Raw genomic sequence first — 70,493 nt, 5'->3', positions numbered from 1 at the left:
GTTAGCTAGCAGTTAGTTTAATGTAAATTAAAAGTGATTAAGGTGAGAAGGTTAAACTAGGTGACCTGTCTGGTCCTACTTTAAATCTTATGTCCCAAGAACTGAAGTCCCTTCACAGAACTACAGGCTTGGAAGGGCCCTCAACAGTCACCAGTCCAACTAGGACATGACCAAGAATCCCCAGGAGAAGACACCAATGGGTTCAAGCATATTACAGCTATGGATGGTATAATTTTCCCATCTGTAAAATGGGGAGATTATCATAAAACTGTCTACTTGTCAGTTAGTTGTGAAGAAAACCCTTTGGAAAGTGTTGGGCACTCTGGAGGTATAAACTGCTGCTCTTGTTATTGAGATAGGGTCCTGAACCTGTGGGGAGTGCCTGGGTGAGCACCTTCCTCATGGATAGTTGTGAAAGAAGGAAGATACCAAGTATTTATTACGTAAATGCCAAGAGCTTTACAAATATTGTCTCATCTGATCCATTACAAAGCCTGTGGGAGGTGGTTGCTATTATCTCCATTTTACAGTTGCCCAGGGTCACACAGCTAGTAAATACATGATCCTGGATTTGAAGTGAGGTCATCCTGTACCAGTGGCTGCCAAACATGGGAGTTCTGTGTGTGATGTAGGGAACAGAGGAAGTCAGTGGAGTGAGAAGCAAAATGACATGATCTGTGCTGTATTTGGGGAAAATCACTTTGGCAGAGGTGTGGAGGATGGAAAGACTTGAGGCAGGGAGGCCAAGCTGGAGGAGCAGAGGGTTGAGGTTGTGAGAGAGGAGACCAAAGTCCTGGGACCATGTAGACATGGGAGTCATCTTCAGAGAAAGGATGATTAAATGAGGGTGATGAGATCGCCCAGAGGGAGACTGGGGAGAGGATATAGGACTGAGCCACACACTCACACTTAGGGGGCCTGTCAAAAAAGGTGGTCTAGCAAAGGACCCGTGGGGAGAATCAGGAGAAAGCAATATCCCCACACCCAGATTGGAGAGAACATCGAGAGTCATCCGGAAGAAGCTGGTCCAAATGTCACCATCATAGGCTCATGGCACAGATGAGTTTTATCCTCACACTACTTGGCAGGGCAGGCTTGGAGGAGGGAGGGATGGCAATTATTTAAAGAAAAACAAAATTTGGAGAGGCTGACTTGCCAACAACATCAACAGACACATTGGTCAAAGCAAACAGTGGGAGGATGCTTGAGGTCATTGTCAGAATCTTCAAGGAGATGGATTTCTCCCAAGAAACCTTGGTGTGCATGGAACACACAAGATGGCAGAACATTGGAAAGCTGTTCTGTACCAAGGAGTGAAAAGTTGAGGTCTCAGATGATCCCCCTGTAAAATAAAGGTTATGGATAGATGGTCATGAATGCCCCTTCCAGGCCAGAGAATCACCAAATGCCAGCATTGGAAAGACCAACCCCTAGAGACCTAGGATATCATATTCAGATGTAGTATACTATGGCCTTCACATCAGCCTTGGTTTATGATCTCCATTGAGGGGCAGCCCTCCCAAGGCAACCCACTGCACTGGTGCTCACGTCTTCTGGGTAGGAAGCTTAATGAACGTGGAGTCAGGAAGACTAACCTTTCTGAGTTCAAATTCAACCTCAGACACTTACTAGCTGTTTGACCCTGGGCAAGTCATTGAACTCTATTTGCCTTGGTTTCCTCATCTGTAAAATGTCTCTTGGCCAAGAAAACTCCAAATGGGATCACTGAGAGCTGGATGAGACTGAGAAACAGCTGAACAACAAATCATCCCTCCGTGGTTCTAGTTCTGTGCCCTGAGGACAAAGCAAACACAGCTAATCCCTTTCAAAGACATGAGGACAACATTCTCATCCCCTCTGAGTCTTCTCTCCAGGCTGACCATCTCTGGTCCTTTCCCACCTTCTTCTGGATACTCCCCAGATGGTCAATGTCCTTACTAAACTGGAATGCCCAGAAGTGAAGCCAACCCCACAGTGTTGTAGAGCCAGGGCAGCAAAGAGGGAGGTCATCCCCTCCTCCCCAACCCTGGCAGCGACCTCAGACATACTCTGGGTCTTTGGCAGCCACATAACCCTGGTTCCAAAGAGCTTGTAGTCCCCCTTTAAGGGGAGCCATTACTGAGTCCTGGAAAACCCTAGGACCTCCCATGTGTAAACCCTGACCCATGAGGAAGGCCTCCTCTGTGGGTGGAGGCCCTTCTCAGGTTCCTTTTCTCTTGCCTTCAGCAGAATGAAGAAACATTCCAGGTGAAAGTTCGTCATTTGACTTGGAGGCATCCCACTCCTCCACACTAAAAATAGGCTAGGGCAGGTGTCCATAACCTGATTGGCCTTCTGTGGCCAGGCTAAATCACTGGAAACATTGGGTACTATTAGTCCCCTAGAAATATCTGACAACTAGGAAGACAGAATGTTAGAAGGGGCCTCAGAACATGGAATATATGAACTGGGAGGAGCCTTAGAACAGGGAATGTCAGAGTTGGGAGGAGCCTTGGAACAGGGAAGGTCTAAGCTAAAAGGGGATTTAGAACATAGAGTGTCAGAGCTGGGAGGGGTCTTAGAACAGGAAATGTCAGAATGCTAGTTGCCTCTTTGGGGCAATTTCCAGCTCATTCCTCTTACCCATACACTGCTCATTCTGTCACTCCACATCCATGGTCCAGAAAAGATAAAGAAATTTTTCCATGACCCAGAAAAGATAAAGAACTTTTGATTTAATCAGTTGATAGTCTGATTGTAGTGAAATAACATGGGATGTTAGAACTGGGAGGATTCTTGGAACACAGCACTCAGAATGTCAGAACTTAAAGGAACCCACATTGGTCAGTATCAGAGCTACCCTAGCAGCCTGACTCTCTCTCATCACATCCAGCCTTGTAGCTTCTACCTCTGCCACTTTCTTGCCTTTATCCCCTCTCTCTCCTCACAAGGCCACAGTCCAGGGCCAGGTCCTCATCCTCTTTCTCATGGAGGCTACAACAGCCTCCAGTTGGTCTCCCTGCTCCTAACCTTTTCCCTCTCTAATCTATCTTCAGCACAGCTGTCAAAATCATCCTACCAAGGCAGAAGTCAAGAGAGGTCATATGACAGAATGACCAAGGTTCAAGTCCTGGTTGGTGACCCTGGGAAAGGTTTCTGACCCACTAGTGCCTCAAGGATGTCAGTGACAAAAAGAAAGGCCCCACATACACTCCAGTCTTTTTAATGGTAGCAAAGTAGATGTCCATTGATTTGGGAATGGCTAAATAAATGATGGTACATCAACTCAATAAGACAGAGGCATCAAACTCATGGCCTCTCTGCAGCCTCTGGGAAAGTTTAACAAAATACAAATAAAATTGAGCACAGAGAATGTGAATTTGTAGTTCTCTAAGTCAATATTTCTATTTGAGTTTGAAATCACTGCAATAGGGTATTTCTGATGTCAAAAATGATGGCCACAATGAAAACAGAGAAGCACCGGAAAACTCATATGAACTGATGCAAATTCAAGTCAGAAAACAACACACACAATTATTTCAATGATGCAAATGGGAAGATTATAAAACATTTACAACCAAAGCTTCAATGGAAAGCACAGCTTAGACACAAATTAAATGACTATTTTGTTGCAAAAATAAAGCAAGAGCTGGATTTTTTAATAGTTGAAGATACAATTTTAAAAAAACAATATAAATAAAATGACTGAAATTGTCAGGAAAGGAAGAGAACTATGGGAGAAAGAACTGGAAATGAAATTACCAGTTAGCACAAGAGACACAAACTCAAGCAACAAACACCCTAAAAATCAGAATGGGTCAAATGGAAGCTAATCACTCCATGATAAAATAAAAGATATTAAAGTCAAAAAACCAGAGATGGGGGGAAGAAAATTTAAGACATTTCATATAAAAAACACTGACCTGGAAAACAGATAGAAGAGAGATCATTTAAGAATTATTAGACTACTGGACTGCCTTTACCAAAAAAGGAGCCTACCTATCGATCTCAAGAAATCTTACAACTGCTCAGATTTCTTAGAACAGGAAGGCAAAGTAGATGTAGAAATTATCTTTCCGTCATATCCTGGGAGAAATTCCAAAGTGCAAAGAAGCAAAATCTAGAGTTTCCAAGTCAAAAAAAAAAGTGCTGCAAGCGGCCAGAAACAAAAATTCAAGTACTGCAGAGCCACAGTTAAGAAAAGACATGATTTAGCAGCAAGCACTATGAAGCAATGGAAAGCTTGGAATACGATATTCCCCATGGCAAAGAATACAGACTTATAACCAAGCGTAACATATTCAGAAAAACCAAATATGCTACAGAGGGAAAAGTGAATCTTTCGTGAAAGAGGTTTTGCCAACTCTCCTGAAGAAAAAAGTCTAAAGCTGGGTGGGAACCTTGAAGTTCAAACATAGGAGTTAAGAGAAATATATATAGAAAACAATTTTAAGGAACTAAACAAAGATAAGTTGGTTGCATTTTAATAGGGGGAAGTAATACACGTATCCCCTCAGATCTCTATCATCATCAGAGGTCATAAAGGGAGTCTAGGTAGGGAGAAGGCTTGCTTGTGGTTCTGTTATGTCTTGATTATCTTAAGATAAGAATGGAAAAACACTGACCAGCTGTGGAGAGAGGCGGAAAGAGAAGGCTAGAGAAAATGACCTTAATTAGGGTGCACAAGTAAACATCTCTACAATGAAGGAGGGAGACATCAGGGCAGGGAGTGGCTGAAATTTGGACCTTATTCTCATCTGAATTGGTTAAAGAAAGGAAGAATGTAAACACAGAGTTGGGTACAGAAACACATGTCACTCAATTTGGAAATAGGAGGAAAGGAAAGAATGGAAAAAACAGGGAATAAAAGGGAGAGTAGATTAAGGGAAAATCATCTTAAATCAAACTCTAATGATACATAAAAATATTGATAGTGACTCTTTTTGTGATGGCAAAGAACTGGAAATTGAGGGAGGTGACCGTCATTTGGAGAATGGCTGAACAACTTATAGTATATGAATGTGATAAAATTTATTTTGCTGTAAGAAATCATAATTATAGTTACCATTGGTGTAGCACCAATGAAGGTCGCAAAGCATTTTACAGATATTGTATTATTTGATCCCCATACCAACCCTGGGAGGCAGGTGTTATTATTCATCACCATCATCCTACAGATGAGGAAACTGAGGTAGACTTGCCCAGAGTCACAGAGTTAGGAAGTGACTTAGGTCAGATTTGAACTCCAGTCTTCCTGATTCCACACTCAGTGCTATATCTACTGCACCACCTATCTTATAAAAAGGATGGTTTCAGAGAACACTAGGAAAACTTGTATGAACTGAGAAAGAGGGAACTGAGTAGAACAGGGGAACAGTTTATACAACAAGAAGATTATAAAGATAAACAATTTTGAAAGACTTGGGAACTCTGGTCAGCACAATGGCCAGAGGACTGTGATGAACTCTGTTCCTTGCCCCTGCTAGATAGATGAAAGACTGAATGAGACTTTTTGTTTTGGATATGACCAATGCAGAAATTTGATTTACTTGACTAAACATGTTTGTAACAGGGGTTTTGTCTTTCCTTCTCAATAGTGTGGGGAGAGGAGGGAGAAAAGGCATTTTTTTTTTTTTGTTGATCAAAAAAAAAATTATTTAAAAAATAATTAAAAGCTGAGCCTTTATTTCAAGAGAAATTGGGGAGGGGTCATTAAAATAACATTGCTGCTCCTTTTAGGTCATCCTCACCTCCCCTTCCTGTTCAATTCTGTGTCTACTCCTTTGTCTACACACAGACAGGTGTTCAGACACCTGCTAGCCTCCCGCTCCTGCAGGGGTAGTGACGGAGTGAAAGAAAAGGGAACATAGGGAGTGAAGAGTCACAGTTTGGGGATTGTCTCTAAAAACTGACTTGACAGTTCGTGCTCAACAATAAACCCAAGGCCCAAAGAGCAAACATGCTTGACATTCTTGCCCTAGGTCAAACAGAAAAGAGAAGGAAAGTACAGCTAAACAGGTCTGCTCAGAAAGACAAATAAAAGAATTGGTGGAATGAGTCTATCAAAAGAAAAAATGAAACACCATTTCACAGGCCCAGTGGTCATCTTGTATTGCAGTGATTATGCTAATAATCATTTTAAAAGCTAACGTGGGTAAAGCACTTACCATAGGAGAGGGAGGAGGGAAGAAAGGAGAGGGAGAGGGAGAGGGAGAGGGAGAGGGAGAGGGAGAGGGAGAGGGAGAGGGAGGGAGAGAGAGAGAGAGAGAGAGAGAGAGAGAGAGAGAGAGAGAGAGAGAGAGAGAGAGAGAGAGAGAATCATTTGATCTTCAGAGAGATGCTTTCAGATCCAGGAAGGTTTGGGTTCAAATTCCATATCTCATACATGTTGCCTGTGTCTCCCTAGATAAATCATTCAACTTTTGATCTCTAGGAAATTCTCTAAGACTGTAAGTAAAATCAGTCTAAATCGGTGGAAGGAGTTCTCTATCCCAGTGAAGTCACAGATCTGGTACCTGTCCCTAATAATTCAAAGACCACCATAAAAAATAATTGCTGTAGTACATCAATGTAGCTTATGGAGGATGAAGGACGAGGGAAGTTCTATGAAAAACTCCAAATGAAATCTACATATACATTTATACTTGGTGACTTCACTGCAAAGATGGGAACAGATAGAAATCAGTGAAAAATATGTTGGAACATATGAACTTGGAACAAGAAAGGAGAGGGACCCAAAACTTGTAAAGCTACTGAGAAGTCTCCTACCTATATATTATTAATACCTCCCTTGAGGAAAGAATAGAAGATGCTGACCACAGGAATCCCCCAAGTAATATGACAAAACAATCAAGAAACTGATTATATTTTAACTTACAAGACATGACTCGTTACCAACATAATATAACTGTCATTCTTAAATCAGCCGAGTATAATCAGACCATCAGCTGGTTAGAGCAAAGGTCCTTCATCTTTTTTGAGTCACGGATGCCCTTGGTAGTCTAGTAAAGCCTAGGGATCCCTTTTAAGGATCATGTTTTTAACGCATAAAGTAAAACATATAAGGAAACCCATTGTATTAGAATATGATTATCACAAAATAAAAATGTTAAACCAAGTTTCTGAACCCCAGATTAAAAATTCTTGAACAGAACAAGGGCCAAAATTAAGACAAAGAAAAGAAAAAAGTATCTATTATGTGCCAGACATTTTGCTAAACACTTTATAAATACTATCTCATTGGATCTTCAGAACAACCCTCGGAGGCAGAGGCTGTTATTACTCTTATTATATAGTTGAGCAAAGTGAGGCAGACATAGTTTTAAGTGATTTGTCCAGTGTCATACAACTAGTAAGTGCCTGAGGCCAGATTTGAACTCAGGTCTTCCTCACTCCAGACCCAGAGCTCTACCCATTGCTCCACATAGCTGCTTTTATTTTTAAAATAAAGAATAATGATAAAATAATAATGTGGAAAAAACAGGGGAAAAGGAAGAGAATGAAGGGGATTTTATTCAACCACTTAACAGAGAAAACAGAAGGAAAGATACGGATAATCAAATAAATGAAAAATAAAAAGAAATTAATAAGTTAAGCAAATCTCCAAAAGTGGAGAAAGGGGTAACAGACAAGATGGGTGGGGTTTCTGGGTGAGTGGAAGGGATCCAGTGGGAACAAGGTTGCCTTAATGTAAATAAAGCTCAAATAAAGGAAGAGACAAAGTGCTGTCTTCAAAGAGAAAATGGGAGGGAGGAATCCTGATTCAGATTTAAAAAAAAACATTAAAGATAAATGGAATATAAACCTAATTTGTTCACATAGCTTTAAATGTAAATGGATTTAACAATCCAATAAAAATGAAAGCGAGAGAAAACCTGAATAAGAAAAAAAACCCTGCAATCTGCTGCCTACAAGAAACACACCTTAAAAACAACAGCAGCAAAGACATGCATAGAATAAAAATGAGGGGCTGGAAAATTCTTTTTACTGTGCATCAAGTAAAGCCAATAAAGCAGGAGTTACAATCATGACAAAGCAAAATCATTCATAACATCAAAGGAGAAAAACATGGAAACTATCACTGGAGACTATTGAAACCAAGGTCAGCGGGGGCAGCACTAGTGCATTAGTGTCCCAAGAGCCTGAAGCATAAGAATTTTCCCCCTCTTTGTGCATGCCTGGATCATGTGTGTTCTCCAGTTGTGAACTCTATGCACCCGACCTTACCACCAATGCTGGTGCGTTTGTGGAAGCATGTACTCCAAGTTGACTGTGGAGATGTTTGGTTATTACTTTTGCTTTGAGCTTATTATGTCTTATGATTGGCTAAAGATAAGGTCAACACACCAGTGAGCACTCATGGGCTGTTTTTAGGAGTGAAGTTGCAGGTGCCTTTGTACCTAGAGGGGTCCTCAGGTCGGGGGTTTCAATCTTCCAGAGTTGACAGGAACACACCATTGAATCTAATCTCCTATCATGATGTATGAGTTTCCATATGATACCCCTTACCTCCACCTCTTAGAATCCTCAGCTCAGGTGCCATTTTGTCATACAGGAACATTTCCTCATCCCTTGGCTCAACCTCATAGAATCACAGAAATTTATGAGTTGGAGGGGACCTGGCAGCCATCTAGTCTATTCCATATATGAAGGAATCTTCTTAACTGTTGAACACCTTGTCCTCTTGGATACTCTCTCCCCTCTAGGTTTTTGTGACGCTGCTCTTTTCTGGTTCTCCTGCCTGCCTCACCACTTTTTCTCAATTTCCTGCGTTGGAGCTTCACAGTCATTAATTGCAGATGTCCTTCAAGGCTCTGTTTGTCCTCTGTATCTTTCTTTGAATTCTTATCATCTCCCATGAGTACATGTTATTGTAGATGTTTATCATGTTTATGAGGATGATTCCCAGATCTAGAGGCAGCTGGCATCACAGTAGAAGGAGAGCTGGATTTAGAGTCAGAAGACCTGAATTCACCTCTGGCCCAACACTTTCTAGCTGTATGATTCAGGGCAAATTACATAGCCTCTGTTTGCCTCAATTTCCTCAACTGTAAAATGAGGATAATAAAAGTACCTATAATAGATTTTTTTAAAAAATGCTTAGGACAGCATGCTCTGGCACATAGTAGGTACTTTATAAATGCTTATTCCCTCTGCCTTCCCTATCTCTATAGCCAACCCTAGTCAACCTCCTGAGCTTTTGTCTCACATCTCCAACTTCAAATTGGTTATCATGTCCAAAACAGAACTTACTATCTTTCTCACTTCTGAACTTGGGTTGTTTGTTTTGTTTTGTTTTTTGGAAAATTTGTACATTTTATTTTTTTACAATTCCATGTAAAACAATATTAATATTCATTTTTTTAAAAAATTGAGTTTCAAATTCTCTTCCTCCCTCCTTTCCCTTCTTCTTCAGAAGGCAAGCAATTTGATGCAGATGGGTAGTTATGCAAAACATATTTCCATATTAGCAGTGTTGTGATAGAAAATACATACCAAAAAAAGAGAAAAAACCCAGAAAAATAAAGACAGTAAAAACAAAGTGTGCTTCAATCAGATTCCATCACTTCTTTCTCTGGAGGTGGAGAGCATTTTTCATCATGAGTCCTTTGGAATTGTCTTGGATCCTTGCGTTGTTGGGAAGAGCTAAGTCATTCACAATTGATCACAGTATAATATGGCTGTTACTGTGTGTACAGTGTTCTCCTGGTTCCGCTTATTTCACACCGTCTTCTCAGGCTAGAAATTTTGATTTCATCCTTAACTCCTCACTCAAACTCACTCCACGTATCCAAGCTGTTGCTCAGTTTTGTCATTTTTACCTCTAAAACATCTCGTCTCTTTCTCCTTGTCTACATTCAGTCTCCCCGGGTTCAGTCATTCATCACTTTTCACCTGGATTGTTGCAATATCTGTCTTGTTGGTCTCATTGCCCCAGATCTCTCCCTACTCTAATCCATCCTTCACTTAGTTGCCAAAGTGATTTTCCTAAAGTGTAGATTTAACCTTGTCACTCCCTTGTTCAATAAGTTTCAGTAGCTCCTTACTATCTCCAAGATCAAGCATGCCCAGTTCTTTCTGTCAGTGTGGCATGGACTCAAAGCCCTTTGCCATCCTACTGCCCCCTCTATGGACATTCCCCATGTCATGTTTCCTTCCCAAAACGTGGTTCCCAGAAATCAACCCAGTCCTCCAGATGTAGCCTGACCAGGACAAAGGATGACAGGACTACAACTTCCTTATTCCTGGAAATTATACCTCTCTTAATGCAGCTTAAGATTCCATTAGGCCTCTTGACTGCCATATTGGTTCATATTGAGCTTTTAGTCCAAGAGTACCCCAAGAGTTTTTAAAAAATAATATGTCCATGGAGGGAAAACAGTAGGAAGTTAACTCCCTCTGTTCTATGAACAGTGACTGGTTCTCCTTGCACTTTAGGGATTGGACACTAGAGGGTGATGTTAAGCTAGAAGGGACCTAAGGACAGGGAACAGAATTGTCAGAGCTGGAAAGGGATCTTAGAACTCTTCTGGTTCCCTCACCTCCTTATACAGAGACAGAAAGGGAGAGGAGAAAGGACTTGCTTGTAGCCATAGAAGTAACAAGAAACAGAGCTTGAGTTAGACCCCGGATCTCAGGGCAGGGAGTACGGTACAATGGACAGACGCCAAAGAACTGGGTTCAAATCCTATCTCTGTAACACAGGACAAGTCACTTAACCTTCCTCTGCCTGTTTCCTCATCCATAAAGATAACGGTTTGACCAGATGACCTCTGTAAACCTTTCCGACTCTTGGATCCCAAATCAAAGAACTCAGGGATAACTTTCTATCCTCCCTCACACAAACCCACAAACCACTAAATCTTCAGCAAGGCAGGACAAGGGGTTAGCCCTTGTGGTAAAAGGTGTCCAAGATTTCTTCTACTCATCACCTTTACTGACTGCTGACAAATTCTCACAGACAAGGAAGAAAGCCAAAAGCCTCAGCAGCAACAGTGACTCTCAGACCACTGATTTCAGCCTGAATCTCTTGAGGGTCATCCAGAGAAGTAACTTGTTGGAGATGTGACATGGACACTGCTTCTGCAGCAGCCCTGCCTCCTCAGCAGCCAAGCTACTGAGGACCATGAAAAGAAACTCCCTGCTGCTAAAGTCCCTGGTCCTGTCCAATGGTTCAGCATCAGAAATGGGTATGGTTTCATCGAAGATCATGCTAAAGGAGACGTGGTTCCATGTTTTACTATGGAATCCCAAGGCCTATTTTCCATCTGACCTACAGCTTAAAGCCCCTGTTAGAATGGGAGCTCCTTGAGAGCTGAGACCCCTGACCTTTCAGTCTTGCAAAATTGCATTCTGGAAAGGCAATTTACATGGAGTGGCCAGGGGCATAATGGGAGCTGAAAGGATTTTTTTTTCATTCTAACTCAAAAAACAGTTTGAAATCAAGCAAGTAAAAAGATATGTGATGCCTGGTGCTTCCTCTTCTTTGCAGCCTTTTCACCCCAGAGGAACCGCCCCCCACAATCCCCCAAAGGTGTATCCCTCCTCCCATAGACTCTCCTGAGGAAGCTGCAAGGTGAGCCATCCTCCACGCCTCTCAGCTCTGCTCCCACTTCCTCACCAGGTCACTGCATGGTCCTCCCCCTCCCCTGCTTCACCTCCCTTTTATGTGAGCATTAGAATAGGGACTGTTTTTCCTGACTTCCTTAGCCCAGTGCATGGCTCACAAGAAGGTGCTGAGTAAATGCTCCTTGACCAGTGGCTTCTCTGGCCAACTGCTTACAGCTATGTTTCTAACTCAAGGAGCTACGTCACAAAAGAGCTGCTGTATCTTTGCCAAGGAAGAAGAGGGCTCATAGCAGCTGCAGTTTGATGGTGACCCTGAAGAAACACCAGCAGACTGCAACGTGACAGAGGAGACAGATGAGCAGAGAAGGCTCAGTGGTGTGTGGCAGTGGAGCCTGGTGGCAGCCCCAGGTGAGCGGATGACATCAGCAGCTCTATGACGAAGGCAGCAGCAGACAACAGCAGCAGCAGGCACAGAATGGGCTGTCACCAATGAGATCATCTGTGTAAAGTGCTTTTCAAATAGTAAATCATCTTACATCTACTGTACAACATCCCCTAGTAATTATTACTGTTGTTAGCCTGTTGGACACATGTATTCCCCAGCCAGGTATATGGCTTCTCCTACATGTGTGGCTTGGGCCATGTGTGTTCCCTCTGTCCCTGGTGCTGTGGAAGTCTAAGAGAGCATACCCCTGCCCATAGGGTGATTTTCCTGTCATTTATTTTGTTATTATATTGAATTAAATATATTTTGCTTTGTCTTAATGTGTCCTCTGATGGATCTGGTAAGAGGAATATCACTGGGGGTTCATGAGCTATGGGTTTGGATGGATGTTCACTCAAAGGGTGCTTTAAACCTGGAATAACTTTGGAGGACCCCAAAGGAAGACACACACTCTTGAACATGTACAGAGGCTCACATTAATGTTTCCCATGGTTCCCCAGCCCCCATGGGTGACTGGTGAGACCAAGGAACAAAGTACAAACAAGAAATTCCTTCGCTTCAAAGGCTGTCCCTACACAAGGGACAGGGAAAATATAGAACATTCTTTTTTTTTTCTTTTGTCTCTTTAAATAAAAAATTTACAATTAGTCAAATACTCCTCTTGGTTAAAGGTGCCCATGCCCAACCTCTTCTGTCTTGGTTGTCTGAGGGTTCAGCCTTGGCCCTCCCTGATGCAGGTCTCACCTACCGGCAGGCTCAGAGGTTAAAGGTCAGGTCTTGCTCCATCTTGCCGAGGTGGGCTCCCTGAGGACCCTGCCCTCTCCCTCCCTGAAAGGAAAGACCCAGGTACGTGCACTGAAGGAGGCTGAGAGAGTCACAAGAGAGAAGGGAGGGCAGGCCAGGGCTGGGCGTCTGCCCATCACCACCGAAGAAGCTCCCTGATGTATTTCAACAGTCGGATGACCCACAGGTTGACCCCAAGGTCAATGAGGTACTGGATCTCGGGGGTCAGCATCTTCCTGCACAGCTGCTGATGCCGCTGGCTGATTCGCTTCTTTAGGTTGTAGCCGAGGATGGTCTTGGTCCCCAGCGGTTGCCAGGGCTGCATGGATGACTCCTGGATGGCCTCAGCGTCCACCGCCCGGCCTCCGTCGATGCAGATGCTCCGCATTCGCTCGTTCTCCCGCCGCAGGGAGGCCACCTCTCGGGCCATGCGCTCCCGCCCGAAGGCCTCCACCTTGCGCCAGAAGCTGGCGTTGAAGTGGCGGTAGAGGAGCGCATCCAGCTGGTTCCAGTCGGTGGCCCGCTGGTAGAGCTCTCCGGTCAGCTGGGGGACGGCGGAGGCCCGGCGGGCGTTGAGCTTGAAGTAGAGGATGTCCTCCAGCTCCCAGCACAGGAGGTCCTTGAGCAGCACCAGGGACTCGTCGAAGTACTCCTGCAGCATGACCAGGTGGAACCTCTGCTCCACCTCCAGGATGTGCTCCTGCACCTGGGGGCTGTGGGGGTCCAGCTCGCTGTCGTAGCCCAGGTCAAAGAAGAGCAGGTTGCGGAGGTAGTGGGCGTTGAAGCCTCTGGGGTCGTAGTAGCGGTTGGGGTCCTGCAGGAACTTGGCCAGCTTGTTGCGGCCCGTGAGCCTCCAGGTGAAGGGCACCACCATCCCGAAGTAGTGGAAGGACGACTCGAAGAGATGCGCCGGGTCGCGCAGCACCGTGATGAACGTGGCGTTGGGGGGCACCAGGCCGCGCACCTCGGGGTAGCGGAAGCGCATGTGGTTGCAGATGATGTTGAAGCACTCACCGGGCTGGTAGTTGTGCACCAGGCTGCGCTTGAAGAAGGCCGGGTAGTTGAAGTCGTTGTAGCCGCTGGGGAAGGCGAACTTGAGGTTGTGCTTCTGGCCGAAGCGGAAGAGGATGTTGAGCAGGGTGCTGCTGGCCGTCTTGTGTGTCTTCATGAACACGATGTCCGTCTTGGGCCGGCAGGAGCCGCCGCCGCTGCTGTTGACCGGCGGCGTCGGTGGAGAACAGGAGGTTTCAGCTGGGGGCCTGCGAGGGGGCAAGAACGGGGAAACCATGAGGGACAGAGCCCCGCTCCGAGACTTGGGGTCCGTTACTCTGGAACTGTCTCCTCATCAGACAGAGGCCGTATGGGGTTGGGGAAAGGAGACCAGGGTTCAAATCCAGCCACGCCACAGACTGTATACCATCCCCTCCTTTCCAGCTCCCCATTATCTAATGGCTTCTCCCATTAGAATGTAAAGTCTTCAAGGGCAGGGATTCTGTTTGCTGGTGTTTGCATCCCAGGGTTTAGCACAGTGCCTAGAGCTCGGTAAGCTGTTAAAATGCTCTATCTGTTCTCTCTACTGCCCATCCATCCATCTAGCTATCTAGATAACTCTCCATCCATTCATCTGTTCATCCATTCATTCATTTATCTAGCTATCTAGATATTCACGCATCATCTTTCCTCCACCTATTCATTCATCCATCCATTCATCCATCTATCCCTCCATTCAACCACCTATCCATCCATCCAGCTATCTAGACAACTATTTGTCATTCATCATCCATCTATTCATCTATCTATCCATCCATCTACCTGTCTAAATACCTATCCATCCATCTAGCCATCCATCAATCTAAATATACGTCTGTCTCTCCATCCATCCATTAATCCCTCTGCCCATTCATCTGTTCATCTATCTGTCTGTCCATATAGCCTTTCATCCCTCTAGCTAGATAGCTAGATATTCACCCATGCATCCATCCATTTATTTAGCTATCTAGATATTTACTCATCATCCTTTCTCCATCTATTCATCCATCCATTCACCTATTTTTCAACCAACAATCTATTCATACATCTAGCTGTCTAGATAGCTACCTATTGGTCTACCCACCATCTATCCATACATCATTCATCCATCTTTTCATCCATCTAGCTAGCTAGCTAGATATCCACCCATCCATCCATCCATCCATCCACCCATCTATTCATCTATCTACCTATCTAAATATCTATCTATCCATCTAACCATCTATCTATCCATCCATCTAAATATCTGTTTGTCTATCCATCCATTTATCCCTCTATCCATTCATCTAGCTGTTTATTATCTATCTGTCTGTCCATCCATCCACCTAGATACCCACATATCTTGCCTGCCTTAATCCATTCATCCATTTATTCATCTAGCTATTATATCTATCCATTTATGCATCTAACTATCCAGCCAGCCAACCATCCATCCATCCATCCATCTAAATATATGCCTGTTCAACTATTCATCCATCTATCCATCCATTCATCCATCCATCTACATATCCATCCTTCATCTCCTTACCTATCCACCCATCTATCTAAACATCTATCTATCCATCCAACCATCCATCATCTGTCTGTCCATTTCTCTAGATGGATAAATAGATAGATAGACAGACAGATAGATAAATAGATGATAGCTATTACTCTCTAACATTTACTAACCATATGACAATAAGCAAGTGGTTTAACTTTTCTGAGCCTCAGTTTTCTCATCTGTAAAATGGGAATAAGAATGTCTTGAGCACTGACTTCATATAGTGGCTGTGGAACAGGAAGCCAGAGGTCAATCCCTGCTGGTGGGTAGGAAATCCCCCAGTGTTCCTTTGCTTGGTCCCCTGGAGCGTTGCCCTACCCCTGCGATGTGACTAACAAAGCAGCCTCCCTGCCCTGAGGAAAGGCCCACTGCTTTCACCACATGCCTCCAGTTACTGGCACTCTATCGTTTCATCCTGGCACATCATTGCACACTATCATGCCAAGTGGGATTGTGGGAGAGAGCCACCCAGGAATCAATATATTGATTGCAAAGTGAGTAAGTAAGGAAGAAAGCAGCAGCATCGGACACAGACAGATGTGGTGATGGGAAGGGGAGTGTGCCAGGCCCACACATCCCCCAGCCATGTAGGTGGGTCTAAGCTGCTTCAGTCGTTTTAGGATTTTTTTTAACGTAGAGACTCATAAGAGTCACCTGATTTTAGCAGTAGAAGCAGAGATTAAAAATAAGGATATTAAAAGGAAATATCAAGGAATGAGGAGGTTTCAGAGTACCTGATAGCAGGGTCAGGGCTAAGGATCACTCATGTGACTTAACAACTGATCAGATCATTCAAAAACACCAGGTACAGACAGGAGGAGACAATGTCCGAGAAGAGATCTACACATCCCCTTTGGTAGAGAAGGATGTGGCTAAGAGAACAGAGGCCTTAGTAAATACAGTGCCTGACAGACCGCAAAGAACGTTTGGAGGACAAAGGGCCAAATGCCGGTGCTGGCTGCTCTACATTAGAGAGAGGACCCCTCACTCCTGGGACTCCTACAGCAGAGAGAGCCCGACAGCTTCCCTAGGCCTGGGGCCCAAACCGGTGCCTTTACACCAGACAGAAATGCCAATGGGCACAACACCACAGTTCGGTATTTCATAACAGAAGGATGCAGTTGGACCAAGCTGGGAAACGCTTCTCAAGAGGACTCATGTCCTCAACCTTGGGAACCTTGGATTGCCCCAGTACCCATCCTTTTACAGCAACTGTTCTCAAAGTGTGATCTGCAGGCCCCTGGATATCCCTGAGACCTGATATCGACATTATTTGCATATGAAATTATCTTGTCTCTCTTTGCTAACTACTTATCTGTGGAAGGTTGGGTTTTCTATCTACTTCAACCAAAACAACAGATTGCTACAGACAGAACACAGAAGCAGACAGAAGACTACAGCAATCTTCTAGAAGACATATTAAAGGTTATGTAAAACAATGCCATTTTCCCACTAAATTCCTTTTTGTTTGGGAAAATATGCTTTTCGCTAAAAATGCTATTTATATTAACATCTAAAGGGGTTGTTATTGTTATTTTTTAAATGAATAAATATTTTTAAATGTTGTTTTAATTTCTAATATGATAAATATGGATAGGTGGCAGCTGGCAGGCGCCATAGTGCACAGAGAGTTAGGCTGGGAATCAGGGAGATTTATCTTCACAAGTTCAAATCCAGCTTCAGACACTTTACTATCTGTGTGAACCTGGGCAAGTCACTTCATCCTGTTTGCCTCAGTTTCCTCATCTGTAAAACGAGATGGAGAAGGAAATGGCAAATACTTCAGTATCGCTGCCAAGAAAACCCCAAATAGAGTCACAAAGAGTCAGACATGAGTGGAAAATGACTGATAAAGTATGGCTGGATATTACTCCCATAAACAAATAGCTTCTTTTTGGAGGCACTCAGGGCTGTGATTTAGTCAGGGTCACATAGCTAGTAAGTATTGGGGCTGGATTTGAACTCAGGTCCAGTGCTCTATTCACTGTGCTACCTGGCTACCCCAGGTCCTTAATAATGTTTAAAAGCGTAAAAGGATCCTTAGGCCCAAACATTTGAGAACTGCTGCATTATAGGTCTCGGACCTAGCAAAGAGGGGTAAGTTGGTGGGGAACCTCCAGAGGACCAGCTTTGGGGCCTGCAGGGGGGCCCAGAGTCTACAGACCTTCTTGATAGCACATATTAGATTTGGTGACCGTGAAGCCCCTGGACAAAACTGTTCCACTTGGAAAGGTCACGGAACAAGGGATGAACCTATCATAACTGGACACATGGACATCCACCACCATCAGGTGTCCACCAGGATGGAGGATTCCTGTTAGAGCTGCTGGGAAGGGGGGGGGGGGGGTCACACAAAGTGGGAACACACCTGTGAGCAGAAAGCAGCTTTTGTGTCACAAAAGCCCAGGTGGCCTGGGAGCAGCACTGGGAAAAGGAGACCTGGCCAGAGAAGCAGAAGAGAGATTTTATCACCAGCCTCTCAGGGTCTGCTTTTTCAGACACTTACTCCAGAAGCCCCAGTGAGGACAGAGAATGAGGACCGTACCCATCCACTATGCTGGAACCCAAAGGGCTGGCCTTCTCCAATCACTTTAAGAGATGCTGGAGGAAAAGACATTTATAGACTTCCAAAGGGTTTGGATGGATGGACCCAACCAAACAAGTCAGGACGACCAGAAACCAGGAAGAACAACGTTCACAAAGCAATCGAAACAAACCTGGCCCCAAAGAAGAGAGAAGAGAAGCCATCTCCCCTCCGCTCCCCTACCCTGGTCCTGTGTAGAGCTGGAGTGGAGGATCCACAGATGTGGACATTGCCTGCGATGGCAGATTTTTCCTATGATACTGGTTGGTTTCACCACATATTTTTCTTTGTATTTTTAATTTTTCCTTTATTTGAAAAATAATAATAAAAAAAAATATTCTTTAACCGGGAAGACCTGAACTCATATCCAGCCTCAGACATCTACTAAATGTGCAAGCCTGGTGAAAACCTCTGTCTCAGTTTCCTCATCAGTGAAATGGGAATAATAATAGCACGTCCCAGGCAGGATGGGGATGAGGATCTAATGAGATAATTGGAAAACGGTTCCCACGGTGCCTGGCACATAGTAGGTGCTTAATAAATGTTTGTTCTCTCCCTCCCCACCAGGGTACCAGAAAGTATGACCCCATAGGTGTTGATCCATCTCTGTAAAAATTATTCATGATGACTTTGGACTTACGTCAACAGTCAATCAATCCAAAAGCATTTCTTAAGCGTTTACGCTGTGCCAGGCACTGTGTTAAACGCTGGAAATACAAAAAGAGGCAAACGAAGGTGGCTGCCCTCAAGGAGCTCCTAGTCTAATGAGTCGTACCAGCAAGCCGGAGCCAGGATCAAAGGAGAATAGTCACTAGAGGGAAGGCGTGAGCGCTAAGGGGGTCAGGAAAGGCTCCTCTTAGAAGAGGGCATGTTCATTGGGACTCGAAGGAAGCCTCCTCCTTCCTTCCTTTCTCTTTCTTGCTCCCTCCCTCCTTTCTTTCTCTTTCTTCCTTCTTTCCTCCTCTCCTGCTTTCTCTTCCTCTTCCTCCCTCCCCCTTCCTTCTTCCTTCCTTCCTTCCTTTCTTTTGTCATTCAAGGGTATTTTATTAAAATCAAAGCACCACAGTCTGCCAGAAACAAAATATTCCGTACATAACAGTAACAGACTACTGTATCGGGTGCCCCTCCCAAGAAAGTGATTCTTCCATGAAGAAAGAAATCTGTAATCTGATTGGCTAACACTGCTCAGGAACAAAATCCACCAGTATGTGAATTATGGCTCATTAATTTCACATCCATTGTTATAAAAATAAAAGCTAGGTGCGATCAGCTTATAAAAAGATATTGAATAGAAATTTACACAATGTTATAAAATGTTTAAAAATATTTACATCTTCCTTTCTTCAGGGAAGGAGACACTGCAAAGTGTAGATTATAAAAGCATGTAAAAATAAATCATTTTTTAAAAAGAATACCAAGTACTAAAAAACAAGCCAGTAAAAGGAGGCTGTCCCTTCTGGGACTCCAAGTTAATGAGTCTCCCTTAGAGAAGGGAACAGTGGAATCCTCACCTCTCCACCCCCACCCGGGGGCGTGCACACACACACACACACACACACACACACACACACACTTTATAACCTACATGCAAGCATGAGTAACATTAACTGCAGGGCTCAAGGAGAGACATGGGCAAACACAGTCAGGGAATGAAAGTATTTAGGATTCTCTCATGTAAGGATCCTTATCTCTGGCTGGGAAAAAAGCTGACAGACCCTACAGCTTCACACCCCAAGAGTCCCGAAGAAACAAATTGGGGTTCGTTGCCAAGACTTTCAATGAGGATGTAGAGGCAGAATTGGACTGAGAAACTGTTCATGGGACACACGTTAGCAAACCCCCAGAAAGCAGCTCTGTGTCTAGCTGTGGAGAGAATGGCCCATTCAGAAGCCAGTCCCTTAGGTTGCTGAAGGGTCCTGCAAAGACAATTCATTGCAGCCATTTACTGGCCATAGGTGGGTCAATCAAAATTTCTTATGCCCCTATACTAAGTGCCAGGCACTGTGTTAAGCGCTTTACAAACGTCACCTCACTTGCTCCTTACAACAACCCTGACAAGTAGGTGCTGTTATTATCCCCACTTTATGGATGAGGAAACTGAGGCAGACGGAGGGTAAGTGACTTGCCCTGGGTAACACAGCTAGGGAGTGTCGGAGGCCACATTTGAACTCAGGTCTTAGTGACTCCAGCCTGGCGTTCTATACTCTGTACTACCTACCTGTCCCCCGCAATATAGCACGGATATATCTGTCTGCTCGCTCTACATTGCTTTGCTGTTTGTTGGCGTATGAACAGCTATTTATGCTGGTCATGTTACCACCCATGTAAATACTTATGTTAAAAAGTTTAGTTAATATTTATGTATATGTACCCGTTCTCTCTGATATGCGTTTATGCCTGTGACACCTTTATGTAAAATACCTCATGTTTAATTTAGATCTGGAGGTCCTGAGGTAAGGGATGCTTTGCCAGCTAGCATGTATTAAGCACCTACTATATTCTAGGCACTGTGTTAAGCCATGGAGATATGAAGAAAGGCTCCCTGCCTTCAGGGAGCTCACAGCCCTATTGGGCAGACAATATATTTTTTAAAATGTAGAAAGAATTATATGCTGGGAAAATTAGCAGTAATCTCAGAGGGAAGGCACAATCATTAAGGGGTGGCAGGAAAGGTCTCTTGCAGAAGGTAGGATCTGAAGGAAGCCAAGAGTTGGAGGTGAGGAAAGAGAGAATTGCAGGAACGAGGGATAGGAGATGGGGATAAAAACGCCAGGAGATGAGAGAGCGCATCTTGTGTGACAGATCCAAGGTCACCTTATAATGGACTATGGCTAATGAATGTGTCATCGATGCTTCCTTGCGCTCTGAGATGATGACCTGGGATGCTTTAATTTTAAGGGTTAATCATCCTTATTTTGAAGCTATGATTCAGTGACTGATTTTACAAGGAAATTTCTGCATCTGGAAAGGAAGATAACAGGGTGCTGGAGTCTTATCCCTCATGGCAAAGAGGGGATCCTCTAGCTTTCCTCAACTCAATCCCCTGGGGAATTCCTGGGATTGGACTATAACTGACCAACTAGCCTTCCTAGCCTGAAGCTAGGCTAACCTTAAGTAGGTTAGGGGGTCAGTGGTCAGTGATCCCCAAAATACACACCTCCCCGGGGATTCTAAACCAGAGGGTGGTACTATGAGTCTCGGGGGACCACATGGGACTCTTTGGGAAAGTGGGATTCACTCTAATGTCAAGGAATTGTCTTGGTGACAACCTCAAGTTCAACTCTCTTCTAACAGGGAGCAGATGGGATATTTTAAAGTTTCATATGTGTTTTTGATTTCCCAAGAATCCTTTGCATTTCATGTATTTTTTGTGGAGTGAAATAAAGGCTTCTCATCAGCTGTTATGTATCTGCCACATTGAAGGCAGGTAGGAATGAGTGAATGAATGGAAAAGTAGGGATTAAGCACATTTGCCAAACACTGAGGATAAAGATACAAATGCAAAGCCAATGGCTAGCCTCAAGAAGTGCCCAGTCCAGGCTGCTTACACCTTACTCTCCACCAGGTACTCTGACTGCCATGACACCGACCATCCTGGATGTTCCATGAACAAGACCCTCCATCTCCAGGCTCTCAGCATTGTCTCTGGCCGTCCCCCATGCCTTGAGCACTCTTCCTTTTCTGCTCCAACTACTGACCTCTCTGTTAAGTCCCAACTAGATCCCACCTTTTACAGGAAGCCTTTCCCAACCCCATCTCCTTCCAGTGCCTTCCCTCTCTTCATTGTTGCCTACTTATCCTGTCTAAAATTTGCTTTGTACATATTTGCTTGCCTGTTGTCTCCCCCTCTGGATTGTAAGCTACTTGAGGACAGGAGCTGTTTTTTGTCTCTTTTTGTATTCTCAAAGCTTAACATAATGCCAGGCACACAGTAGGCACTTAATAAATCTTGATTGATTGACTGGTTAAGGTCAGAAAACTGGAAAACAGGGGAGAGGGTTTGCATGAAATGTGAGGTGGCCAGGCAGCTAATAAAAAGAAAAGCATGGCTGGGGCGGGTCCTGGTGACCATGGCAACTACAGTGTAGTCTCAGGATGGCAACAGCCTAATCCTAGCAACCAAAGGTTGACCACTCAGTGCTGTGCTAGAGCAGCTGAAACTTCCAAGATTCAGCTGGGAAACTATGGATGATCCATGGCCCCAAAGAGGGAGCTTCAGCTCTACAGAGATGGCACCATTTGATCCAATGGCTGGATAAAAAAAAGGATACATTGTTTCTACGCAGGTCCAAAGGCATTTTTATATTTATTGTGTGTATGCGTATACCTGTGTACGTGTGTGTGTGTGTGTGTATAAATGGAGAAAGCAAGAGAGAATCCGTTTCAAAGGGTTGATGGGTTTTGCTGGATGTTTTCCCCTTCTTCCACTTTTTAAAACAATTCTCTGTTTTAAGGGATGGCTCTCTGAGACACTGGAGAGGAGGGAAATCTACAAGAGGAAGTACAGGTAACATAAAACAAAAAATCTCAATAAGCTACGTTATTTAAATGTGTCTTGGTTAAAAAAACTCTAAAAGAATGCCAATGAAAACTGTGTGAATATAAGTCCCAATGTATTCAAATTAACACTATTTGAAGTTATAATTATGTAGTGTGGTCATTGGTTTCAGTCTAATAGAAATATGCCATGTGAATTTGAATAATGCAAACACAGGTTATTTGTACTAACTGAGACCTAGTTGTGCATGTACATATATGTATATATGTATGTATACACACACACACTCACACCTAAAGATGGGGAATTATCTCCCCTTTCTCCAGATGATCCTGGAAATCAATCAGTCATTGATCCAAGGCCCAGCTAGTGAAGGTAAGGCTGCCTGGTGGAACCAAAGGGGCCCAGTGCAAGCAGCCCCTGAGTCAAACCTTTGGTCCTCATGATCTTGGGGCACAGGGCATGGCTTTCACACAACTAACTATCACAGTTTGATCACTTAGGACACAGACAGGAAAAGAACTATCATAAACCAATTACCAACTTCCTCTGTTCATTGCCTCCTCCCATTTTAATTCCACTAACTGGTGAAAGGTCACAACATCAAATAACTAAGGGGAGCTAGGGATCCCTTTGACCCACTTTTGGGGAAAAGGAGACATTAGTATATTTAGAGATTGTCCTGGGGTAGCCCCTGGGCAATGACCCAGAGAGAGAAAGTGAGCCTTTGGGATCAGCCCCAAGATCAGAACCATGTTCATGTGAACCCTGAGCCTTGAGGGGCTCTTAGCTTGTAATTCTCTATTCTAACACCCCTCCAGTTCTGACATTCCCTGTTCTGAGGCTCCTCCCAGGTACAACAACCTGTAGATCCCCACCCACTGCCCTGCCCAAGCTTACTCTTGGTTAAGCTGTAAAAGCACCTGGATTGGATGTTCCAAGTCCCCAAGTCTCTAAGTTCTCCCAGGATCAGAGCTGTTTCCTTTAATGGAATGTGTTCTTCCTCCCCTTCCCCATTCCCTCTATGCCCCTCTCCCTCTCCCCCACTCACTCGGTCATGCTGACTTGTAGGGGAGCCACATAGGCATAGAACAGCAGAAGGAAGCCGGTGAAGAGGCATCCTAGTATGAGCACCTTTGCCATGGAGTGCCAGGGTTTCCTCAGAGAAGGCATCTCAGTAACCTGGGGAAGAGAGAAGGGTGGGGCAGGAGCCCTGAAGTTAGTGGCCATCTCCCTCTCCCTCCCCCCATCCCCACATACATATCCAGGCTATAGACTGTGAGTTCCTCCAGCCTGGACTGTCTTTTGCCTTCCTGTGTATCCTGATCGCCAGCCATGGCTGGCACAGTCAAGTATTCAGTAAATATGGACTGCCTAAATTGTTTCATGTCGTCTCTCCCATTGGACTGTGAGGTCCATGAGGGCAGAGACTGTCTTTTGGATTTTCTTATTATCGCCAGTGCTTAGCATGGTGCCTGTATGCAGCAGGCACGTAGAAATAGCCTCATTTTAGAGAAGAGGAAGTGAAGGTCGAGAGAGAGGAAAGGACTTGCCCAAGGTTACAGAGGAATGGCCAAACTGAGACTCGGATCCAGATCTCCAGATTCCAGAATCAGAGATACAGGGCACAGGCATCATCAGTTTGGTTTTTTTTTAAATTTATTTATTTCTTTATTTATTTAACTTTTAACATTCATTTTCACAAAATTTTGGGTTACAAATTTTCTCCCCTTTTGTCCCCCCCCCCCAAACACCAAGCATTCTAGTTGCCCCTATGACCAATCTGCTCTCTCTTCTATCATCCCTCTCCGCCCTTGTCTCCAACTTCTCTTTTGTCCTGTAGGGCCAGATAACTTTCTATACCCCTTTACCTGTATTTCTTATTTCCTAGTGGCAAGAACATTACTTGACAGTTGTTCCTAACACTTTGAGTTCCAACTTCTCTTCCTCCCTCCCTCCCCACCCCTTCCCTTTGGAAGGCAAGCAATTCAATACAGGCCAAATCTGTGTAGTTTTGCAAATGACTTCCATAATAGTACTGTTGTGTAAGAACTAACTATATTTCCCTCCATCCTATCCTGTCCCCCATTACTTCTGTTCTCTCTTTTGATCCTATCCCTCCCGATGAGTGTCGACCTCAAATTGCTCCCTCCTCCCCGTGCCCTCCCTTCCATCATCCCCCCCACCCTGCTTATCCCCTTATCCCCCACTTTCCTGTATTGTAAGATAGGTTTTCACACCAAAATGAGTGTGCATTTTATTCCTTCCTTTAGTGGAATGTGATGAGAGTAAGCTTCATGTTTTTCTCTCACCTCCTCTCTTTATCCCTCCACTAATGAGTCTTTCGCTTGCCTCTTTTATGAGAGATAATTTGCCCCATTCCATTTCTCCCTTTCTCCTCCCAATATATTTCTCTCTCACTGCTTGATTTCATTTTTTTAAGATATGATCCCATCCTCTTCAATTCACTCTGTGCACTCTGTCTCTATGTGTGTGTGCATGTGTGCATGTGTGTGTGTGTAATCCCACCCAGTACCCAGATACTGAAATGTTTCAAGAGTTACAAATATTGTCTTTCCATGTAGGAATGTAAACAGTTCAACTTTAGTAAAGTCCCTTATGACTTCTCTTTGCTATTCACCTTTTCATGCTTCTCTTCATTCTTGTGTTTGAAAGTCAAATTTTCTTTTCAGCTCTGGTCTTTTCATCAAGAATGCTTGCAAGTCCTCTATTTCATTGAAAGACCATTTTTTCCCCTAAAGTATTATACTCAGTTTTGCTGGGTAGGTGATTCTTGGTTTTAGTCCTAGTTCCTTTGACTTCTGGAATATCCTATTCCATGCCCTTCAATCCCTTAATGTAGAAGCTGCTAGATCTTGTGTTATCCTGATTGTATTTCCACAATACTTGAATTGTTTCTTTCTAGCTGCTTGCAATATTTTCTCCTTGACCTGGGAACTCTGGAATTTGGCCACAATGTTCCTAGGAGTTTCTCTTTTTGGATCTCTTTCAGGCAGTGATCTGTGGATTCCTTGAATACTTATTTTGCCCTCTGGTTCTAGAATATCAGGGCAGTTTTCCTTGATAATTTCATGAAGGATGATGTCTAGGCTCTTTTTTTGATCATGGCTTTCAGGTAGTCCCATAATTTTTAAATTGTCTCTCCTGGATCTATTTTCCAGGTCAGCTGTTTTTCCAATAAGATATTTCACATTATCTTCCATTTTTTCATTCTTTTGGTTTTGTTTTGTGATTTCTTGGTTTCTCATAAAGTCATTAGCCTCCCTCTGTTCCATTCTAATTTTGAAAGAACTATTTTCTTCAGTGAGCTTTTGAACCTCCTTTTCCATTTGGCTAATTCTGCTTTTGAAAGCATTCTTCTCCTCATTGGCTTTTTGAACTTCTTTTGCCAATTGAGTTAGCCTATATTTCAAGGTGTTATTTTCTTCAGCATTTTTTGGGGTCTCCTTTAGCAGGGTGCTAACCTGCTGTTCATGCTTTGACTGCATGTCTCTCATTGCTCTTCCCAGCTTTTCCTCCACCTCTCTAACTTGATTTTCAAAATTCTTTTTGAGCTCTTCCATGGCCTGAGCCCATTGAGTGGGTTGGGATACAGAAGACTTGACTTCTGTGTCTTTCCCTGATGGTAAGCATTGTTCTTCCTCATCAGAAGGGAAGGGAGGAAATACCTGTTCACCAAGGAAGTAACCTTCTATAGTCTTATTTCTTTTCCCTTTTCTGGGCATTTTCCCAGCCAGTGACTTGACTTCTGAATATTCTCTTCACACCCACTTCTCCTCCTGATCCTCCCAGCCAGCGCTTGGGGTCTGAGATTCAAATGCTGCTGCCCAGCCTCAGGGCTTTGGGCGGGGGCAGGGCTGCTATTCAGTGTGAGATTAAGTTCAGGTGCTCAGGTGGGGGCAGGGCTGCCTCACGGACTCAGTTCCCTCGGGGGGGCGGGGAGGGGTTTATGCAGAGACCTTCAACAATGGATCCAGGCTCCTGCCTGCTTGGGGAGCCCCAGTCTGCTCCCGCCTCTGCTGTTGCCTCCCGAGGGGGCCTGAGTTATGGGGGCACCCCACTCTCCTCTCGACCCACCAAAGAGACCCTCTCACCAACCCCCATCACCTGTGGGTGGAGGGACCCACGTGGCCGCTGGAGATCCCGTCCCTGAAGCCAGCTCGAATCTGCTCCTCCTGGTGCCGCGGCCACGGCAGGGCTGTGCTCGGCTCCCAGTCCACAGTGCGAAGGACCTTTTGAGAGAGGTTTGCAGGTCCCTCTGGAACAGAAATCTCCTTCGCTCCACTGTTCTGTGGCCTCTGCTGCTCCAGAATTCACCATGAGTTCCTTTTTACAGATGTTCTATGGGTTGTGGGTTCAGAGCTATGTGTATGTGCGTCTTTCTACTCCACCATCTTGGCTCCGCCCCCCATTTTCTTCTTTTAAAAAGCTGTATTGACATCTTGTTTAATTAAATTTTATTTTTTTAATTAGCAAAAATCTACCTTTCTGTCTCCAATCTATGGCCCCCTCTAACTGAGGAGGAAAGAAAAACAAAACCTCTACGTTTAGGCAATGTTTAGACATGTTTAGGCAATCAACACAACCTCCCCATTGGCCATGTTCAAAAGAAAAAGACATAGATATGTGTGTATATGCACATATATGTAACCACACACACACACACACACACACACACACACACAATGTGCTTCATTCTGCACTTTGAGTCCTTCACCTCTCTCTCAGGACATGAGTAGCAAGTTTTATCATTGGTCTTTCTGGAATCAATGGTTACTCATTTCTCTGATCAGAATTTCTAAATCTTTACAAAGTGATTGACATTGTGTACACTGTTCTGGTTCTGCTCCTTTCCCTCTGCATCAGTTCAGACAGTCTCTTCAGGCTTCTCAGAAACAACCCCCTTCGTCATTTTTTATAACATAACAGTTTTCATCATGTTTATATATCTTAAGATATTTAGCCACCGCCTCAAAACCCTTATTCTTTACCACCTTGAAAAGAGTTATAAATGTTTTTTAATATCCTTAAAATTCATGTTGTTCTCCAGTGGTTATGTCTGACTCTGTGACGCCATTTGGGGTTTTCTTGGCAGACACACTGGGGTGGTTTGCCATTTCCTTCTCCACATCATTTTATAGATGAGGAAACTGAGTCCAAAAGGGTGAAGTGACTTGCCCAGCTAGGGTCACACAGCTAGGAAGTGTCTGAGGATTTGAACTCAAGAAGATGAGTCTTCCTGTTTCCAGACCCAGTGCTCTGTCCAGAACACCACCTAGCTATTCATGTTGCTTATGACTAATCCCTTCCTTAAAATACTTTTTCTCTAAGTCTCCTTCCCTACCATTCTCCTTTTCCTTCTCAATTCTCTGTTGAGTGTGTATGTATGTGTGTGTCTGACCAGTTCAGATGAGTGAGGTTCAAGTGTCAACCAGTCCCCCCTTGACTTCCTTGTTTGTCTAGATATCTATTTATGCATTTCAACTATGTGAGATAATTTTCTCTAGCCTCTTTCACTCCAGCACCATATTCCTCTTCCTTTGCCTTTCCATTCTTCTTTTTAGTTCATCAAGACGTAACAGAACCCCTCCCAAGCCTTGTCTAATTAGACTCCTTCTATAACTCCTGAGGATGATAAAATTCAGAGAAGACATATTTATCCCCTCCATTTGAATGTGAATGCATCTGTGTTTAGTCCCTTATGATTATTGATTCAAGTTTACCTTTTTATGTTTTCCTTATGATGGTTTATTTATGTTTACCTTTTTATATTTCCCTTAACTCCTATGTTTGAACTTCAAAGTTTCTATACAGCTTTGGTATTTCCACCTGGAATGCTTGGAAGTCTTCTATTTCATTAAAGATCCATATTTTCTCCTTTATCATTATATACTCAGTGTCGGTAGGTAAGTTATTCTTGGCTGTAATCCTATGACCTTTGCCTTCTGGAATATTGCATTCCAATATCTACATTCCTTCACAGTGGTGGCTACTAACTCATGTGTGATCCTGATGGTGGTTCCTCAGTACTTGAATTCTTTTTTTCTGGTGCCTTGCAATAATTTTTCTTTGAGCTGGAAGTCCCAGATTTTGGTTAAAATGTTCTTGGGGATTTTCATTTTGATGTTTCTTTCAGGAGATGGATTCTTCCTATTTCCACCTTGCCTTTTAGTTCTAAGAGATCTGGGAAGATTTCTTCAAAGATAATGTCTAAGCTTTTTTTTTTTTTTTTTTGGTCACACATCCAATAATTCTTCATTTTTTTCTCCTCAATCTGATTTCCAGGTCAGTTTTTTTTTAATATGAGATAGCACATGTTTTCTATTTTTCAGTCTTTTGGTTTTGTTTTAATATTTCTCTTTGTCCCATGGAATCATTGGCTTTATTTGGTCCATCATAATTTTCAGGGAGTTTGTTGCTTGAGCAAAGCTTTGTGCCAAACTGTTAACTCCCTTTCCATGAGGCTACTTGTTAAGGTTATTGTGATTATTCTTGTTTACTAGAATATAATTAAATTCCTGAAGTGTAACAGCTGTTCTCTTAATAGATACTTCAGATTTACTCAGTGGAAGAGCATCCCTCCTATTGGTCTGATCAGCCATAGTCAGACACACTGAAGCTTCACTTTGTCATCGTGATGTTATTTTGGTCCTCTTCGAGAATGAAGGACGACAACCAACCAACTCAGTGGAACATTTCAGATACAGAAGGGAACCTCAGAGGCTTTCTCATCCAACCTGCACCTGAGATCCCCTCATAGTTTTGGAAGGTGGAGGAAAGGATAGGTTGGGAGTGGGGAGAAGAGATTAAAGAGAGGGCAACCTGTTAGGAAACTACTGGAAACAGTTCAGGTGAATGGCCTATCTTTCAAGAAGGTCCAGCAGGCTCTTGAAAAAGATGAAACTGTTTCTCCAATCAGATTGGAAGGGAAGCATGAAACTGATTGAAGCCTTTGGGTAGCTAAACCTGCTAGCCCTGAATTTGGTTCATGAGGCTCAGGGGAGACTTTGTGGAGTGTAAGCCCATGGAGAGTCAGGAGGAGCTGCCTCTATTATCTGGATGTAAAGCTCTTTGATTCTTAGGAGATGCCTCCTTCATGATAGGACTCAGGTTTCCCTGATGAAGCTTCTTTCCTCTCACCCATAACATGGGGAGATTTTACCTAAAGGAAGACAAAATCAATCCTGGGACCTGATTGGCCCCAGCTCCCTAGTCATCTGAGGACATAAAAAGTCCTCTCCATGAGACATCAGGGTCTCTCAGACTTGGTAGGTACCTAAGACCTTATGAGTTGCCATAACCTGATGACCTATTGACCAAACAAATTTCCAGATGGAGATGAGGAGTTCATCTAGAGAAAAAAATGTTTCAGTGGGCCTCTTCCCCCCACCCCACCCCCCAGTATTAGCATAGTTTTCTTTCCTCTCCTCTACAACTTCCACTTCCCAACAAAGACAAAGAAAAAATCCTTGTTAAAAAAATAAGTCAAGTGGCATGAATTCACCTATTGGCCATGGTAGAAAAAAACATATGTCTTTGTGTCCCTCAAGAAGACCAGGTGGAGAATTCCTCCTCTCTCTTGGAGAGACACATGGTTGGTAATTGCATTAATCAGAGTTCTTGGCACTCAAAGTTTCTTTTCTTTACCATGTGTCCTTGAATAAATTGTTCTCCTGGGTTGGTTCATTTGGCGCATAAGTTCAAACTACCCAGGATTCTCTAAAATAGTCTTTCATCATTTCTTATGGTATAATAATATTCCATTACATTCCCACAATCTGTTCAGTCATCCCATTCCCTATCATGGACATTTGTCCCTTTCAAGTTCTAGTTCAAGTCCTTTTTTTTTCTTTTACTCCCCCCTTCAAGATCAGGAAATTTGTTTTCAACTATCCTTCCTCTTAAACCACTCCCTCTTCCAATTATCTCCCAACTGAGTTGAAGCATCTTGTGCATCTGTTCAACCCCCCTTTATCCATTTCAGATAAGAGCAAAGTTCATCTGGTGGCTCTTTCCCAAATCCTTCCTCCATGTTTGTATATTCTTTTGCTCACAGCTCCCAATTATGAAAAATCACATGTTCAACTGGCTTCGTCCTCCCTTCTGCAGTAATATACTACCTTAACTCTCTCTTCTTTTCCCCCTTTTAAAAATCTCAGAGAGAACCAATCAACTGAGATCCTCTGTTTTTCTTATTTAATACAGTTCTGAAGGAATATTTGTTTCTTCTCTCCCATTATTAGGTTATCAGTATGATATACAGCTCTCTCCAAGGACTCAAATAAATTTAACTTTCTATATTTCTCTAGACTCCAGTTTTTGTATTTCAAAATTCCTATTCAGCTCTGGTCTTTTCATTAGAAATGCTTGAAAGTCCTCCATTCCATTAGAAGTACATTTTTTCCCTGTAGGATTTCACTAAGCCTTGAAGGATTAAGTTTTTCTTTAGTTATAAGCCTAGACTGTCTTTCTGAATATTATATTCCAAGTTTTCTTCTCATTTTTAGTAGAAGCTGCCAGGTCCTATGTGATACTAACTGGTTCCTTAGTGCATGAACTCCTTTCTGGCTGTTCATAATATTTTTCCTTTGAGCTCTGAATTTTGAGTACAACGTTGATGGGACTTAGCATTTTGAAGTTTGTTTGTTCATTTTTTTCCAGAAGGAGAGGTGATCAATGGGTTCTATTTTCATCTTGCTCTTTGCTTATAATAGAGCTGAATGGTTCTCATTTGTGATTCCTTGGAATAAAGTATCCAGGCTTTTAAGAATTATGGTTTTCAAGGAATCCAATGTTCTTAAATTATTTTTCTTTGACCTGTTCTCCAAGTATCAAGTATATTACATTTTATTCTCTTCTCAATTTTTTAAAAACTTTGTTCTACTATTTCTTGCTCTTTCATGGAGTTATTGGTTTTTGTTTGGTTTATTCTGCTTTTTAGGGAATTTGTGACTTAGGTAAGATTTACTGTTTTCCTTCTAAATAATTTATACTTCTTTGAATTCTTTAATCCAGAGCTCTTTTTTTAATCTTTGGCTTGATTTCTTCTAGGTATTCATGTAATCCTTATAAAAAAACCATTTTTTTCTTTTAGGTAAGTTGAGTCAATAAGCATTTATAAAGTGCCTGCCATGTGCTAAATGATGGGAATACAAAAAAAGGGCAAAAAACAGTTGTTGCTCTCAAGGAGTTCACAGTCTAATGAAGAATATTGAATGCAAATAACTATATACAAACAAGATATAGCCAGAGATGGCTCTGGAGATCATTCAAAAGGGAGGGAGAATAGGAAGACTGCTTGTAAAGGGCCAGATCTTAGCTAGGACTTGAAGGAAGGCAGAGATGAGGAGAGAGAGAATTCCAGGCATGAGAAATAGTCAGAGAAAATACCTCAGGTAGGTTGATGGAAGGTCTTGTTTGTGGAACAGCAAGGACTATGTCCCACAGGGCAGCTAGATGACACCCTAGTGCACAGAGCGCCAGGCCTGAAGTCAGGAGACTCATCTTCCTGAATTATAATCTGGCCTCAGACATTAGATGTGTGACCCTGGGCAAGTCACTACACCTTGTTTGCTTCATCTGTTTTTCATCTGTAAAATGAGCTGGAGAAGGAAGATGCAAACCACTCCAGGATCTTTACTAAACCCAAATTGGGGTCAAGATGAGACAGATATTACTGAAAGGACTGAACAGCAAAAATACTGGTCAGTGTCTTTCTTGACTTAGTCACCTCTCCGGTTTTAGTTCAGCCTTGCACCAAGTGCCAAGCCTTGGTCTTTGTTAGTCTCATCATGGGTCCCCTGGGTTCCTCCTCATCCTCCCAGTGTTAGACCTCAGAATCTTTGGGGTCTTCTATGAGGTCTCAGAACTTCTAGGGATGGGCTTATATTAAGTGTTAAAAAGCTGATCACTGACCCACTAAGAAGCTGCCAGGAGAGAATCCCAACTGTGTGCCGTTTCCAAGACCACCCACTCCATCCCAAGAGTGGGTGAATGTCTCCACTCTCCCATTTTCCTGCTCTGATTTCTCTCTCTTGTCTTTCCAATTCCAATTACTTGTTGTGTATGCTTTTAAAATGGGGTATCTCCAAATAAAGATATGCTCATTTAAATGACTTCAGAAGTCTTTGCAACTAAGAAGTAAGAAGGGGGCAGGTCAACGGTTATCTTGACTCTGCTGAATTTGAGCAGCTGACAAATCTCACTTCTGTCCTGATGAAGAGGGGTGATCAACAAGCCTTGACAAACAAATTCCCCCAAAGAAGAGGTTGAAAGGACTGTGGGCCTTGCCTTAACTCTCGGATCCTTCTGAGCCCACTGCTGTGGTTAGGTATAATATAACAGAATGGAGAGGAGAAGGCAACTGCCAAGCGGGTGACCCTCCCAAGGCTGAGCCCTATGCGTGGATACAAGTGTGGTCTAAAGAGAATCTGTTCCCTTTCTGAGGGGAGAGGGGAAAGTCCTCCTCAGCCAAACTCTACAGTCTATAGTCAATAATAAATCATAATTTCACATTTGCAAAGTCCTTTACAAATAGTATCTCATTAGATCCTTACAACAACCCTAGGAGGTAGGGGCTATTTCTAACCCCTCTTTTACAGCTGAGAAAAGTGAGGCAAACAGAGTTAAGTGACTTGCCCAGGATCACACAGATGGTAAATGATAAGGTCAGAATTTGAACTCAGGTGAGGTTCAGAACTTTATCTACTGCAGCACCTAGCTGCCTGTACAAAGAAAGAAGAAGGGGAAACTGTTGGTACTTGAGCTTCACTTCTCATCTGGACCCATCAAAGGAGGGAAAAATAAACAATTGTTTAAGTGACCCACTGATCACTGACGTGCTAAGAAGCTGCCAGGAGAAAATCTCAACTGTCTGTGCCTATCCAAAGACCACCCACCCCATCCCAACAACGGGTGAATGTCTCCACTCTCCCATTGTCCTGCTCTGATTTCTCTGTCTCTGTAAAATTGGGTACAGAAATATATTTTATACAACTGGGAGAGGAGACAAAGGGGAACGGGAAGATGAGAAGGGAGGTAAAGGGAGGGATTGGTTTGCAGCAAAAAAAGGATTCTAAAGATACTTCCAGCAGCTCTTTTTGTGGTGGCAAAGAATAGGAAATTGACGAAGTTGAATAAATAATGAAGTCACACATATAAGTGTATCATATTGCAAGCCACTCTCACGTGGTAGGAGAGACAGAGGGAGGGAGGGAAGGGGGAACTCAAAACTGTAAAAAGCGATTATCTAAACACTTTACATGTAATTGGGAAATACTTACATATCCGTCTCTATGTGTGTGTAGATAGATAGACATATACCTAAGGAAGAATATGAAAGTAAGGAGTACTGCTGCGCTGTAATAAGAAATAAGGAAAGGAGTGGTTCCAGAGAATTCCGGGAAGACTGGTCTGAACTGATGCAAATGTGGACAAAAGCCCACCCAGGCTCTCAGGGCGCCCATCGCCCACTCAGGGAAGGCTGCTGTGCAGAGGCAGGAGACAAGCAAGCCCACCCTGAAGCTGTCGGGCCTTTGGACCCCTGGGTGCTGCAGAAAGGTCCCTGACCCAGGCTCCACCATTCTGGGTTCCTATCCCAGATGCGCGTCCCCCCTGATGGGGGACAGTCAGCCCCCTCCCCAGGCCTGCCCTTACAGGGGGTGCCCTTACAGGGGTACCCTTACAGGCTCCGACAGAAGGCTCCCAGGCCCAGGCGGGTGAGACCCGAGGCCCCTCCCGGAGGTGTCCCCTCCCTCCCCGGGTGTCAGGGTGAGGGACGCGGTCCCAGACAGGGGCGGGCTCGGTCCCCCGGAGGGAGCCCTTGTCTGCTGTCCGTCTGCGTACCCCTAACGCTCAGAGCGGGCTGGACACACAGCAGGCCCTTCACTGGGGCTTGTAGACCCACTACCACCGGCATGGCCTCCTAACACGCGGGGCTTCTAAAAGCACGTGGCGGGGTGCGAGGCGGGGGGGCCTCAAGGGGTGGGAACAAGGGGGGCCCGGGGCCTCCCCCATCCTGGCCCAGCTCTCCCTGGGGGGCGGTCCGACCCATGACCCCCATGTTCTGTCCCTCCCCCCGCCTGCACTGGGCCGGCCTGGGGTCAAGCCTGGGGTGACCCCGAGCCCCACGTGGGGCTACCATCCGACAGCGGACGTGGGTCCGGGGGGAAGAGGCCGGGCCGCGAGGGCTCCCGGGAAGGAGCCTAGAACGCTCCCGCAGGGCTCCGGGTTCTAGACTCAGGAGGCCCTCGGTCTGCCTGAGGCTGCACTAACCCAAGGGCAGAGCGAGTGCTCCCCCTTCCCCCAGCCCCAGAAGGCCGCCCGGGGCAGTCCTCACCTCCCCCAGGCTGCGGTCCTTCCTCCTGGGCTGCATCAGGAGCAGCGGGCTCAGCGGCAGCGCCCCGAACGACCCCTAGGGGGCGCGGCAGGGCCGGGCGGCCTCCCCTCCCCCACCCCGGGAGGGGGCCGGCTAGCTCCGCCCCTCCCCCATCCCGGGAGGGGGCCGGCTAGCTCCGCCCCTCCCCCACCCCGGGAGGGGGCCGGCTAGCTCCGCCCACCTCACTGGCCCAGGGCGGGGCCCTGACCGAGGTCACCCAGAGCAAGGTACAAGCAAGCATTTATTAGGCGCCTACGATGTGCCCGGCTCTGTGCTAAGGAGACTTTACACTAATGATCTCCTTTGATCCTCATAACGACCCTGAGAGGGAGGGGCTACGATTATCCCATTTTACAGTTGGGGAAACTGAGGCAGACGGCGGGTCACGCAGCTAACGAGCGCCTGAGATCACATTAGAACCCAGGTCCGAGCCTCCTGGGCAGACCTGGGTCCCTCGGGTCTCACCCAGCTGCAAGAGAGCTCAGACCAGGGGAGGTCAGGGCTGGGAGGGGCCTCAGACCAGGGGAGGTCAGGGCTGGGAGGGGCCTCAGACCAGGAAAGGTCAGGGCTGGGAGGGGCCGCAGACCAGGGGAGGTCAGGGCTGGGAGGGGCCTCAGACCAGGAAAGGTCAGGGCTGGGAGGGGCCTCAGACCAGGAAAGGTCAGGGCTGGGAGGGGCCGCAGACCAGGAAAGGTCAGGGCTGGGAGGGGCCTCAGACCAGGAAAGGTCAGGGCTGGGAGGGGCCTCAGGCCAGGAAAGGTCAGGGCTGGGAGGGGCCTCAGACCAGGAAAGGTCAGGGCTGGGAGGGGCCGCAGACCAGGGGAGGTCAGGGCTGGGAGGGGCCTCAGAACAGGGGAGGTCAGGGCTGGGAGGGGCCTCAGGCTAGGGGAGGTCAGGGCTGGGAGGGGCCTCAGACCAGGGGAGGTCAGGGCTGGGAGGGGCCTCAGACCAGGGGAGGTCAGGGCTGGGAGGGGCCTCAGACCAGGGGAGGTCAGGGCTGGGAGGGGCCTCAGGCCAGGGGAGGTCAGGGCTGGGAGGGGCCTCAGACCAGGGGAGGTCAGGGCTGGGAGGGGCCTCAGGCCAGGAAAGGTCAGGGCTGGGAGGGGCCGCAGACCAGGGGAGGTCAGGGCTGGGAGGGTCTCAGAACAAGGGATGTCAGGGCTGGGAGGGGCCTCAGGCCAGGGGAGGTCAGGGCTGGGAGGGGCCTCAGACCAGGAAAGGTCAGGGCTGGGAGGGGCCGCAGACCAGGGGAGGTCAGGGCTGGGAGGGGCCTCAGACCAGGGGAGGTCAGGGCTGGGAGGGGCCTCAGACCAGGAAAGGTCAGGGCTGGGAGGGTCTCAGAACAAGGGAGGTCAGGGCTGGGAGGGGCCTCAGGCCAGGGGAGGTCAGGGCTGGGAGGGGCCTCAGACCAGGAAAGGTCAGGGCTGGGAGGGGCCGCAGACCAGGGGAGGTCAGGGCTGGGAGGGGCCTCAGACCAGGGGAGGTCAGGGCTGGGAGGGGCCTCAGACCAGGGGATGTCAGGGCTGGGAGGGTCTCAGAACAAGGGATGTCAGGGCTGGGAGGGGCCTCAGACCAGGGGAGGTCAGGGCTGGGAGGGGCCTCAGACCAGGGGAGGTCAGGGCTGGGAGGGGCCTCAGACCAGGGGAGGTCAGGGCTGGGAGGGGCCGCAGACCAGGAAAGGTCAGGGCTGGGAGGGGCCGCAGACCAGGGGAGGTCAGGGCTGGGAGGGGCCTCAGACCAGGAAAGGTCAGGGCTGGGAGGGGCCTCAGACCAGGAAAGGTCAGGGCTGGGAGGGGCCTCAGACCAGGAAAGGTCAGGGCTGGGAGGGGCCGCAGACCAGGGGAGGTCAGGGCTGGGAGGGGCCGCAGACCAGGAAAGGTCAGGGCTGGGAGGGGCCGCAGACCAGGGGAGGTCAGGGCTGGGAGGGGCCTCAGACCAGGAAAGGTCAGGGCTGGGAGGGGCCTCAGACCAGGAAAGGTCAGGGCTGGGAGGGGCCTCAGACCAGGAAAGGTCAGGGCTGGGAGGGGCCGCAGACCAGGGGAGGTCAGGGCTGGGAGGGGCCTCAGGCCAGGGGAGGTCAGGGCTGGGAGGGGCCTCAGGCCAGGGGAGGTCAGGGCTGGGAGGGGCCTCAGACCAGGGGAGGTCAGGGCTGGGAGGGGCCGCAGAACATTGAACGTCTGAGAGCTGAACAGAACCTTAGCCCCAACCGTGCCAGCGCTGCAGGCCCCCGCGTTTTCTAAATGCTCGAGCTCCTCTTCGTCCTGGGACCTCACAGCCCACTTTGGCTCCTTTTCTCTCTGGAGCACTTAATCAGGAATGCTGTATATTATAGCGATTCCTCTGGACTACAGCGCACGCTCCCAACCTGTTCTTCAGTCGTTTCAGTTATGTCTGACTCTCAGTGACCCCACTGGGGGTTTTCTTAGCAGAGGTACTGGAGTGGTTCTCCATTCCCTTCTCCAGCTCATTTTACAGATGAGGAAACTGATGCAGACAAGGTAAAGTGACTTGCCCAGGGTCACACAGCTAGGAAGTGTCTTTCCTCAGCCCTCAGTGGAGCCAGCCCACTAGGTCCCTGCACTGCTGGGAGAAAGCGGGGGAATATCAGCCCTACAGATCCCAGCCCCTAAAGGCCATCATGGAGGGCCCCCCCAATTGTAAGGAGAAAGAATCTGAGGACCAGAAAGGTCAAGCAATTTCCCTGAGGTCACACAGCACAGTGGTAGCAAGAGCTCAGCTTCCCATCCACACGTCACCATGGGATCACAGATTTAAAGCCAGAAGAGACCTTGGAAGTCACTGAGTCTATCTTCCCCCCTTTCCCCATTTTGCAGATGGAGAAACTAGGGCCCAGGAAGTGAGAGGGCTTGACCTTGTAGCCCATCTCCTCTCCCTTGGTGCCAATCAGTGTCGATCTCCCCACTTATCTGCTTGCCTGGAGTAAACAGTCCTCGAAGGGTCTACAACACCAGTCTCCAGCTCAGTCTCATTCCAGCCAGAATTCCTGCCAGACTCACCCAGAGGCCCCCAGTGCCATGGGGATGGGAGTTGCTGTCAGTCCCCCGTGTGAGGGAACTAAGGGGATTAGGACAGCAAAAGATTAATTGTGGAACTGAGTGAACCCCACTGACTCCTTCTTGTGACACGCTATAGGCATACCTCAGTTCCCTTTCTTTTCAATTATGCGTTTAGTCCAAATTCTGTCTTGTGAGAAATCTTAATTCAATCTAGGGAACTGGGGAAAAACCTTATTGCACTGTTTGAGCTAGCTCTGTGTGGCCAGGAAGCTGGACCACCTCTCCCTGCTGCTTAAAGACCCTTAACTAAGGGCCTCGGTTATGCTGACCCAAAAGTCAGATCCAAAGAGGGATACAAGCAGCTTTCTCACAATTGGACATCTCAAGAAACCCATGTCTTATCTGAAAACTGGCCCCACACTGATCAATCAGTTTTTGTTTCCACATTCCTTTGACTGAATACAGACTTTGGGGAGAGACAGAGGGGGACACCTTCTCTTCTGATTTCAGGAAATCACACATCTTTATTCTCTCTCTCCCAACTTGTCCCTAATCTTTCATCCAATTAGAAATCAGATCCCCTAAGGTTGTATTTTTTCCTTTTAATTAATTGACCTTTTTAGATTGTTTTTCATGTATAAAAGTCTGTCTCTTGTTTTCATGGTCCAGCCCTAAGCTGAGGAAAGTATGTGTTTGGATCCAGTTTTCTAGGGATATTTTCAGGCTTGTCCCAAGGATTGGGGACATTTAGTTTGCCAGAAGGACTGAGGTGATTTAGAATTAGGATAAAAATTTAGGTACTTTTCAAGTTTTCTCCCAGGGGTAATAAAGAAAGCTGGGTTCCAGCATCAGTAAGGTACCTGTGGGTTCCCCCTGGAAAGATTTTCGGTGGCACTGGACCAGGGGATACTCCCCATAGTTCTGGGAAGGACTAAACAGCAATGCTATTGAGTTGTGGAACATCTGACATAAATCTTCAAGAGATTTAAAGGGTAATTCAGCTTGATTTTCATTGATCCCTTTTTGCTATAACAAATTGAAAAGCTAGCCAATATGTGCCCTATTGTTTTGTCCAGGTTTTTGCAGAAAAGTCTTTGTCTTATGACTTGTTTAGTGTTTGTAGACGCTGTTACCTTGAAAGTTTCCTAAAAGGGAAAATGCAATCAGTCAAAAAAAACAGCTAAAGCTGCGAAGATGCTGGGAAAGACTGAACAGTTTCATACTGGAAGCAGTTGTCCCAGCAGGCAGGACTAACTCCCACTTTAAGCTTTAAGCGGGAGACTGGGTTATAAGAAAAGAGAAAACATGAACCCGAGCCACGCAGGTCCTAGAGACACCAGATTGCTGGGGAAGCCTCAGATCCATCCCCAGCCTCCCACCACCCACCACCTTGGTCCCTCCTCTCCTGCCTCGGTCCCTATGCAAACTGCCCCCTCGGCCCTAATCCCCAGGGTAACGGTCTCAGCTCCCCTCCCTCAGGGCAGGAAACCAAGAGTCCTCTGACCTTGAAATACTCACAGCGAAGAAGGAAGACAGAATTATGCCCCCACTGAGCTGCCAGGGAAACTGAGAGCCAGGTCAGAAAAGTTACTGGTCCGGGAGCATCCTCCTACCTTGCCAGGCAGGCTGTGATGGATGAGGGTGCTCTGCTGGGTCCCTCCCGCTGTCACCCCAACCCTCCTGAGCCTGGCCAGGTCCTGCAGAGCTGACTTTGCAGCTCTGGGAAGAGAGCCAGTCACCTGGCCCTGCCCAAAGGCTTGTAAGAATGGATGAATATTCATGAGCCTCGTGCCGGAGCCTCTATCTACCCCAGGTCCCTGCCTGGCAGGGCGACCTTGGGCCACTTCCTAGCCCTCCCTGAGCCTCAGTTTCTCCACTTCACCTCACCTCACTGCCCTCAGAATCCCAGGAAGTCCTTTGGCTAAAGGCACCTTGTCTGTGACAGCAGGAAGCTATCGATCCCTGGAGGGCCAGTGTGCCTAGCCAGGAGGAGGGAGGATGTGTGGTGCCTGGCCCCCAAAGGTCCCAGCACACACATCTGTGCATGGGGGTCTGGAAGGGATAACAGGAGCTCCAGAGGGGGGGTGGCACATGTCCCTGCCTGTCCAGCCAACTCTGGAATCCCAAACTCACCGGCCTCAGGCAGTTTGGTCCCCCTGCTCCTGACACCTAATCACCCCAGAAGCTTTACCCGAGACGGAGAGTTAAGAACTCAATTAAAATCCAATACAGAGATGAAAACTGCTGATCTGGACATCCTTGAGCTTTCTCTGACTCTCATTTCTCTCTCACTCCAGTCATTCCCCAAGACCTTCCCAGGCGCAGCTCCACCAGCTCACAGGCTGTGTGACCTTGGGGCGGCAGCAGCCTCTCTCTGGGCCCTCTCCTGCCTTTCTGGACTATCGCAATGTCCCCCTCCTGGCTCTCCGGGCCTCCAGCCTCCTCATTCCAATCCTCCCTTAAGACCTTCTTCTGAAGGACACTGACCTCTTCATCATCACAGCGCTGCCCTTCCCCAAAATCCTCCATGACTTTCTATTGTCCACAAGATTAAAAAATAAATAAAGGCTCCTTGCCTCTAATACAGTCTACAAAGTTACCGCGTTCATCTTTCTGAAACAGTTCAGGTTCTTAATGTGGTGTTAAAAAAAAAAAAAAAGAGGGAAGGTTTAGAATTTAGAGAGGGAAGGGAATCTCCCAGTCATCCTCAGCCGCCAAATCTGGCTTTGCCAAGGGACGGTTTGGCCCCCACCCGGCAGAGCCGGGTGATGAATAGCCCTGGGAGGAGGGAAGGAAGGAAGCCTGCAATCGACTTGTTAAAGAATTTGTCTCTACCGTTAGGATGTTAAAGCTTGAAGCCAAGGACTGTCTGGTGTCTTCATTGTCTAGTACGGTACCTGGTATATAGGAGGTGCTTAATAAAAGCTGGTTGATTAACCATTTGATTAGGAAGGAAGAAACAGAGGTTCAGAGAGGGCAAGGGGCTTTGCCCAGGGTCACAAGGAGAGGAAGTAAGTGTCAGAGAGTCAACCCCAAGGGTCTCACCTCTGACATTCTAAGAGCATCTGTCTATGGGAACCTGCAGCATGGTCCTCCAAGTGCAGCAGGAAGGGGTGGACGTGGAGGAGGAAGGAGGCCCAGGCCCTTTCACAGATTTGCAGAAGGCCAGCTTTCCTTTTAACAGAAATGTGTCCCAGCCTGCCGTATGCTTCCTGCTTTCAGGGCCCCAGAGAGATAGATTCAGTTCTAAGAACCAGTAGCTAGGAACCACAAATAGCTCCCTGGAGCAGAGGCTTAGAGCCAAGGCAGTATCCGGCTTAGGACTTGGTTGTCTCCGAGCCCTCCCAGAAAGACCCTTGCAGGGCAATCAGGTCAAGCTGCCCCCTGTCCCCTCCCTGAAAATGAGGCAGAGTATGGACCCAGGCCAGGAGAACTCAACATAGGCCCCTAGGGAAGCAGGAGCAAACCCAGGGACCCATGGCCTGGGAGCTAGGAGACCTGGGTTGTACAAGTAGGCAGTTAGAACAGATGATTTCCAAGGCCTCCTCTGTCACGTTTAGAGGTAGATTTCACTTCTGACATTCCCTGTTCTCAGGCCCATCCCAGTTCTGACATCCCCTGTTCTGAGACCCCTCCCAGCTCAGATATTCTTTTCTAAGTTTCCTTAAAGCTCTCATGTTCCTTGTGGTGTTGACATTCTGTGTCCTGTGTTCTAAGATCATCCTGTATGCTGACCTTCTAGAGCCCTTATTTCAAGGTCCCTCGGGTTTTAACCTTTTGCTCTCTTAAAATATCAAAAGTTCTGGCATTTTCTCCTTCTCCTTCTAGGACCCAAAGAGCCTGGGCCCATGTCTCCCCACCCCCACTTGACACTGCTGCTCTCTCCCTGCATGGATGGATACCTTCGGCACCTGTCACAGGGAGTCCAGTCTCGCTTGAATCCAGTGGGCTGGGAGATCTGGTGTCAGGCTCCCCAGTGGGGTGGTATCAGTTACATCCTTGAACTGCTCCAGGAAGGAGGGGATGGGGGGGGCAGGAAGAACACTGGGCAGACTCAGGATACCAGGATTCCAATAGCTGATAACCACTAACTTGTTGTGACCTTCCCTTAGTCAATGCCAAGATATCAGTCTGAGAGAGTCCTTTTCTTCTCTTTATATCCCAAGCACATCCTCAGGATCACAGAGACCTTCTGTACAAAGTACACTCTGGGAATGTACTTTGGATAAGATTGGAGGGGTGGGGAGGAGGGTGAGGGGCAGATTTTGGAGGCATATCAAGGTGACAGTGGGGTTCCCAATGTGTGATTCTCCCACTGCCTCCATTGCCAGATTCCAAGAGAAACAGAAACTCACTTGGACCCAAGGACTCCTCTGGCTGACCATCACTATGACCTTGGCAAGTTAATTCAAGGCCACAGACTCCTCCGTAGTCCCTGCCAGTTAAGCACATTGCCATTCCCATCTGGGCTTATAGGCTACTTTCTGTTCCCTGCCACATACACCCATAACCATAGGGATGGCCCCTATTCAAGGAGACCCTCTATGGGAGTATCAGTTTCCCACCTGTGCTGATTTCATTCTCTGTACCTGGCATGCCAGGCTCTGCCTACAAAGGCTCTCCTTCCCAGAGGATGAAGGTTTCCAACTGGGAAGGAAACCAACCCAAGGCTTTGTTCCCGCAGGTCCTTGGTCTATCCCAGTGCCTTACCCCATTCCAGGATCCCTGTTCAGATAAAAACTATCTTCAGTCAGAGGAACTCAGCTGAGGCTTTCTGCTGAGGTTTGCTACCAGGGATCCCTCGGGCAAATCATTTCAGGTGGAGGGCCTCAGTTTCCTTTTCTGTAAAAGGAGCTGGACCTGAAGGCCTCGGGAGCTGGGATGCTGCTCCCTTCTCAGGTACTCTCAGACACATGGAGGAGGGACATGATGCAGAGCCTCTGCTCGGGATCGGTCCCAGGTGCCCTTCAAAGGGCCAGCAGGCCAGCCAGGTACATTCTTGTTGATTCAGTCCCAAGCAGGATTAATCATTAACATAACTTGGCTTACCAGCCCCTGGTGCTCAAGCAGTTTATTTCTTCGGACAGATTCCAGAGAATGGGGAAAAAAGAGAAGAGGAAGCCATTCTCAGACCCATTGCCCAAACAGGGTCATCCCGAACCCCTGGAGGAGGCTGTGAGGACAAATGAGGGTCTTCAGACACACAACCCCCACTGCTTTCCTCACACCCACATTTCTTTTTCTCCCTTCTTCTGACATCTCCGGCAGGAGGGTGTTGAAGCATATTTGCTTCTTTTCTCATCCCCCCATTTGATGCCCCAGGGATTGGGAGTAATTTTTAGCTGAGTAGATGGAGTACTGTCATCACCACTTGAGCAAGGGGGAAACTGAGGCAGGCAGAGGGCCTCCTATGGGATCCTGCAGCCTACCAGCAGAAGCCCCAACTGGATTTGGAGCCCAAGACTTGGTTCGGCTTTGAGTTCCTCCATGTCCTGCCTACGTGACCTGGGGTGAGTCCTTTCCCTCCCTGGTTTGAAGTTTACTGCGCTGTAAAGGGGAGCGCTGGCCTTATTCTGACGCTAGAGCCAGGATCTTCTAAGCTGCCATTAATTAGGGTGCTCCAGTCTGACAGGGGTTCCCTGGATCCCACCAGCCTGCCAGGACATATGTACATACCCTTCTCTCCTGAGATCCTTTCGGTAGGGCCCTGGTGGTTCCTCCGTGTCCTTTCCAGGGCCCTGGGGGCTCCCCAGTCTGTCCAGCGCTGGTCTGGGGACACTGCTCTGTCCTGCCCCTGCATGGATACTTGGGCCCCCAGGCCCTGATCACCAGCCCGCCTGTGCCAACTCCCCTGGTGTCAGTGCCCACGAGTCCTCTGGTGGGGCACAGGTACAGGGCCAGGTTTCCTGCTTAGTCCCACCCTCCCTCCCTGGCTAATCCCTTAGCCAATGACAAGGCCCAGCCCCCAGCCCCTGGCTCCCTCCCCTCCCACTCCAGAGAACTGGGGGGGCCAGGCGGGAGGCACAGAGAAGTCATTCACCTCTGGGCCCGGACCGGAGGGGCCCCCAAACAACAGGCCTGTTTGTCTCCCAGCTGCGGCTGCCCCAGCAACGGGGCCATTGTCCAGGCTGGACTCCGCCTGCTCCAGGCCCCCGGATTCTGGAGCCAGCCAGGATGAGCCCCCCAAGCATCCCTTGTGAGGGGGGATTCTTAGGGCTGCCTAGCGCAGCTCCTGGACCAGCTGGCCAGGGTGGGCCCCAGGGCACTGGTCCCCTGGAGTAGAGTGTCAGCTGTGCCCTAATTCACTGTGTGATGGGCCAGGTCTCAGTCCCTTCATCTATCCAAGGAAGGAGAGGAGGCCAAGGCCCCTTCCCCATTTTGACAGCCCCTAGTACAAACTACTTGGGGATGAGGACCCAAGATTCTGGCTAATGTGGTTCCTTCACCATCAATTTCTAACAGGCCTGCCTCATTTGGGATTCCAGAGCTAAGGATCCGCCCCCTGGTCCCCCAAGGACTTGGACTATAGGGTGGGCTTCCAGGGCACTACATGACGGCCCCTCACCCCTTAAGACCAGTCCAGATCTCAGCCCTGTTGTTACCTGCTTTGTTTCCTTCCCCAGAGATGGACATGACATGGAAGACCCTGTGAGCAGCAGCTCCCCCACCCCCAGACTCCACCCTCAAGGTCCAGCCACTTGTCTGTAGAATGGAGCTATTGTGTGTCTGCTGCCTGGGACCCAAGAGCCTGAGCCCACTGGTCTCCAAGAAGGGGAGGGCCGAACCCGGCACTGAGGGCCCCAGACGTCCCCAGCTGCCCTTCCTCCTTCCAAAGACAGTGAGGGGCTGGCTGGGGGCTGTGCCATCAGTGCCAGCCCCCCACCGCTGGGCATGTCATGCCCCAGCCCAGCAGAGGGTCCCTAGTGAGGAAGGAAGCGAGTGCCAAGGCAGCTGCAGGCTGGCAGAAAACCCCTTGCCTTGGACCACGTCAGAGAGCAGACTCCCCCGGCATAGCTGAGCCATTCTGGAATGGGGAAAATTCAGGGTCAGCACTGGCTGAGAGGGCCGGGGGTGGGGTTCTCCCCTGTCGGATTGGCTTGCTGGCTGGCCCTCATGGCTCTGGGGTGGCCACAGGGTCAGGGAAGAAGGAGGCCAGAGTCATGGGCCGGCACTGCTCCCCATGAGTGGCCTCATTCATTCTGCCCTCCAAGCTGGAAGGTGGAATTGTCCTTACCCCTGGTGGTGAGGGGGACCCAAGCGGGGGATGGGAGACTCCCAACTGCTCAGTCTTCCTGCAGGAAAGACAGCTGGGATCACCTGTTTGAGGGGGCTCTACCATCATTCAGCCAGTCAGCAAACAGGTGAGGCCAGAATTGAACCTGTGGACTGTGCTAAGGCCCAGGGTATCCCAGGTGGATGGGACAGAAGGAGCCACCTCATTCCTGTCACCCAAGACCTCACCAACGCATTCCCCCGCCATATATGGACTGGGGGCTCCTTCAGAGCAGGGACTCTCTTGTTTTCAATTTGTACAGATAACACTGAGCACGGTGCTCTACACAGAGTAAGCACTTAATTGTTTTCATTCATTCACTCGTTCATTCATTCAATCCTCTGCCCCAAAACCACTCACCCTCGACCCTGTCTCATGGTGACAGAACCATTTTAGGACCATAGGCTCCTATGCGGAGGTTAGAAGGGACCTCAGGGGTCATCTAATCTGATCCCTTCATTTTCCACATGCCCAGTTTGCAGATGAAGCAACTGAGGCAGAGAGGTTAAAATGAACTACCCAGGGTCACAGAGCTAGTAAGTATCTGAGGCTGGATTTGAATTCAGGCCTTCCTGACTCCAAGCTAAGTTGTCTAGAGTCATACAGAGGGAGTCTGAGGAAGGATTGAAATTCAACTCCTCTGACTCTTAGGCCGTACCAGTTTTGTCCATAGAGCTCTCCCAGGTCAGAGAACCTTGGGTCCCACTCTCACTGCCTCTTGGCTTCTCCATCTTGTGCCTCATAATCTTCCATCAAATGGGGCCTGTGATCCACACCAGAACTGGAATCAATCATTAGGCTCCTGTTATGTGCTAAATAAAGTGATAAACTCTAGGCCTAGGGATATGGAGAAAGGGAATCCACAAAGCTTTCCTCAAGGCAATTCTATTAGAAAAGATCTACCTCACAAAGAGATCAATCAGAAGGCTATTGTCATTTTCACTCCCCCCCCTTTTTTTTTTTGAGTTTTCTTCCACAAAAGGACAAACATGGAAATGGTCTACATAATTGAATGCATGTAACCTATTTTGGATGGTTTGGCATCTCAGGGAGGGGGGAGGGGACAGAGGATAGAAAGAGGGAGAGAATTTGGAACTCAAAACTTAAAAAATGACAAATGTTAAAAATTGTTTTTACCTCTAATTGTGGAAAAAATTAAAACATTATTTTTTAAAATAATTGCTCTTGCAATAGTCCAGAAGTGTGCTGATGAGGGCTTGTCCCCATGGGGTCAGCTGCAGCCGAGAAGAAAAGGTTCATATAGGAGAGATGTGAAGGTAGAAGTGATAAAGCTTGACCACACACTGGTGATTGTGAGTGGAGAGGAGTCATCAAGAATACGGGTGAGTGGGCAGGTGATGGTGCCCTGAATAGTAATAGGGACGTGCAGAAAAGCAGAGGGTTTGGGGTGGGGGGGGCGGCGATCAGTTTGGGACAGGCTGATTTAAGATAGACTCAGTACATTCAATTCAAGATGTCCAAAACACAGTTGGAGATGAGAGACTGGGGTTTAGGACAAAGACTGGGACTGAATGTCTAGGTCTAGGAATCATCTGTATGGGGGTGATAATTTCATCCTTGGGAGCTGATGAGATGATCAGGAAAGAGAATACAGAATGAAAAGCATGCCCAGGACACAGCCCACCCAGTTAGTGGGCATGACTCCAGTGAAGATCTAGCACAGGAAATTCAGGAGTGGTGGGACAGATAGGAGGGAGGATAGAGTTCAAGGCCACAGAGAGGTCTGTGAACTGAGAAAAGCCCATTGGATAGACTGGGGCAGGAGGAGATCATTGGCGACTTGGGAGAAAGCAGTTTGATCGGAGGGATGAGATTCAGAGCCAGACCACAAAACGTCTAGAAGATCAAGAAGAATGCAAGATGGGACACCAATAGTGTAAGAAAGATCTGTCCATCCACGCCAAGACAGACTGGCTGGCTTTCTCCACCAGGCTGCTCCCAGCTACCGGATTTAAGAAGAGGAAAAGAATGAGACAAGACCAGCTTGGGCTCAGCCTTAAACTCTGCTGGCCTCAGTTTCCTCATCTGGAAAAAGGGGATGCTACTGCCTGTAGGTCCTACTTCCTTCGTCCCATCTTACTTTCAATGGTTTCCAGAGAGATCGCTGCAGGACAAGTCACCATCCTGCTATACAGATATCATTCTTCTCTATTTAACTTTCTAAGAGTGGCTAAATGGGTAGAGAAAATCACTGCTATTGTTGTTGTTTTTATTTTGTTTTGTAAACAAATAAGAGTATTGAGACGTAAGTTCCCTGTAAGCATCCTTGGCACATCTCTGGTTGCAGACAAGAGCCCGGGGATGACACGCTAACCAGGTGGTTTTGATATCTTCTGACAGATCTCCATGACTTGAGGGCTGAGCTTTGCGCCGAGTTTAGAATATTCCATGGGGCAACGTTAAATTTCTATGGGTCAGTGTTACTTTTTTTCAGTCATGTCCGACTCTTCATGACCTCATTTGGGGTTTTCTTGGCAGAGATCCTGGAGTAGTTTGCCATTTCCTTCTTCAGCTCATTTAACAGATGAGGAAACTGAGGCAAACAGGGTGAAGTGACTTGGGCAGGGTTATACAGCTAGCAGGTGTCCGAAGCTGGACTGAATTTACGTCTTGCTGATTCCAGAGCCAGGGTTAAGGTTAGGGTTAGGGTAATGCAAGCGTCAAAATGATGTATTATGATTATGTAATATTATAATCATCCGAATTTGATTAAAACGGTCCTAGAACATGTCTCTCTCTTGCTGTCATGCCTCTCCACTGTAATGTTCTGCAGCTATTTATCACACAGGAAACTAAAGCCACTGTGGTTATTTGCTTGTTGTTTTGTAACTGCTGAAAAATATGAGGATATAAGCTCATCCTGCCTCAGATATAGGGTTACAACTGGAGGAATTCTGGAGGTCAAAAACCTTTGGTGAGCTGCTGCAAAATCAAGGAGGTGGCTGTCTCTGTAGGCAGCTAAGACACGGTGTGGGCAGCCTGAGGGTCTGAAGTCAGAGGATGGGAGAGACGGGGAAGGTTTCATAAGCCAAGGCAGTCTGTCTGGAAGAGACGGGCAGCCCCATCTAGACTCTCGGCTTGTCCCATCTCTTGCTCTCTCCTCTTCACTCCACCCAGCACCCACTCCTCAGCGCTGCTCGGACCCTGAACCCTGCTCACCTTCGCAACCTTTTCCCCTCCTCCCCTCAATCTCCAACCAAGCTACACCAGCTTTTTCTTTTTTTGGGGGGGGGAGCAGTTCCTCAAGTACAAGTTCCCTGTACCTGGAATCCCTCTGGGCTTCTCCCACTTGGTTCCCCAGGCTACCCTCCAGGCTCAGCTCATATCTCACTTTCTGGAGGCCTTTCCCTGTTCTAGGTGTTAATGCCTTCCGTTCTCAGAATGCCATTATCACAATAACCATTTCTATCAAGTTTACTCTGTGCCAGGCCCTGTGCTAAGTGCTTTACAACTATTACCTCATTTGATCCTCACAACAACCTAGGAGAAAGGGGCTATGATCATCCCCATTTTACGGATGGGGAAACTGAGGCAGAGGTGAAGTGTCTGGTCCAGGATTCCCCACCCAGACCTGAACTTGGGTCTTCCTGTCTCCAGGCCCAGGGCCTCCCCTCAAACCCACTTCTTTTCATCATTTGAAAGTTAAGTTCCTTGAGGATGGGGGCCGCTTTTGTCTTTTTGTCCATTCCCAGGGCTTAGCACAGGGCCTTGCTGACAGATGGCTGTTCACACCATCAGCTGGGTCCAAGTACTCCTGACTTCCCCCTTCCACTCTGCCATCAACATTGCCTCCCTTGATGTTCACACTACTGAGATCTTCCACCAGATCCCAGCGGTGCCAGCTGAATAACATTGAGTCGTTCTCCCTCATCGCTGTCTTCCTCTGGGCGGGGGGCCCAACCTTCAAAGACCCCCAGGGATGGGAACCTGACTAGCTCCTGCAGGTCCTCCTGTCACAGTTACTAAAGACCTAGACCACCCCCATCCTTGGTGCTGTCAAATGCTTCATCACCAGAAAACGATGAGACTCGATTGGTGGAGATGCCGTGGCTTTGCTGCTGGGCCTTAAGGACCTGTGCCTCTGACTCTGGCCAGTCTCCCACACAAGAATGTGAGCAGGGGCTGGCCCACTTTTCTACTTACGTATCCCTGGCTCTTAGCACAGAGGAAGAGCTTGGCAAATGATTTCTTCATTCCTACAGCGATGCTCCCTCCAAAGCCCAGCCTCCCAATTCCTCAATCTCTTAGGTCCTGCCACTGGCCTTGTTCCACACTAGATGCCTACCAAAACAGTCACGCCATGGATCTGACCACTCCCTTACTGAGTCAGCATCAGTGACACTGCTCAGCCTGACCATAACCTCCAAAAAGTCCATCTCTCAAGCTTCATCCCTCCCAGACCTATTCTCTACTCTCATCTTGACCTCGAATCCTTCCATGCCTCAATCCTTTCCCCAGGTCACTACCCTAGGTGACTGAACTTTCTTCTCCTTTTCCAAATGCTACCCTAGCCTTTGCTGGGTCTGCTCCACACTCCTGTGCCTACCACCAGTCTCAGCCCTTTGCCAAACTTCAGCCCTGAATTATTCCTACCACCCACTTGGAGGCCTTAATCATCTCCCATCTTCTGACATTCAGTCCAAAACAGGACTCGTTACCTTCGTTCATTTGTGTCTGACTGCGTGATCCCATTGGGGGTTTTCTTGGCAAAGATACTGGAGTACTTTTGCCATTTCCATCTCCATCTCATTTTACAGATGAGGAAACTGAGGCAAACAGGGCAAAGTGACTTGCCCAAAGTCACACAACTAGTGTCTGAAGCCAGATTTGGATTCAGCAAGAGGAGTTTTCTTGACTCCTGGACCAATGCTCTTTGTACTATAGCGCCACCTGGCTGCTTCATCACCTTCCATTTTCCCTCCATTTTCCAGAACTCCCTATTCCTGTCAAAGGAACCCTCATCTTTCCAGTCTCCCATTGTAGCCTAAGCATTATCCTCAACTGACTTTTCACTCTCCCACGTCTGTTCCCATCTCCACATCTGGCTTTCCCTCTCCACATGCAGCTGCCATTTTGGTTCAGACACTCAGCCCCTAGTGCATGACCCCTGTGGCAGCCTCCAAATCAGTCCCCCTGCCCTGAGCCTCTCCCTACGCCAGTCCATCCCGCATCCATGTGACAAGTTCCAGGAGCTCCCCACTGCTTCCAAGATAATGGAACCTCCTCTCCTCAGCATTCTCGGCCCATCTCCAACCTAATTATCAATTACCCCCCCTCCAGCATGCTGTACTCTGGTCAAAGGGCTGCCACCTGGCTTCCCTTATTCCATCCCTCCCCCATGCCTTGTATCAGCCTTTCCCCAAGCCCTGGGTCTCTCTCTTCTCCTTTGTCTCCTCCCAGACAAAGCTCAGTGGCCCTTTCTGGAGGCCAACTCTTAGTGGACCCCGCCCTGACTACCTTGTATTTATTCTGCAGAATTTAAGATGCACATGGTATACTCCCAACACCTAACACGTTTCATATCTGTGGCTGGACTGCACTGCCTTCACTGCAGGCTCCATCCAGGGTGTCCAGTAGGAATTTGATAACAGGATTACTGATTCAGAACAAAGGAAGACAGCCAATATGCTGGAGGCAAGGGTAACTGATACTCCTGCTCAGAAAGTCCCCCTTCTTTTAGATGCGGGGAAGCCAAGGCCTGAGCTGGGGAGGGATGAGATTCTAGGGGCTAGATCCGTCTTCTCAAATTCCTAACCCCGTCTCTCCTATCAGTCCCCTTCTCACAGGGACCCCAAACTAGACCAGGCCTTCATTACTCCCAAGCACCTCCTAGCTGGCTCCAGCTCCAGAGGACCTGGACTCAAGCTCCATCTCAAAGGTTAGGGTCACCTGTGTGACCTAGGCCAAGTCCCTCCCCCAGCCTCAGTCTCCTCATCTGGACGGCTTGAAGGTCCTCCAGCTCTGGGAGTCAGAGCCCAGGCTCTTCTTGTCAATCCTTCCTTCATACAGCTTCCAGAATAATCTCTCTAAAGCAGAGGTCTTAACCTTGTCCTCTCAATATTCAGGTGACTTTCCCTTGCTAGCTCTTAACTTCATGTTAGGTGATTACAAACACAATTTTAGGAAAGGTCCGGCCCAGAAAGGTGAAGGTTTGTTTGACCTGATCACCTGTGGGGCGTTTAAGGCCCAACATGAACACTCTAGCCTTTGGTGCTAGACTGGAAGCTCCCTGAGGCCAGGGACAGTTTCGTCTTTCTATGCTCTGCTTAGCAGGTAACCTTCCCTGCCCCTCCACTCCTTCTCCCCAGTGTCCCCCTCCCCACACCTCCCTGTACTTCTATCCCTCCTGCAGTCCAGCATGAGCTTCTTGGACTGTAAGCACCTATAGGCTGCCAAGGGGCACCCTAGTACAGAGCCCAGGGCCTAGAGTCAGGAAGACCCGAGTTCAAATCCTGCCTCAGAAACTGACTAGCTGGGTAAGACTGGAGAAGTGACTTCCCCTCTGCTCCACGGTCTCCTCATCTGTAAAATGGGGACAATGTCAGCACCGACCTCCAGGGGCTGCTGTGAGGTTCCAATGAGACTGCATTTGTAAAGTGGCTGGCACACAGCGGGTACTTTAGGATACTCAGGTTAGCTAGACTGATGGAGGCTCCATGAGGGCAGGGATGGAACGTTCTATGTCCTGGCACTCCAGGGGCCAGCCCCCAGCAGGCAGTGGGTATCCACTGGATTCCCCAGGCAGCCTGGCCAGGAAGCAGCAGAACTGGGCGTAATGTCACCCACCCGTGTTCTCTCCAGAAGCCCAGTGGGCCGCGTCAGTCCACATATTTATTTGGAAACATTTTCCCTGGATACAAAGTAAGCATTGGCAAGTCCTATCTGTACAGACCAAAGATGGCAGGGAGGCCTGGAGATTCAGGCTGTACCTGGGAGGCAGCCCTGCCATTGGAGGGTCACCCTGCCCTGGGTCACCTCAGGGCCTCTCAGCCGTCTTCCATCTTCCTGCCTCCCAGAGGAGCTATCAGCAGTGCCTATGGCCCAGTCAGGATCCTCACCACTGAAGCCCTTGGCCGGAAACACGGATGGGGAATCAGCAAAGGCTGAGACCACCCCAGCCTAGCAGGGCCCAGCACTGGGGGGAAGGACCCCCCCAGGAAGCCCCTTAGAGTCTGAAACCTGAGTGCTGGCCAAATGGGAAGTCTGGGAGACATGGTGTAAACTTCTTGTGCCAAAGTCCCTGGGCAGGGCCTAGCCCCAGGAGCAGCATCGTCCCAGAGCAGGGTCCCAACAGGCCCGGCTCAGGCCTGAGACCCCTGCTGCTGCTTCTTCTTCTTCTTCTTCTCGGCTTTCATGGCCTCATCATGGGCCTTCCTCTTCTGGGCCAGTTTGTTTGCCTGAAAGAGGGAGAGGGCACTTTAGAGAAGGGAGTGTGAGGTGTCCAGAGAGATTCACATCCCACAGACAGTCCTGGAGCAAGGGCATTAACAAAGATGACTGGAAAAAACCAATGTGCAATTTACCCTGAAAAGATATCCTTCCTTCCTCCCTTTTTCTTTTGTTGGGCTATAAAATATTACAAAAAGGTTCATACATGCTGTAGGCTCAATCTTAAAAAACGGGACGTCAGGGCTGAGCGGGGCCTCAGAACAGGGGATGTCAGGGCTGGAAGGGGCCTGAGAACAGGGGATATCAGGGCTGAGAGGGGCCTGAGAACAGGGGATGTCAGGGCTGAGAGGAGCCTTAGGACAGGAGATGTCAGAGATGGGAGGGGCCTGAGAACAGGGAATGTCAAGGAGGGGAGGAGCCTTGGAGATCACTTGATTCAAACCCCTCATTTACACTCCATAAAACTGTCATTTCCATAAATCCCATAAAAAATGGGATTTTTCTTTGCAAAAGATACAAGCTGACCCAAGAGAGGGCGCCCAGGTGGCCACCCTGCTGCGGAGGCCTCAAGAGGCCGGGGCCTGGCTCACCTCCCGCACTTTCCGTCTCTTGCCAAACATGATCTTGTCATACAGGTACTTCTCCCTCTTCTTCATGGTCATGATGGCCAGCCTCTTCGCCTCATTCTCCTCCTCCTGCGGCAGCTGACGCCTCTTGTCCAAGGTCCCCATGGTCACCTGTGGCTTCTGGGGACACCACAGCATGTCAGTGACCACTGCCCACAGGACTGGTGAGCTTCTCTTAAGCACAGGGGGCGGGGAAAGGCACCCCTACAACCCACCAGGCCCAGAGTTAAGGCCTCCTTTGACCCCCACAACAGTCTGGGGAGGCAGGTGCTGCTATTCAGCCCATTTTACAGTTGAAGAAACTAAGGCCAACTAAGGGCCACAAACTGGTCATCAGAGGGGCCTGGACATCTTGTGGGGGTGGGGGGTGGCCAGGGTCTTGCCCCCACCCTCTGATGCACATGAAATTCATTCACCAAATAATTCCAAGAGAGGGTCTCTTGTGGCCATTTTAGAGCCAAGGGCTCAGGAACCTTTGGCCCAAGTTACACAAGGAGGGAGTGGTCCCCTCCCTTTCAGCTCTAACCAGCTGCCTACCAGCTTCCTGCGCGCCCTAAACGCTGCCACCAGTAGCAGGGATGGGGCTCCATCAGGAAGCCAGGTCTTCCCAGGATAGCGGGCAGTGCCTGAGGCTCCCCCAATATGTCCCAGTCTTGTCTTCCTTAGGGACGGCTCCCTGGCAGGGGGCGGGAGGTCAGAGGGAGCCTGCCTGAGGTTTGGGGGGGGGGGGGGGGGGGCGCACCAGTACCTTTCCCTGAGTCCTCTGTTCTTCCATCACCTTGAGTTTGGCCTCTTCTTCCTTCTCTGAACCTTCTTCCTCCTCCTCCTCCTCCTCCTCCTCTTCCTCCTGGTCATCACCTTCTCCTTCCTTCTCCTCCTCACCTTCCTGCTCAGATTCCTCCTCCTCTTCCTCCTCCTCTGACTCAGTGACATTTCCTACAGGAGACATGTCATGTAGAGGGCAGCAGGGTGAGGCCTGGGGGCCGGGGAGCCCTCATAGCAGGGCTCTGATCCCAGGCTCCCTGCTCTCCCCCACCTGCCCTGGAGCAGTCCCACCTTAGCAGCCAACACTCCCCCTGCCCTCCCACCAGATGACCCCAGGTTCCCACCACCTTCAGAGGAAAGTCATGGGCCCCCACATTCTACCAGATCAACATCTGATCCAAACCTAACCCTAACCCTGATCTGAATCATTTTGCCAATGGGTAAACTGAGGCCTGGAGAAAGAAACTGACTTGTGTGACTCAAAGTCACACCCAAAACTAGTGGCTCAGTTTGGAATCCTGAACCCAGGGCAAAGTGAGCCCCAGTCACGGCAGTGAGGATGCCACCTCTCCCCAACAGCAAGAGATAGAAAGAGAAATCCCATTTAAAGCTAGAGTAGACACTATAAAATATCTGGGAGTCTACCTGCCAAAACAAACCCAGGGACTATATGAACACAATCACAAAACACTTCGCACAAATAAAGTCAGATTAAGTAAGCAGAAAAACATCAGTTGATTATGGATAGGCCAAGCCAATATAATAAAAATGACAATTCTACCTAAATTAATTTACTTATTCAGTGCCATACTAATCAAACTATGAGAATTCTTTTCTAGAGCTAGCAAAAATAATATCAGAATTCATCTGGAAGAACAAAAGGTTCAGAATATCAAGGGAATTAATGAAAAGAAAGGCTAGGGAAGGTGATCAAGCCCTAGCAGATCTCAGATTGTATTATAAAACAGCAATCATCAAAACCACTTGCTACTGGCTAAGAAACAGAGGGGTAGACCAGGGGAATAGGTTAGGTACTCAAGACACAGTGGTCAATGAATAAAGCAATCTCCTGTTTGATAAACCAAAGGACCCCAGTTTCTGGGATAAGAACTCACTGTTTGACAAAAATTTCTGGGAAAACTGGATAACAGTGTGGTGGAAACTGGGCAGAAACCAATGCCTGACACTGTACACAAGAATAAAGTTCAAATGGATGTATGATCTAGCTACAAAGGCTGATACTATAAACAAATTAGGGGAGCAAGGAATAATGTATTTGTTAGATTTATGGAGAATGGAGAAATTTAGATTTGATTCTATGACCAAACAAGAAATAGAGAGCATTATAAAGTGCAAAATGGATAACTTTGATTACATTAAACTAAAGTTTTTGCACAAACAAACCCAATGCAAACAAGATTAGGAGGGAAGCAGAAAACCGGGAAAGAATTTTTGCAACTAGTGTCTGTGATAAAGGCCTCATTTCTAAAATATGTAGAGAACTGAGTCAAATGTACAAGAATACAAGTCATTCCCTAATTGATAAATGGTCAAAGGATATGAACAGGCAGTTTTCAGAGAAAGAAATTAAAGCTATCTGTAGTCATATGAAAAAATGCTCTAAATCACTATTGATCACAGAGATGCAAATCAGACCAAGTCTGAGGTATCACACCACACCTATCAGATTGGCTAACATGAACAAACAGGAAGATGATAAATGTTGGAGAAGATGTGGGACAGCTGGAACACTAACTCATTGTTAGTGGAGCTGTGAACTGATCCAACCATTCTGGAGAGCAATTTGGAACTATGCCCAAATGGCTACAAAAATGTGCATACCCTTTGACCCAACAATACCACTTCTAGGGCTGTATCCTAAAGAGATCATAGAAATGGGAAAAAGTCTCATGTACAAAAATATTTATAGCAGCTCTCTTTGTGGTGGCCAAGAACTAGAAATCAAGGGGATGCCCATCAATTGGAGAATGGCTGAACAAGATGTGGTTTTTTTATGCTGGTCCTTCATTGCCGAACAAGGAAGATCATGCCATGAGAGAAATAATGACATGACTTGCACTTGACTTTGTTTTGAGGGAGGGAGGGCTGTGCAGGTCACCAGCCTCACCTCTCCTCCAGAGCCATTTGAATCCAGTGACCAGATATTCATCAGGATGACCGGAGATGGCCCAGAATGCAATGGGAGACCCTTGGCCTTTTTAGGCTAGGCCTTTTGACTTACTCACTTAGAGGAAGGTAATGCCTGTTGAGTGAATAGACCTGCTTCAGGCAATGACTCTTTTAATGAGCAAAAGAAAAATAACTAAATCAAACTGGGAGGGAGGAAGGGAGAGAAGGAAAGAAGGAAGGAAGGGAGGGAGGGAGGGAGGAAGGGAGGGAGAGAGGGAGGGAGGGAGAGAGGGAGGGAAGGAGGGAGGAAGGAAGAAAGGAAGGAAGGAAGGAAGGAAGGAAGGAAGGAAGGAAGGAAGGAAGGAAGGAGGGAGGGAGGGAGGGAGGAAGGAAGGAAGGAGGGAGGGAGGGAGGAAGGAAGGAAGGAAGGAGGGAGGGAGGAAGGAAGGAAGGAAGGAGGGAGGAAGGAAGGAAGAAGGGAGGGAGGGAGGGAGGAAGGGAGGAAGGGAGGGAAGGAGGAAGGAAGGGAGGAAGGAAGGGAGGAAGGGAGGGAGGAAGGGAGGAAGGGAGGGAAGGAGGAAGGAAGGGAGGAAGGAAGGGAGGAAGGGAGGGAGGGAGGAAGGACAGACATCTAGCCAGTACACCCCAAAGGAAGGGGAGAGGATGAGCTGGGTTATCTGGGCCCCCACTCAGGCAGTTCGGCCCGCTCACAGTGTGTGTGCCCTTTGTTTTCAAAGAAGACCACGACATCCACCAATTAAATTCATCTGAATTATCAAGCTTAAAAAATGTAAACCTCACCAAACACTCTTAATTCTTAACCATGTGGCCCTTTCCTTATTTTCCGGATCTCATCCAATCACTGCTACCTCTGAGCTTAAACACAGCCAATGGGACACTCCCAGAGTTATGAATTATGAGATCTATTTTCTATTAAAAAGAGACTGAGGGGGTGGAGCCAAGATGGCGGAGCAGAAAGATGCATATACTCTAGCTCTTCCCCACAGCCCATAACATGCCTGTTAAAAATGACTCTCAAAAAATTCTAGAGCAGCAGAAGCCACAGAATGACAGAGTGAAAGAGATTTCCAGCCCAAGGCAGCCTGGAAGGCCAAGAGGAAAGGTCTATCACACAGGGCATCGAGCAGAGAGCAGCCCAGCCTTGGCTTCGCAGCATGAGGAGGAACAGGACTGGAATAGGGCCCGGGGGCAGAATCCCCAGCAGCAGCAGAGATTCTCAGATCCCTCAACCCACAAACGCCAAAGGCAGCTTCAAAGGTCTTTTTTACCTCGGTGACAAGGGAGCTGAGTCCCTCCCTAGTCCTGGCCCTAGGTGTGGTATATGAATGTAGTAGAATACTATTGTGCTGTAAGAAATGACGAACAGGAAGGCTTCAGAGAGGCCTGGAAAGACTTATGTGAACTGATGCTGAGTGAAAGGAGCAGAACCAGGAGAACTTTGTACACAGCAATGACCACAGTGTGCGAGGAATTTTTCTGGTAGACTTAGTACTTCACAGCAATCCAAGGACCTAAAACCTTCCCAACACACTCTTAAGGCAAAATGCCTTCCACATCCAGGGAAAGAACTATGGAATTGCATAGCAGAATGAAACAGAATATTTTCTCTTGTGTTTGGTTTTTCTCATAGTTTCTCCCATTCATTTTCATTCTTCTATGCAACATGACCAATGTGAAAATGTGTTCAATAAGAACGTATGTATAGAACCCATATAAGATGGCATGCCATCTCGGAGAGGGGGTGGGAGGGGAGAAAATCTAAGACTTATAGAATTGATTGTAGAAAATTAAAAACAAATAAATTAATAAAAAAGGCTGCCTCCGCTCCCACATGGTGCTGGGGAGCAGGGACCTGTGAGTTACCTGGGGTTTCACCCCGTTGCAGGGCCAGTAGTTTCAGCTTTTCAGGGGGCACATAGTCTCCTTCCTTCTCAGTTACAAAAGGGGAGAGGTGTGGTGGCAGAAGCACCCCAGGGAAGTAGTCTTCCACTGGCAGCCGGAGTCGGGCATTGACTGAGTCGAACACCCATTGGGGCTGGACATAGTACCTAGAGGGGACAGAAGAGGGGAGGGCTTGAGGACCAGCGAGGGCTGGGGGGGGAAACCAGAGGCCAGTAACAGCGAGGAGGACTTACCTGCCAATGATGGGGGTGGGCTGCATGGGCCGGTCCACGATCTGATGGGTGATGGAAGGCTCCTTCTCATCATACGTGGCTCCGATGCACAGAGATTTGTCCCAAGATACCTCCCCGCCAAAGCTCCTGCACAGGGAGAGGGAGGTGCTGCATGAGGTAGATGCCAGGGGCAGGAGGGAATGGGGCCACTGGGATGCAGAGGAACTGCTGCCCAGGGTGCTGGGAGGATCTGACAACTGGACCTTTGGATACCACACACTCCAGCTGAATGGGCACTACTGACATTGTCACGGTCATGTTCTTAAGTCTGGATGATCCACAGACCAATAGGGGTGGAGGGGGGCCCCCGTCTGCTGCCTGTCTCCCACAGCAGGTGCCTTACCTTCTGGTGCCACCGCCATGCCTCCTTCCATCATGAAGAGCACTCACAGACACATACACACTCACATACAAAGATACACACACAGATAGGCACACAGACACAGAGAGACATAGACACAAACACACGCACATGCCCACATGCCACTGACCTGATGATGAAGGCCAGGGCCTCCCGAGGGACCTCCCTGTTCAGGAAGAACTTCAACCCCTCAAATAGTCTCTTGTGCCGCTCCTGGGCCTCGCGCTCCTTCCTCAACCCCTCCTCCTGTTCAGCATTCTCCTAAAGGCACAGGGAAGAAGAGACTGCTGAGACCCAGCCATCCCCAGAGTCTCCAGGGTTCAGTCTTTAAGATCAATGGCAGAGGTCTTCCTGCCTCTGGATCCCCAGAGTCAAGGTGGGCACAGGAGGTATGAGCAATACAGTATACTTCCCCTCTCCAATCAAGGGAAGAATTGAGGCCACTGCATTAATGGCCCAGTTTCCTCAGCTATAAAATGGAAAGAGTCCCCTCCCATCCTACCTAGACCCAAACAGCCCCAGAGCCCCCTCTCACCCCATCAGCAGGGAATTCATCCATTTCCACCTCCTCCTCTGTGACTGGCACCATTACACGAGCCAGGCTTGCACTCAAGGCGGACAGTTTCTGGAGAAAAGTAACGGAAATAACTGAGTGAGACACAGCCTGAGGCCTAGAAGTGAGAGGAGTGGGTGCGAAGCCAGGGAGTGGGCCACCATTCCCCTCAGTCTCAGCAGGCTCTGCCTCCCCACAGCTTAGGGCACGTGCATGCCAGAGAAGATCAAAGCCCAAACTACACACATGGGAAAGGACCAGGCCCAGACCAGGCCCTCTGGCTGCCAAGGTGCCAGCTTCTAGGCCTCGGGGAGGCCTGTGACCACGGGGATAACTTGTGAGTAGACAGAGTTGGGGGACACAGACACAATGGTCCTCAGGCACTTCAGTCACTTGAGCCCAATATGGAGCAGCCATCTGTCCCCAGGCCTTACCTCCAGGGAGCTCTCGGAGTCCATGGCATAGGCCTCATCTTCCTGATCTTTGGAATCTTTCTCCTTGGACCCATCAAGCTAGAAGACAAGAGGCCAAGGGTGAGAAAAGCAGCAGGACTCCTGTGCTCTGTGAACCAAGTTAGGCAGGTCCCGAAGCAGAGCAACATAGCCCTAGCAAGAGGACCAGGGCAAAACCTGGTCCCCATGCTTCATTGCCACGGATGCCTCTGCTCTGCCAAGGCCTTCCAGCCTTACCTTGGGGGGATACTGAAGGTTGAGTGTCTGGTAGAGGCGGAAGTTGACAAAGCCCAGCAGGGTGGTGTAGAACTCAGTGAAGGTGGCCATGACTCGATAGTCCACATCGGTCGGATGCTGGGGAAGCCGAGAGTGAAGGAACATGAGATGGCAGAGCGCCAGGAACCCCAGGTCTCCCTGACAGCACAGTAAGAGTGGGGCCAGCTCTGTGGGCCCCTCCCCACCAAGGAAAGCCAAAACAAACAGGAATGCCTCTTCCTCTGAGTCTTTGTCCCACCCCTCAAAAGATGACAAAGTGGACAAGGATGGAAACAAATAGTTCTCAGAAAAAATAAAAACTATTAACCACGTGAAAAATGGCTCCAAATTACTACTGATAAGAGAAACGCCCATCAAAACACCGGAGATTTCACCTGATACTCAGCAAACTAGCAAAGAAGACACAAGATGGGAATGTTGGGGGTAGCATGGAAAGATAGGACACTGGTGGGCTGTTGTCCTTTGTTCTCATCACTGTGCAAGAGTCAAGTTTCAGTGTGTCTGACTGTGGCTGATCAGACCAACAGGAGCTCAGAATGCGCTACCACAGGTCAGGTACGAATAGCTCATGTGAACATTTGGGGTGAATTCTCTATATTTGCATATTCCGTGTTTCCTTTGAGCTGTTTCAATTCTGCTTTGCTCATAGAGCACGGCACCTTTCCTGATGTGGGCACCCCATGCTGAGCGGTCCTGTGCCAGCATCTCCCATGTCACATAATCAATTCCAAAGTTCTTGAGACCTTGAGAGTGTCCTTGTATCACCTCTTTTGACCACCATGTGATCACCTGCCCTGTGTGAGTTCTCCATAAACAGTCTTTTTGGCAAGCATACATTTTGCATCTGAACAACACATGGCCAGCCCATCAGAGTCGCACTCTCTGAAGCGGAGTTTGAATGCTTGGCAGTTCAGCTCGAGTAAGGACCTCAGTGTCTGGTACCTTATCCTGCCAGGTGATCCTCAGAATCTTCCTAAGACAGTTCAAATGAAAGCAATTCAATTTCCTGGCATGACACTGCTAGACTGTCCAGGTTTCACAGGCATACAACAATAAGGTCAGCACAAGGGCTCTGTGGACCTTCAGTGTGGCAGTCAGTCTAATTCCTCTTTTTGTTCCATACTTTTCTTTGGAGCCTCCCAAATGCTGACCTAGCTCTGGCAATGCATGCATCAACCTCACCGTCAACGTGTACATCCCTGGAAAGTATACTACCAAGGTAAGTGAATTTATCCACAGCATTCAAAACTTATCCATTTGTTGTAATCAACGGTTCCATGTATGGATGGTGTGGTGGTGACTGATGGAGCACCTGTGTTTTCTTGGTGTTAACTGTTAGGCCAAAATTAGCACAGGCAGCAGAGAATTGATCCATACTTTGTTGCTTCCATCTTAGGTAAACTAATGCATTGTTGGTGGAGCTGCAAAGTAGTACAATCAGTCTAGAAAGCAATCTAGAATCATGCAAAGATAGTGACCAAAAAGTCCAAGCCTTATGACCTAGAGATCTCACTCCTAGACAAATATTCCAAGAAAGTCAGCGAAAAAAGAAAGGTCCCATATACACCATGGTTTTTATGACAGAACTTTATGATAGCAAAGAACTAGAAACAAGGTGAATGTCTCATTGATATGACAATGCTTAAGCTATGACAAGGAAAACACAAATGTATAATGGGATGGTAGGAAACAATGAACATGATGAAGACAGAAGCAACATGAGAAGGTCTGTGTAAACTGAGGCAGGATGAGGTAAGGAGGACCAGGAAATAGTGTGTCCAGGGACAACACCACATGTGGAAATGAGCATGGCTGGCTCTACACAAGAGATAAGAAAGTGGGCCTCCTGCTTCTCTCTCTGAAAAGGTGGGGGACTACGGGCACTGAACACTGGACATACTACTAGACAACATTGTCAGGTTAGTTTTGTTGAACTGCTATTTCCCTCTCTGTGTTTTTTAATCCTGATTCTAGGACACGGCTCACTGGGCAGTGGCAGGATATTGTCTAAAACATGCTACAGGAAAAGTAAGATTTCTTTAGAAAGACTTAAGGCTAGAAGAGACCTCAGAGGTCACTCACCCATTTTACTGGGAAGGAAAGTGTGCCCCATGAAGGCCTTGCCCCAGTTAAACAGGCTCTAAGTGGGTTTTAGCCCAGGTCCTCTAGACACCTTAACTCGGGGAGTCGAGTTTCATAGATGTTCAGAGGAGACAAAGATGCCCAGGTCCTCTGACAGTGGAGCCCAGGCAGGGCAGCCCCATCCATCAGTAATCAGAAAGGATTAGGGACAGGAATGAACAATGGTCATGGGAGTTGCTGCTCCCAGAAAATAAGCTCTAGCCAACATAGGGAAGAGGCTGGGCAGGAGGCTGGAATGAGCTGCCCCTTCAGTAAAGGGCTCCAATGGCCTTCATCTGAGCCTACTATAGCCCTGCCACCAACCCAACCAGGAGAAGGATCTGGAACCATGAGGACCCCTTATTCTCACAGAGGAAAGTGACTCAGCCAGAGAAGGGGCCTACCCAAGGTCCCAGAGACCTGGGATCCCACCCCAGGCAGGCAGCTCATTCGCCACAAAGCCAGATCAGGGGAAGGTGACAGAAGGATCCAGATCCTTTGCCCAGAACGTTGTCCTTCCTCACCGCCCCTCCAGGCTGCCTTCAAAGGGCCTCAAATCTCCCTTTCTGTCAGAGGCCTGCCGCAGCTCCCTGCTGCTGGCACCTTCCCTCCAAGCCTGCAGCCCATCTATGCTGCACTGTGTTTGCTTGCAGCCTCCCCCGTTAGACTGGGAGCTCCCTGAGGGCAGGCACTAGCCTGTCTTTCTTCATATCCTCAGTCCTCAGTGCTGGGCCCAGCACACAGTAGGCACTGAATCAATGTTCATGCTGTAGACAAAAGCCAGCAGTCCTGCAGTGTGAGGCCCCAAGGGAAGGAGAAGACAGAGATTTCACTCCTGGAAAGGAGACATGGACCCTCGAGCTGCCACTGAAAGGAGGCTGGATGACCCTGGGTCAGTGACTTTTCTGTCAGAGACAATCATTACTCATGTCCCCAGAGTGCTCTTTGAGAAGCAGATACAAATGCAGCGGCCTGGGCTGGAGCTCTGGCCCCCTGTGCAGAGGCAGTCACCTCCCTTGTGACATAATACACTGAAAGGACTTTGTAAATCTCAAGCACAGTACTGTCACCATCACTACTATAGGATCAAAGAAGAGTGGCACCCTTCCAAGTAGGGAAGGGAAAACCATTACTACTTGTGCAAAGTCCCTTCTCCCTTTGAGACAGTTTTCTCATCTGTGAAATGGGGGTACCGTCACCATTAAAGGGTAAGAGGAAGGAGCCCCTGGAGACCAGGGTCACCCAGACACAGCCTGGGATGACAACAGGCCTCAGAAGGCCAGCAGGGCCAGGGGTGGAAGCCAACCCCAGCCATGCCTGTCCAGCTGCTGTCAGGAAACAGTCTCCCCACTCACCTTCTGTCCCCCGGGGAGGGATCTGCAGGTTGAAGCACCTAGGAGATGCCACAGAGTGACAGCACCACCCCCCCCAAGAGCTCTTTTTTCTGGGGGGATGGTGGCCTCTGCCACTGCCGGCTCATCTTAGTGTTTATAAACAGATCCTTGCTAAGATCCTGAACCCAAGTTTGCTGTGAGATGAGGGGGCAGTGTCATCAGACCAGGCCAACTGAGGTTCAGGCTCCTTTCCCACACTGCCAAAGCAAGGGTCAGGAAGATGAGGAAGGACAGGCAGCAAATAATCACCCCCAAGGGCAGAAAGAGAACTTGAACGCAGGCCTCAGGAGGGGACTGACTCACGTTGTGGGAAAAGGTGTAGGGAGTGATCCACACGATGGGCTGGTCCAGCACCTCGGCCTGGTAGTAAATCCCTTTGATGGACAGGAAGACCTGAGGAGAAAAGGGCTGTTAAGGAGCTGGGAGCAGTGGAGGAGCGGGAGGGGGGACATGGTGAGGGTGCCCAGCACCAGCATCTCAAGGCTCACCTTACGCAGAGCCCGGGAGGCAATGATGTAGTTGAGGAACTCCACAGTGAGCCTGCGGCACAGCTGGATGGTCTGAACATGGCACTTGCCGGTGCGGGGGAAGGTAGAGAACAGAAAACACATGGACAGGGCATCGTCCAGGTCACGCAGGGCATCAATGAAGGTGGGATACCTGCGAGCAGCCAGGGAGTGGAGACAGGAGAGGAGAGGTGAACAGAGGAGCCTGGGCCCTCACCCTTAGAACCCGAGGGGACCTCAGAGGCCAAAGAGCCCAACCAAGGCACGGGGAGTTGGGTCCCAGATGTAGCATTATCCTGCCTCTCCTGAGCTTCAGTTTCCCCATCAGCAGAACTCTCCCTCGCACTGCCGCCCTCCTTTCCTGGATGGCATCCACAGTTGCCTCCACGAGGCCTGGAGGAGGAGAATCCTAAGGGCCAGTCCCAGGGTCCTTTGGGCTCAGCCTGGGGGCAGCCTCTAGAGCATCTCACCCAGGACACCCAGGGTCTGGCCCTCCTCCTGGGGCTGGCTGGCTGGTGGGAGGCTCACCTCTCCTTGATGATGTGGTCAAGCTTGTAACTGGGCTTGTTGTCTTTCAGCCGCTCCACTGCGCTCCGACTCGCTCTTTCCGTAGGCTTTCCGGAGCTTCCTGACAAACACCTGAGAAGACGGGTCCAAGGACGCCTTTTAGAGTTTTACTTGCTCACTGAACACATACTCAAAACACACATAAGCCCAGCACCAAGGAGGCACCAGGGACTCCGTCCCACACAGCTGCTTTTCAGAAAAGCACCTACTAAGTCCCACAGGCCTCTCTCACACGTTGCTTCTCTCTTAACATTCTCTCTGCTGTTCTGGACTGCTAAAAAGGTGACAATGGCTTTCTCTTTCCTGTGATTTTGCTATCCCCTCCCTCCCCCAAAGAAGGGGTAAGAGTGGGGGCCAGCTCTGTGGACCCCTCCAAGGAAAGCCAAAACAAACACGACTGCCTCTTCCTCTGTGTCCCCCAATTAAAATGAAACACAAAACTTGTAACAAACCCATGTAAAGGAGCGCCATGGACACACCCAGGCCGCCTCCCGGCTCTTGGCTTTCCCACTTTGGCCTGGTTTCCTCTGCATCTAGTCACTGACGCACCCAGGATTCCCTGAACCATCTCCTCCTTCATCTCTGAGGCCCCCATGACATCCCCAGGCACAATCTGCTCTGTTTTTTCCCAAGGGACAGCCACCCCCTTAGGCCCCAATTCTTGGCTCCCAGGAGACATTTCTCAGGCTGTTCTAATCTTTTCTATTCCCCTGATGGGTTACATCCAGGCAAGCTCTGGAGAAGAGGGTCCTTGAGGAGCTGGCAGCATTCTGGTAGATGGAAGGAAGGTCAGACTTTGAGCTTCTGGGACACAAGACTTTGTGGCTTCAGGCCTGATGGGCTGCTTTTTACTGAGATGCCAGGAGGCCAGGCCAGGGTCACAGTATCATTACAGGCTGAAGAGACCTGATTTTACAACCCCCATTTCACAGATGGGGAAGAATGAGGTCCAGAGGCCTCCATGGGGTCCTCAGGAGTGTTAGCTTCTCCCCCTGACCCTGGCCTGCTCAGAGCTGGGGCTTCTCTTGCTACCAAAGAGTGGAGCCTTCCAGAGGGCTCACCCCCAGGGCTCTGCACCAATGCCCTTCAGTGTCTGCTGACCCACTGTCCCCAGAAAGGACAAACACAACGGAAAACCTCCACCCCAGGGGCTGAGCTCTGAGCAGCGCCTCCTCTTTACCTTGGTCTGCCTCAGTCTCCCTTCCCCGTCCGCCTGAGTGGGGTCCCTGCCAAGCCAAGTCCTCCAGAGAACAAGAGGAGATGGGAAGGAAGGGAAAATCCACTTGAAGACAATCATTTTTTGTATCTCCCTGACCCCTACTGTCCCAGAAGAAAAAGGGTCAGGGCAAAACCCACCCTCCCAAATTACTTTTGGCCTTTATACTCCAAATGCAGTTACTACACAACAAACCAAGTCACATACTGCTGTGGTCCTAAACAGGGCACCTGAGGGGATCAGGTGACTTTAAAGCGCCCCAGGACACATAAGAGGGGATGTCAGGGCTGGGAGGGGCCTGAGAACAAGGGATGTCAGAGCAAAGAATCCAGATTAAGGAGGCTTGACTTGGTCCAACTCCTTCCTCCTACTGATGGGGTGGGGAGAGAATCATTTGCTCAAAGACAAGCAAAGGCAGGGTTTGCATCCTCCCCTCTCCTACCAGAAAAATCTTCCTAACACTAATCCCTATCTTACAGTCCTCCAGCAATCCCTGTGAGAAAAGGGTCAGAGCAGGAAAAGACTGCATTTTTACAGAAGAGGAAACCAAGGCTCTATGCTCATCTAAGTAATCTGTCCAGCAGTGGAGTTAGTATCCAAGGCAGGATTTGCACCCAGGTTCTCCCACTCTAGAGAATCCCTGGCTGTTGAGTTCTAGCCTACTCTACCTCTTTGAGTCCCCAACCTCATGTGCCCCACTGGACTGAGGGCCCCGAGAGGGGGCCTGGAGTGACCATTATCTTCTTTGCCTCTCGGCCCCCTAAGTCAAGCCACGAAGTGTTTATGGGGGTCAGCTCCTGCCAGGCTAAACTCTGTGCTAAATCCTAGGGGTACAAAAAGAGGGAAGAGACAGGTCTGCCCTCAGGGAGCAGCCTTCCTCAATCAACTGTGATACAGACGTTAGAGCATATGGCAGAGGCAAATCCTGACCTTGTAGTCCCGGAACTTGTTGACAATGGGCTCGTGGAGAAGAAACTTGATGTCCTTGATCAGGTAAAAGGTCCTGGCGGCTGTGGAACCCTTGTTAACCTTCTTCTTATGTTTGGGCTCATGGGGGTAAATGCCCTTCAGGATACACAGGCGTCTGAAACAGATGCAAACCCACCCAGACCCATCAGCACTGGCTGACAGCAGGGCTAAGGGGCACACTCAGGCGCCCATCCCCACTGTAGCAGAACGAATCCTGGTCAGGACCCAGCTCTCTCCTCCATTAGTCAATGAAAACATCATGGAAATGGGAATCATCATTTCCAGCGACTCACTGGGATTATGAAAAACCTGAGCTTGGAGCCAGCAGGGCCCCTCTGTGAGGCCCCAAAAGGTTAAGTCAGACTCACAGAGTGTCAGAGATTCAAGGGGGACAGGGTGATGGATGCAAAGGTTTGGAGCCAGGGAACTGGGTTCACAATAATAACAACCCACGTTTTAAGGATTCTGAGGTTCGCATATTTCTTTACAAATAATATCTCACTTTATCCTCCCCTGGAAGGGAGGTGTTACAGCTTTCCCCATTTTATACATCCTCTCCAGCTCTGGCTGATCATCAAGGGCCAGGGCCAGGGCCAGGGCTCTGACCTTCCACACCTGCGCTGGGCCTGCAGCCCCTCGGCGGCAGAGGAAGGAGGGGAGACTAACAGCAGTGCATCTTGCCCATGCCTATAAGGGTTGCCTCCCACTCCAACAGGGGGCCTGTCACCATCATCCACCCTCTGGCCTGTTCTCACCTGAAATCGGCGAGGCTCAGCTGTAGCTTCTTCCTGGCTTTGTTTCTGGTGATGTAGTTGGTGGCAGATCCCCTCTCGTACTTTTTTGTGGGGGGGGGGGGGGGAGTAGATTTTTTTGTTAACAACAATTCTCAAAACAGTACTTTGGGCACACTAGCCAATCCCTTAGCACTCAGATCCATCAGCCACCCTACCATGTGTGCTAGGCAAGAGTGTCACCGAATCACAACAGGCCCTAGAGGCCTTCCAGGACAACCTAGACCACAACAAGACTCTCCAAACATTCCTCTAAGAAAGAAGCCTTTACTCAAAGACATACAGAGAGGGGAAGGCCCAAGTCCTAGCTCTGCCACTAGTGTGGCCTCCTGGGTTTGAGTTTCCTCTGTAAAACGGGGCTGGATGAGATGACCTGAGACCCCTGAGATCCCTACAGCTATGTTCCTGTGAAGCTCCCTTCACTGCTTCTGAGACCAGGCAAATTTCTGTTCCACACAGTGACCCTTGTGGGGACCAGCACCAGGCTAGGGATGGACAAATCCAATCCCACCATCCTAGAGCTGGAGTCTGGCTGAAGGACCCCTACCTTGGAGAGCGCCTGAATCTCCAACTTCCTTTGAAACGTTTACTGATGAGTAAATGAGCTAAGGGACCACAGGATCAGGAATGTGAACCTGGATGGGGCCACCGAGGCCTCCAAGTCCAAACCCCTCCTACAGAGGAGGAAACTGAGGCTGGGATGAAGTGACTCTCCCAGGGTCACAGAGCTAGTGGGTATCTGAGGCAGCAGCTGAACCCAGATCTCCCAGCCTTTCAAGTCCCATCAGGACGGGCTGCCTCGGAAGTCAGATGGACAGAAAGATGGCCACTGACCTCAAGAGGAAAAATGAGGAAACTGAGAACTGCAAATGCCAAGTAACTAACCCAAAGCCCCTGAAGCAGAAACAGCAGAACTGTGATTGGAGGCCAGGTCTTTAAATTCCAAGTCCAGTATTTGGGAATGCCTGACCATCCCCTCCTAAACGCCAGGACCCCTCCTCACCACGCCCCCCGGGACCCTGCCTGACCTCCCCCTCCTCACCACGCCCCCCGGGGCCCTGCCTGACCTCCCCCTCCTCTCCACGCCCCCCGGGACCCGCCTGACCTCCCCCTCCTTACCACGCCCCCCAGGACCCGCCTGACCTCCCCTTCCTCACCATGCCCCCCCCAGGACCCGCCTGACCTCCCCCTCCTCTCCACGCCCCCCAGGACCCGCCTGACCTCCCCCTCCTCTCCACGCCCCCCAGGACCCGCCTGACCTCCCCCTCCTCACCACGCCCCCCAGGACCCGCCTGACCTCCCCCTCCTCACCACGCCCCCCAGGACCCGCCTGACCTCCCCCTCCTCTCCACGCCCCCCAGGACCCGCCTGACCTCCCCCTCCTCTCCACGCCCCCCAGGACCCGCCTGACCTCCCCCCTCCTCACCACGCCCCCCAGGACCCGCCTGACCTCCCCCTCCTCTCCACGCCCCCCGGGACCCGCCTGACCTCCCCCTCCTCTCCACGCCCCCCGGGACCCGTCTGACCGCCCCCCTCCTCACCACGCCCCCCGGGACCCGCCTGACCTCCCCCTCCTCACCACGCCCCCCGGGACCCGCCTGACCTCCCCCTCCTCACCACGCCCCCCGGGACCCGCCTGACCTCCCCCTCCTCTCCACGCCCCCCGGGACCCGCCTGACCTCCCCCTCCTCTCCACGCCCCCCGGGACCCGCCTGACCTCCCCCTCCTCACCACGCCCCCCGGGACCCGCCTGACCTCCCCCTCCTCTCCACGCCCCCCCGGGACCCGCCTGACCTCCCCCTCCTCTCCACGCCCCCCGGGACCCGCCTGACCTCCCCCTCCTCTCCACGCCCCCCGGGACCCGCCTGACCTCCCCCTCCTCTCCACGCCCCCCGGGACCCGCCTGACCTCCCCCTCCTCACCACGCCCCCCGGGACCCGTCTGACCTCCCCCTCCTCTCCACGCCCCCCGGGACCCGCCTGACCTCCCCCTCCTCACCATGCCCCCCGGGACCCGCCTGACCTCCCCCTCCTCTCCACGCCCCCCGGGACCCGCCTGACCTCCCCCTCCTCTCCACGCCCCCCGGGACCTGTCTGACCGCCCCCTCCTCACCACCACCCCCAATTCCCGCAGCGTCTTTCCTCCTCCAAGGGCCGCTGTTCCTGCCCCCTGGCCCAGAACGCGGCCTGTCCCGGAAGCTCAGCTCCTGCTGACTCCTCACGGTCCCCAAACCTCAGCCGTCATCGACCCTCCCCCCACCTGGGTTCCCTCCCTCAGAGCCCCTCCTCCATCCTCCCCACATCTGGGCCCCTCCCCTCGGTCTCATCCCTCTCTCCCCCCGCCTCCTCCTGCGCCTCCGTACCTTCTTCTTCTCCAAGCCCCCCATGGCTGCCCCGTCTCACGGCTCTGGTCGCGGTAAACCTGCTAACACGGGCAGCTGCGGCCACTTCCGGCCCACGCGGCCCCCGCAGGACCACGTGCTTCCGGGTGCTGAAGGACCCCGCCCCGCCCCCTGCCCCTGTCGTCCTTCCTTGCGCCTGCTCGGAGCTACCCAGGGCTCCGCGGCGGGGGGGGGGAGGGGCTCAGCCGGACGGTCCTTTCCCTTCCAGGAGCCAGGAGGCTGCCGGGTAATGAGCGCTCCCGGTTCCAGATCCAGGCCCCGGGAATCAGAAGGGGTTTCTGAGGCAGCACACAAGAGCCACCCTAAAGACCGGAGGGCGGCGCGGGGCATATTGGGAAGCAACGGGGCGGAAACGGCTGGAGATGGAGGAGGGAAGCTGCATGCTGGGATGCAAGGGGGCGGAAATAGCGGCGGCAGTGAGTGGTGCAGAGCCGGAAACGGCGGGAGAGAGTGGTGTGGTGCATCCTGGGATACAAAGGGGCGGAAACAGCGGTAGCGGGTTGTACGCGGGGGATTGTGGGATGCAGCGTGGCTCGGTCCGGGAGCTCGGCCCATGGGTTTTTCAGAGCACTCGCGCTGGACGCTGAGATGCCTCGCCGCTCTCAGGGCGCAGGGTCGGGCCTGGAGGTGTGATCGCTGGGCCT

At 48.9% G+C, this 70,493-nt stretch overlaps 2 protein-coding genes and 1 long non-coding RNA gene across 11 annotated transcripts; 1 reads left to right on the top strand and 2 right to left on the bottom strand.

Annotated features, from left to right (window-relative positions):
* Positions 1 to 12,445: 12,445 nt before the first annotated feature.
* Positions 12,446 to 44,609, bottom strand: LOC140499029 (galactosylceramide sulfotransferase-like). Of its 9 annotated transcripts, XM_072599949.1 has the most exons (5): positions 44,446 to 44,609; positions 43,520 to 43,718; positions 42,893 to 42,920; positions 23,481 to 23,611; positions 12,446 to 14,034 (listed from the first exon to the last, which is right to left on the bottom strand). In XM_072599949.1, exons 4-5 carry the CDS (start codon positions 23,600 to 23,602, stop codon positions 12,912 to 12,914), a joined length of 1,245 nt encoding a protein of 414 aa, XP_072456050.1. In that variant the 5' UTR covers positions 23,603 to 23,611; positions 42,893 to 42,920; positions 43,520 to 43,718; positions 44,446 to 44,609; the 3' UTR covers positions 12,446 to 12,911. The 9 variants fall into 9 exon arrangements, with proteins under 9 accessions (XP_072456050.1, XP_072456052.1, XP_072456048.1 ...); XM_072599951.1 differs by lacking the exon at positions 42,893 to 42,920 and having other exon boundaries at positions 44,446 to 44,599; XM_072599947.1 differs by lacking the exon at positions 44,446 to 44,609 and having other exon boundaries at positions 42,893 to 43,016; positions 43,520 to 43,736.
* On the top strand, positions 22,040 to 40,438 carry LOC140499034 (uncharacterized). The gene is made up of 3 exons (XR_011965249.1): positions 22,040 to 22,217; positions 22,386 to 22,438; positions 40,141 to 40,438. It is a non-coding gene; the product is annotated as an uncharacterized lncRNA (long non-coding RNA).
* A 7,346-nt stretch (positions 44,610 to 51,955) lies between the features above and the next one.
* PES1 (pescadillo ribosomal biogenesis factor 1) lies at positions 51,956 to 69,967 on the bottom strand. Its single transcript, XM_072599940.1, is given in 16 exon segments — positions 51,956 to 52,534; positions 53,117 to 53,272; positions 53,901 to 54,088; positions 57,932 to 58,116; positions 58,204 to 58,329; positions 58,734 to 58,864; positions 59,139 to 59,228; positions 59,591 to 59,668; positions 59,846 to 59,962; positions 63,703 to 63,792; positions 63,888 to 64,059; positions 64,434 to 64,501; positions 64,503 to 64,544; positions 66,619 to 66,772; positions 67,413 to 67,492; positions 69,811 to 69,967. Coding segments are annotated over 16 exon segments (1,797 nt in total). The 5' UTR covers positions 69,835 to 69,967; the 3' UTR covers positions 51,956 to 52,438.
* Between the last annotated feature and the right edge of the window lie 526 nt (positions 69,968 to 70,493).

The sequence above is a fragment of the Notamacropus eugenii genome, chromosome 4 (assembly GCF_028372415.1).
Source record: "Notamacropus eugenii isolate mMacEug1 chromosome 4, mMacEug1.pri_v2, whole genome shotgun sequence".
Lineage (NCBI taxonomy): Eukaryota > Metazoa > Chordata > Mammalia > Diprotodontia > Macropodidae > Notamacropus > Notamacropus eugenii.
This window is presented reverse-complemented; position numbering and strand designations above follow the sequence as displayed.

Bases quoted from the DNA above. Each gene is read 5' to 3' on its own strand.
- LOC140499029 (XM_072599944.1), bottom strand. From the start codon at position 33,768: ATGTCTATCTATCTACACACACATAGAGACGGATAT. The intron at 23,612-33,732 runs GTAAGTATTTCC...TCTCTTCCCCAG, and splicing joins ACACACATAGAGACGGATAT to GTTACTGAGATGCCTTCTCT. The intron at 14,035-23,480 runs GTGAGTGGGGGA...GCCCCCTCGCAG, and splicing joins CTACAAGTCAGCATGACCGA to GCCCCCAGCTGAAACCTCCT.